Genomic DNA, 66,342 nt, shown 5'->3' on the forward strand with positions numbered 1-66,342 from the left:
GCTATTCTGAGGAACAGAATGGTCATCTCACTAATTGAAAAGTAAGTGAAACATTTACGCTTTCTAAACGTCCTAAGCAGTAATACTGGATTAGGTCAAATGCTAATAATATTAAAACGTTGTTAATTGAATATCAGAATCCTTTATTTATGTATAATTGTTTCCATTCTTTTTATAGACTGACTTTGAGGAAAGGCTTGTTTCAGCATCTTAAAGACAGAGGAATTCAGGTAGAAAGTGATCTTATTTAAAACTTCATTACATATTTAAAACTTCCATACAACTTCCATTAAAAATGAGAACATATTCAGATAAGAGTCTACTGTATAACCATCTACGGCCTACTCTACTGGATAACTAATGCATATCAGGGTTATATTTCATCTGTTTTGTCTCTTTCTTTTTCTCCGGCTGTCTCAGATTCATCTGTTTGTGTGTAACGAAGAGCAGGACATTGAGGCTGCATTTGCAGCGGGAGCAACAGGAGTCATGACTGACTACCCCGCTCTGCTATCGAACTACCTTAGAAGGCATAAGCAGAAACATGAATAACATGATGTACTACATGCTTACATAAACGCACATTGTATGTGACTAGTGACCATTCCATGTATTATATACTCTTTACATATACACATACTGTAAAATTATAAAATTATGTAACCTTTCTGTACGCATGGATTTGATCAGGAGTTCTTAATGTAGCCACAAAGCTCTGGAGATTCTATCAAATGATGTAAAAAACTTATTATTAACTGTAATTATAATGATTCTATGATCTGTTTTCTGCCATGTTGCTTGGTTTGATTAGTTCAGTAATGCAATTCTTGATTATTTTGGGCATCATTGTAGAATGCAAATTTTTAAAAGGCCCATATCAGAGAAAATCAAAGTTCCCTCACCTTTTCTGAAATAGAAGAGTTTGAGGTAGCAGTGCAAACAATGCTAAAGCTTTATCACACAATATTCACTACCCAGTCCATATAGTCGTGTGCAAGAGTTTGGGTACCCCTTGTCAAATTACATGTTTTTTTTTTTGTTTTTTTTTTAAGTGAAAATAAGTGAACACATCCTCTACAGAGAACATTTCTGCACATATTAATGTACAATTACTGTTTATTTGCCTAATTTAACATATGGGGAAAACAAATAAAATGTGGCCTGTGCAAAAGTTATGGTACTTTTGTGTTTTAGAGGATGTGTTACCTTATTGTCACTTAGAAAATCATCAAAACATGTAATTTGACTGGGGGTGTTTAAACTTTACTGTACATGAAAATTAAGAAGGAAAAATGGCCCATCTTGAATTCATAATTTTTGTGATGTCATGAAAATTGCATTACTTATCATACATTACATATCTTCCTATTCAGCTTACAGCAGTTTAGCCCTGCCCATTCACACTGAAGTTGTAAGGAGTGTTTCAGCGCTGACTGCATTTTAAGTGAGGCACAATACAAAGTAGCCAGCAGTAATTCACATATATATCAGCCCTAAAGGCACAGCGTGTTTAATTGTGAGGAATAAAAAGTGGTTGAAAAGTATGAATTTTTGCTGTTTTGCTACATAAACTCACACAAATGTCATGAGTGGGCCTCAGGGCAAACAATAAAATACAAGGAAAAATTAAGAATATGGGCCCTTTTAGTACCTCAAGTGTATTATATAGAACTGTTTTCTAATCTTACTGTTTCCCATAATCATTTGTGTAATGCACCTGCATTGTACTTTTTTTTTTTACATTTCCTATTGTGACACACCTAATTCAGCTCAAGAAGGACTTTAATATTAGATAATCAAGTGCAGGGACAGAACAGGTGGACATCAAGTACTGGAGCCAGGTGACAATAACACGCTGTTTATCAACATTCAGACCAAGATAGCAGATGTCATTCCTTGATTGCCTAATTCTCCTAGTACATGCAGTACATAGTCCAGTCTGGTCCTCCCTTCAAAACAAAGGCAGCATTTATATCTAACCCACTGTGTTATGGCACCAAAGAGAGGAGAGGCAATTAAATGAGGTGACACGCATTCATTAAGAATGAACTTTGCAACAAGAAGAAATATGCTGCAAAATACTGAACTGTAATGTTGTTCCTACTTATTCAATAGTAGTTTATTTGACTAATAGTCAATTGACGTTCTTTGTTGCATATTTTATTTAGGCAGTAAAGTCATGTTTGCCCAGAAGGACATGTTGATCATGGAGCATTATGTTTAGTCATAATGGATATATGTGGATCTATTTTGGGGGCTGAAATAAAGGTAATTATTTATATAAGTAAAGCTGAATAGGTGGATATAAATTATTGGTGAAATAATGTAAATATCAGGTTAAAGCATTAACATTAAATGACCTAAGTGGAAATGAAGGTAAGGTATAACTTTATCATGATTATTAAGTAGAAATACTATAGACAATACTAAGACAAAAAGGCGATACAACCCTTATATAACGAAACTAAGTACTTTGAAAAAACGTAATGTTAAATTGCAACTTAATAGGTCTATATACAGACGTACTAAGTGGAAATAACATGATATTAACTCGAAATAACGACACGCCACATTGTTTCAGTTTATCTGCCCATTAAAACTTTTGCAGTCAGGGCTGGGAGTTGATACTGAAAAAGAACCGATTCCTCAACTCCGATCATTCGGGAATCGAGAGTCGACTCTAAGCTTTGGATTCGATTCCAAACAAAGACGTTGAGGTTTTCCTGCACCTGCTGTCTAGACATCCTGTCACAAAAATGTGTTTTGTCCACAGCATACACGTCGATAGTCCCTCTATAATTTACTTACAATCAAACAACACTGCCGGTCTCAATATATCCACCCATTTTGACAAAGGGACAACTTAGCCAGCCAAAGCGAGTCAGCTGATTTAACTAGCATTATCTTTTCAAATTACCTTGCTAAGTTCAAATACAACAATACAATAGTCTTCATTTATGACGTGTTCTTCTTGATGTCTTGTGTTTTTACTGTGTGGAATAGACTCTTGGAATCGACTCTATCGATTCCCGTCAATTGGAATCGGGATCGGATTCGACTCCTGAATTTCCGTAATCGAAGTTCAGCTCTTCCGTATTTAGCGAACGTTAAGTCATAACAAAAAAGGTGACTCGAGCCACAGGCAAGACTGCATTTGATTGGCTGACCCACAAACCTGAAGTCCCGCTTTGGACTCTGATTGGTCGACGGTGGTTTGTTTGTTTTTTTTTTTTTGGCACGCATGACGTATATGAAACTACTTCAGTAAACAAACTCAGCTGCGCAAATATTTTTTTCGGTTGCGACGTATTTCTGAGTGCTAACGTGACGGTTTTTGGATTTAACGTCTTCGTTTTTCAGTCACGTACAGAAATAAGCAGGGACCGCGCTGAAAACACGAACCGAAAAGGAGGGAAGTCGACGACAGCAGCAGCAGCAGCAGCGGCGCCTGCTTGTTTTGTTTGGTTGAGCGCTCCGAGTGCGCTGCTCGCCTCCACGCTTACTTGGTCGCTTGTTGCGGAATCATTTGTCTCTTCCCAACAGCAGACACTTCTGATTCTGATGCCTTTCCGTTGATCGGACATTATTCTGGGGACAGCCCTGTTACTCTACCCTCGCAAGTCATTTTAAATCACGTTTAGGTGAGTCGCATTTTCAAATATTTCAAATATTTAGACGGTTGTTGGCGCCTAAACGACATTAACGGTGCCACCTCGTACACTGTTTATATGTACTGTTTTCGTACCGTCGCTAACTGTTTTTAAAACCCCTTTTTCATTCCAATCCGAGACAAAATGGGTTTTATTTTATCCAAATGTGACAGTTGCTAGCTTGCCGACCTGCACTGACAGTACGTGTTGCTTCTTGTGTGTTAGCTGCATTGGCACTGAGGCCCTCAGGATTAGCCAGCAACACAGAATAACATTATCTAAATCATCTTAAACCGCGGGTTTGGAACACTTAATACTTGTTTTTTGCGGTATAGATTTCTCGTCAAGTGCTGCTTATCTCATCATGGCCTAAAATTCCTAGGTTGTACAGCTAAATCCTCGTTTACCCTCATTGCTAATGTGCCATATATGGAGCAGCTAAGTTAGCTGCAGTGAAGGCAGCCAAGCGAAGTAGGTCAGCTGGATGTTTTTCTTTTTTCCTGTCGTGTCACTGAACCGGGAAATGTACAGTAGCAACCAAAAAGTATTTGGACATTTGTGCCATGCATAGAAATTGTTTTAATTTTGTGCAAGGAAACCAAATGTTTATTTTGAACAGATCATTCCAAGACTGTAATTTGCTTATCCTTTCATATCCTTATCTTTTCAGCAGTTTCTTTGCAGACTTCTGCACGTTTGAATGATAAGTGCCTTTGTACACTTTTGAGTTCTTGATCCCATCAATAAACACAAGTTCACCACCATTGCATAATAAAACAGCCCCAGACTTTCAGGTTTATACCTCTGTGCTTTAGTGCAGTCTGTTTGGAGTTTTTTCTCCAGGCTTTCTCCGCACAAATGTCCACCATCGGTCTGATCTTTTCTCTGTAACAGGTATTATTTTGTTAAACATTTTATGATGTAGCCTAAACAAACTCTAAGTTTAGAAGTGGTTAAATGGATAAATTGTCTGAATACTTTTTGGGGCCTACTCTATCTGAATTTAGACTTACCACACAGTTTGTTGTTTCATATTTTTCATCACTTTAAGAGTCTTCCATGGAAGCAAACAAATTATATTCATAAAGTCAAACTTGTGCCTCCTGTATAAATCCTTTCTCTTTTTTGACTGTGAACCATTTACATGTTGTTGTTCTTCTTGATGATTTGCTTATGATTCTGGATTAGAATTCAGTCTGAGGACTGTTTATCTTTTGTTTTTTTCCAGCCATGGTGAAACTGACTAAGGCCAAAACGTTCCAGGCGTACCTGGACTCCTGCCACCGCCGCTACAGCTGTATCCACTGCCGCGCCCACCTGGCCAACCATGATGACCTCATCTCCAAGGTGAAGTATATGAATGAATACCTGAGCAGGTTAATAATAAAAGTGTTTGGACTTCATCTCATGGTTTTTTTGTACTTTGCAGTCGTTTCAAGGGAGCCAGGGACGTGCTTACCTGTTCAACTCTGTGTGAGTATCTGACTATACAGAGTCACGTATCTGAATCTTTCGCTGTCTTTCCGGTGCTGTAATGTATTTCAACTATTTGACTCTGTCATTTCAGGGTAAATGTAGGCTGTGGTCCAGCTGAGGAGAGACTGCTGCTGACTGGCCTTCATGCTGTGGCTGACATTTACTGTGAGAACTGCCACACCACTTTGGGCTGGAAATATGTAAGCACACATCATAACGCATTACCTCACCCCTGCCCCATACAAATAAAGGAAGCAGTCCGCATGAGGAAGTGAAAGTTTTTGTTGCAAAACACGTTATGGAGTAATTTAAAGAATTTTCTTTTTTTTTCCCATGTTATACATTGTTGAGAGTGGGCTTTGCATGTACACTCCTGGGCAAAAAAAAGTCAAAACATTAAGCTTCTAATGGTCTTAACAACAAATCATTAATCAGCAAATGACCAAGAATTAAGAAAATAGATAAAGTAACTTAGTATGGGCTAGCTTTTTTAGAGAAACCAGGCAGAAAAAAAGATATTGAACAGGCCTACAGTGAAGTGTTAAAGTCTAAGACTTTACGGTTTATTTTAATGGTAATGAAAATGAGATAGTGAGAAAAATGCTGTTTGTTCCCTCCATATTCAAACAGGCTCAGCAGCAGCAGAGCAACATTTGAAAATGTTAGTCCCAAGGAAAAATGTCAAGGTTTTTACAGGGAGTTTTAGACAAGTGATTTATAATCACTTTCCATGTTGAGTACTGAGAGAAGGTACAACACCCAAAAAACTTCTCCTTTTGAAAGTCCCTGTTAGCGTGATGATGCCATCTGTTGACGGTTTTTTAAATGACTAAAATATGCAAAGACAACAGTGCTGAAATGTAAAGCTTACCTAAAAAAATACTAAAATTCTTTGCCTTGGATGGCCAGCCATTCTCTGTTGTTGATTTCTTGGTATATACGGTAGCCTGTAAACGTATTTTATGTAAGCTTATTATTGTCAGCTTTTTCTTTTTTGGTTTTGGTTTTTGGCACAGCGTGTCCTGATTTTTGGCTTCGGCCAAGGATTTTTATTTCTGTGCATTCCCTTTTAAACACTGTATTGAAATTTCTGCAGCATGTTTTGCCTCTTTGACTTTATTATTTCTGTGTTTGTGTCTCTGCAGGAGCAGGCTTTTGAGTTGAGTCAGAAGTATAAGGAGGGGAAGTACATTATTGAACTTTCCCACATGATTAAAGACAATGGCTGGGATTAAGGCCTTCAGCGCTTGCCATCGTACTCTGTCCACAGCTTAAAGCTTTGTCAAGAACAGCATGATGCGCCTTTTTTTCCTTTCCTTTTTTATACATGTATATTATCTACATTACTATTGAGCACCTTTTTCCACTTTGATATCCTAATGCACCAGTTTTACATGTGAGGGGGAAGTGAGGAACGTTTTGAAGACCCATGAGAGATGGAGATGTACATACATGGATGTGAGAAATAGTGATTGTTTGCAGCCACTTAATCTCCAAAACCGTGTTGGGAATACACAAGTTCTCATTTCCAGCCCATTAAGTGCAATTCACAAGGCTGGAACAAAAGTTGAGGTCCAGTCACAAGTTTTCCCTTTTACTTTGCAGATTTAGGCTTAAAAGAACGAGGTAGTAATAGTGTGATTTATTTTTGGATGAAAACGTATTTTACTCAAATATCATTACGTTGTGGTGTTTGCCACTTGAGGTATCCCTTTTATTTCTGTGTGGAGTGGATTGAGAGACTAAGTGCAATATGTTTGTGTGCATGTGTGTTGTGTTGTGTTTGTTTGTTTGTTTGTTTGGGGGAGGATTGTAGTGAAAGGGTAAATATGCATTCCTCTTCAAATTGTTTGTGTTTGTTACAAAGGAATCCCAACAAAAGAATGGCTGCTTGTGTAAGAGATCAGAGCTAATCAGTTACAGCTTAAAGAGATGGTCTGCGTCTGACTTCTTGAAAAAGATTGTAGAATGTAATTGGGACTTTCGCTTCTGTTTGTCTTTTTATCTTTGTTTGTCTATGAGATCTGTAAATATAGTCGTAACGTCGAGCAGCATGTACAGAGACATTTATAATCATGTTAGAGGACACACCATGGAAAATGCTTTTGTGATTGAGTAGCACATGTCTTGAAATGCTAAATCATTAAAGTTTATTACATTAATCAGAGATCTTTACATTAAATTATGTGATGAATAAAACTTTGACTGATAACTCTTTTCTGTGTTGCAAGCATAAACGTACATACTGTGAATACACAACATTACAAATGAAAGATGTGTTGCCTGGGTAAAAACAAATTTGTGCGACTAGTATATTAATTAAATTCAGAAAATCTGGTCTAAATGTCGCTTAAATGGTCAAGTATGAAACAAACTTTTAAGCCAGCCAAAAGTCTTTATTTCTAAATGGTTAGAAAGATTTCGATGGTTAGAATGTTCTTTCTAAATTAGAAAATATGGGAGAAACATGCTCTATGTGTAAAATAATTTTTCCAACAGCATTATGTAACTCATATTTAATATTATTGTAACAAACCCTCAGCATAGTCATCGCCAACACCGATCAGGCATAACATTATGACCACCTCCATTTTTCTACACTCTGTCCATTTTATCAGCTCCACTTACTATATAGGTGCACTTTGTAGCTCTACAATTACAGACTAGTCCATCTGTTTCTCTGCATACTTTGTTAGCCCTGTTTTACCCTGTTCTTCAGTGGTCAAGACCCCCATGGACCCTCACAGAGCAGGTTTTATTTGGGTGGTGGATTATTCTCAGCACTGCAGTGACACTAACGTGGTGGTGGTGTGTTAGTGTGTGTTGTGCTGGTACAAGTGGATCAGACACAGCGGTGCTGCTGGAGTTTTTAAACACTGTCCACTCACTGTCCACTCTATCAGACACTCCTACCTTGTTAGTCCACCTTGTAGATGTAAAGTCAGTGACGATAGCTCATCTGCTGCTGCACAGTTTGTGTTGGTCATCCTCTAGTCCTTCATCAGTGGTCACAGGACGCTGCCCACAGGATGCTGTTAGCTGGATATTTTTGGTTGGTGGACTATTCTCAGTCCAGCAGTGACACTGAGGTGTTTAAAAACTCAGTGTCACTGCTGTTTAAAAACCCTACTTGGCCACTTGTTATATTTTAAACATCTGGTATTTCTACATGAATTGTTATGGCTGTATTGCTTTAAAAAATAAATAAATAATGCGGTGGGTCCACCAGACCACTGAGTAACAAAAACATCAACACCACACAAGAGTTAAGAATAATCCTTGTGTTAAGATGCTTTAGAGAAACCCAGTCCTGTTTAATTCCAGGAGATAAAGAGAGGGTGGAAAATGGTCGTGTAAAAATGAATTAAGACTGTTTCTGCTGCAAATGTGAAGAAAATATAGGATGCGGGCCCTTTAAACACATCCTGTTTATAATATATTTGTAGGAATAAGGCGGAGTTTGTTGTTAACCAATCGGATGAGAGCGTTGTTGCTTTTAAAACTACATTTCCCAAGGCTCTTTGCGAATACCGGTTGACGTGGCCAGCGTTTTCGAGCAGACCGGGGCAATTCAAACTTCGTTGGGAAAATAAGGGCGTCCTTCTTCAAATCTGCTCTTAAAGACTGTGTGGAAGCTACTCGTCCGTTTCTCCCAGACTATAACTCTGACCTCTGTGTAGTCTCCGACTGTTTTAGGGCTCACTATGTCCGGCAAAGTGAAGAGTCGGAGCGCGGCGAACGCGGACTCGGTGCCGGGCAGCGTATCCTGCGACGAGCGTATCCTCCGGGACTGCCACAACATGTACACCCAGCCGGACAGCGGTGAGCTCCACACTATTAAAATACAACGAACACTAATTTTTTTAACCTCAACTTTATTCATGTTGGACCGTTTTGTCGCATTAAGCCGTTGCTGCAAGCTAAAGCCGGTTAGCCGGCTAACGTTAATGCTCTACACGGTTCGTTGTAAATACTGAAATGAATGAAGTTCATTGTTGGTTTTAGTTTTGCTGTTTGGTCTGTATGCTGCTTTACTCCCGCCTTAGGTTAGCTTGTCAAAGCCAACTTACTGTTTTTAGTAATCTTCACCTTGTTATTATTCTACACTCAATGTATGAAATGTAACTATATCTTCCCACAGTTTTCGACCTAGAACCACGAAATTTTGCAGGATCTTATATGCCCAAATAAGTGTTTGCATTGTTTTTAAACGCGAAGAAAGTTACGGTTTTCATACAGGGTTGATTCAAAGACGATTTTTTTCCTAATAGGAAATGAATGGCGAAATGTTCAGAGTTTAAAATGTAACTGCCACAAATGATGTCACAGTGCACATTTCTCACATAGACACTCATTAAACAGTACACACATTCACACACATACACACTAATTAGAAAATAATGGATTTAAGGTGCCATTGTATTTAAGGTGCTGAAGGCTTTAAGGTGTACCTGTTGACAAAATATATCAGTGAATTTAAGATACCAGTGTATATAATGTATCAGTGGATTTAAGGTACTAGTAGGTATAATGCATCAGTGGGTTAAATGCACGAGTGGAATAGGAATATCACTGGAATAACTTTTCAATTAGCTGGCTTTGACAAGCAAATGTAAAGTTTGTTCAGGAACGTTCCGTTTCTAGTTTCACTTGTTTGTTTACTTAAAAGATTTCGGTTAGTCACATTGACTGTTCAGAAGAAAACATGTTAATGTTAGTAGGAGTAAGAGATTAAGACTCAGGTTTTAATCCCCTGCATGTTTTTTGCACTTCAGGACTAATAACAATAGCCCAGTCTGTTGGGGTGACCCTGCTGCCACCTCGTAAAAAGATTACAGTGATGCTGATGGGGAACCACTCAGCTGGAAAGAGCTCTTTTATTAACTGGTAAGTTATATGTATGCACTCTCTGTCATACTCCCTCCACCCACTATATTTGAAACTTCTACCTTGTACTTCATTAGAGATTCTCCAGTGTCATACTGGGTTTTGCTCAGCAGAAAATGCCAGATCTGATATTGAAAGGGGAGAAAAATCTTATCCAATCCTGTAACAAACTGATCCTGAAATAGCTCACACTCACATTGTGTGGTGATGTTGGCTGTGTATTTCTTTCTGACGGTTCAGTAGATTCAGAATAATGGTCTACTTTTAGTTGGTCATCTTAAGTGAAATGTTTCAGTAAAAATGAAATCACATTAAAGCTTAGTTTCGTTATCAGTATTGGTCAAGAAAAAGTGGTATTGTACCATTTCTAACCATAACTTCTACTTACTGTATAAGTGAACAATTACAGACTGTCATCCTCTTCCTTCGTCATTGAATCTGCCAAGATTTACAAAAGCTTTCCTTGGAAAGAACTTGGGAAAAGTCTTGAGACAATCACAAGAAGTTGTCTTTCAAGAATTGCACTTAAAATACACCAATTCTCAAATATTCTATTAAGAAGGTCTTAATTATTTTCTTAAGTAGGTAAAAGGTTATTTGTAGCCTATCAATATCATGTTATTTTACAGGCCACCTTAGACAGCACAAAGTGAATTTTGAGTCCGAGTTAAATGTAACGTGAGTTACCTGGATATTCAGTTTATTTATTTTGCTTTTGTTTAAAACAAGTATTAAAAAAAAACATGAACTAGAAGTTGACGATGGAGCAAATAGTTGGGAACAGGAAAAAAATCCTCCTTGGTCTGTTAACAATACTGGGGTGAAAACATTTTAGAGACTTACCTCACAGTCATGCCATAAGGTTAAGAAAGGAACACCACTTAGCATTGTTCTGAAAAGTGATGAAAGAAATAAAGAGAATTCTTTTTGAAGTATAACAGTTTATTTCCAGGGTTTTTTTTGTTTTTGTTTTTTTCCTTGGGACACTTTATTTCAGCACAATTTGGTAGTTTTATTCCCTTCTCTAGCATTCCAACTAAAGCTGTTAATTACTGGCAATGACTTAACAGATATGTTTTGAGTTGGGAAAGAAATTCTGCTGGACACTGGCTTTCCAAGACTGTTCGCAAGGATTGGGAACTGGAATTGATGACTCCAGTTGCCAATCCTGATCAATGAGTACATCCTGTTCTGCATGTTTTTGTATTTTCCTGCTCCAACACACTCCCATCAACTCAGTAAGGGCTTGTTAATTAGCTCATTGGTTGGATTTGGTTCGCTGGGAGCCAGAACACTGAAATGTGTAGGACAGGGCTACTACAGGACCATGGCTGGGGTCCTCTGCTTTAACCCATTCATGATTGCTCAGTTACTGACCACAGTACCACTGTTGACTAGATATTAAGTAGTGGATTGTTCTCAGCACAGAAGTGTGTGTGGTGCTAATACAAGTGTATTAGGCACAGTAGTGTTGCAGGTAGCATGCCATTTAAAAATATCCAGCCCAGAGCAGTTTTGTGGTTTGGCACTAATCACTGATTAGGTGTTGGCAGATGAAAGAGGCAAGTTGTGCATAGCCAGGTGTAGCTAAAAGGTAGGGATTTCTAATTAAGTGCCTGGGGAATCAGTAGCATGTCAGCTGAATAACTTCATGAGCCAGTGATTTATGCTCTGTGTGTATCTTTTCCCCCCTCTTTTCTTTTGTTCCTCTTTGTTTGTTTCTCATCCAAATATTTTGTCCAAGGTATATAGAGGAGCACATACAAAAGACTGGAGTTGCAATTGAGACCCAGGGCTTCACTTTTGTTACCAGTGGTCGTAAGAGGGAGTCACTTACGGTAAATACTGTTGCATGATTTTCTAATCTTACTTTTGTGTGGTGTTGGTTTTGGTTTTCTCTTTGGTTTTGACCTGTCCTGCTTGTTCCATTAGGGTAATGCAACCCTCCACCTGTATCCTCACTTTAAACCTCTTCAGGAGTTTAAAGGTTAGTTATCAGTGTCAGCTGTTCTACAAGCCTCAGTTAAATGTCCGAGTTAAACTGCGTGAGTTCTAACTATCTCCATCTCTCTCAGGCGTGTCTGAGTATCTTGGCACTGAGATCTGCACTTCTCGGCAGAAGCGTTTCAGCTTGGTGACATTTGTGGACACTCCTGGACTGGTGGACGGTGATATGAAGTACCCCTTTGATGTGGACCAGGCCGTTCTTTGGCTTGGTGAGTTTCTCTAACTGTAGCTTGTCTAACTGCCTCATCTCTTGACAAGTCGCTAGCTTTGTTAGCCTTTTTCACTGTTTACTAATGTGATGGTTATTTTAATGTGTTCATGGTCTTGTTTCGTTTCTCTAGGTGATTTGTGTGATCTGATCTTGGTCTTCTTTGACCCGATGGGGCAGGCTCTGTGCAAACGTACACTCAACATTGTGGAGATGCTCAATGAAAAGCATGGAGATCGTCTCCGCTTTTACCTCAGCAAAGCTGATGAAGCTGGAGGAGAGTCTGACAGACAGGTTTCCTCTTTTCTTTACTTTCCCATCTTTATTTTCCATTCCTTTCTCTCTTAATTTTGTTTGTTTCTCTTTTTTACCCCCATGTTTATGGTCTTGATTACTGGAAAAGTATTACCAGGCACATTTGTCCAACCTAATGTCAGATTGTTATTTCAGAGGGTGATGATGCAGATTGTGCAGGAGCTGTGCAAACGCCCAGGACTCAACAAGTGTGGTTTTGATATGCCCACTATTTATGTCCCAAATCCCAACAAGGTACCACCATGATACACATATTCTGTTATAGCTCATAAACCATTGTTTATGTTCTATACTTTACATTCTAAAAATTATGAATATTTCAAAAGTCTTTAGAATCTTGGGTATTAAGAAATAAATGTTACTTTCAGAGTTGATGTATTAACTGTCTCTGGTTGTGCCCGCAGCCCAGTCGGTGTGTCAATCAGATTGAGGAAGTGTGTCGCACCATAGAGAAGACCATCAACCAGACAGTACAGAACACACTCAACTCCCTGGAGAAGGACTGTGAGCTCATCTCTGAGGCAATTACAGACACACTCAACAATGACCGGTAACTCACTAACATGTTTTCCATAAATAGATCACTCTCTGATACGGAATGCCAAAATATAGTTTCTTTGCACCCAGTTCAGATTAGTGCTTTAATATCTATTATTTGCTGATACAACATCTACTCTGGTTTGTGCTTTGGTCCTTTTTAAGTAAGGTAGGCAGCCAATTACTTACAATGTTACACAAAAATGTCTGTCTGTCTGTCTAAATTTCATATAGTATTTCCCCTCTGCATTCTATTACTGCTAATTGCATAGTAGCTGCACACTCAAACTGCACCTAGCTTCATTTTGACATTATTTTGACAACAGATGACCAGCTTAACCTTAGTTGGAATGCTGATGGCACACATTAAAAGTGGCTGTTGGGCTGGTCTTGTGTTCTGCTCTGAAAATTTGCTCGCTCTACAACAGTAGTTTAAATGGAGTGTAATGGAATATTACTGCCTTTGGATAAATGTGTCTAGGTTGTTTTCAGATCAGGACATACCACCTCTTAATAAATAGATGCTTACAGACAGCAGTGCGTGTGGTGTTTCCTCTAGGATTTTTTTTCCAGTTGCAGTGAGGGGGTCAGGCCATAACAGCGTGTTAAAACCGTCTGAGTAGTCCACTCCAATGACGACCGTTTCATTTGGCACTTCAGCTCAACTGAGCTCTGCTCACCAACAATTTTGTATTTTTTGTTGATTTGCTTACTTCCTGTAACCATCATTTCAGATTAAAAGCTTTCTGCAGAGTTTGTGATTGCAACATCAAGACATTTCATAAAATTCTGATGCAGTGGCAATAAATTGAGCAGGAACACTGATCTAGTAAAGAAGATTAGACACAAGCAATTATCTCTTCTTCCTTGTGCTATTCCTGTGTAGACAGTGCAGTGTGGAGAATCGGCGGGCTCGCTGCAAGGGCTGTGCTCTGGGTCTGCTGGGCTTCACTATTCCCTTACTGATGCTGGCAGCCCTGGTGCTTGGCAGCCTCTCCAAGGAGGTGCTGGACCTGGTACTAGGAGCTGATGGCACTGAGGCCCTCTCACTATATCTGGTGAGTATGTGCATTTACTCATGATCCATCAGTATTGAGCATGGAGGAGTAGTTCATCAATTTCCAATATTTCACCCTTGCCCCAAACATGGTTAGTTAAAACATGTTTGGTGTGTCAAGTTTGCTTTTTTAGTTTTGCAGTGGAGCTGCAAGGCCATTGAAGTTGAAATGTAAATTTGTTGCTCAAAATCTTGAGTGACAGACTTGTTTTATTAGCCTTGTACCTCCATTGCATTGGAGCATTGAAGTGAAATCTGATTTCAGTAATGAAAATTAAATTATATAGTTCATTGTTCCCAGTGCTGCACTGTAATTACTGTTATAGGCAGTTTAAATTCATGCATGGCTAGTTAAGTTTAGTGAGTCGAGTCAAGTGTGTTGGAGTCTGAAAAACCCTACAATGTGCAGTGCAGGCATACTCAGTGATGGAACTGGACAACACTGATGCTTCAGTTGGGTGTAGGGATCTCACAATTACTCGATTAAAAATTGATTGATTACAAATGGTCAGTGATATATCTTGGTGATTAGCAGTTTGAGGGATACACTGACCTGAGGATATCCTGTTTAAAGCTGTTTGAGCAGAGTCTTCACAAAGGAAGAGCTGTTGGCACTCTGAGTGCATCACTGAACAAGAGGAAATGCACACCAGCAAGATCACACTAATGCACTTGTGTTCACAGTTACAAGTTGCGTTGTATAATGTAAGAGTTTTGATGCTGAATAGTTTGGCAGATAGCTAACAGGCTGCTGACAGACTCCAGTAATAAGCTAGGCTTTTTTTAAAGGGTTTACTGTTAAACTTACAAACATACGAAATAAAGAAAATGACACTTTAATGTCTGTTACAAGTTTCAAGTGTCATGTTTAGGCAGAGCTTGCCTAAGTGAGTAATTTGTAAAAATGAATCATTACCAACTCTACTCATGTTTAAATTCCTCAAGAAATGTATATGTACATGCTGTGCTTTGAATGTACTTTAGAGAGTTTAGATTAGGATTAGAGAGGTAGTTAGTGAGTGTGTGTGTGAGTGTGTGTGTGTGTGTGTGTGTGTGTGTGTGTGTGTGTGTGTGTGTGTGTGTGTCTTTTCCTCACTCTCTCTTTGTTTTGGCAGGCTCCTGTAGTGAGGGCGTTTGAGTCCGTGTCAGGGGAGATGCAGCTGTATATTTGTGGTGGTCTTGTGCTCCTCTCCTTTATCCTCCTTATCCTCTCTCGCTTCTCCTCCCGGTCAGTATAGTGTGGGTGTGTAAGTGGGCACATGTACACATGCTTTACATTCTCATACTCGTGTTTCTCTTCTCTATGCAGCACTAAGCCTACTCTTTCAGGAAAACAAAAGCGGCAGTTGCAGGAAAAGCTAGAGTATGTGCAGGAGGTCGTGAAGTCTAAAAAGGTAATATGTGTTTTAGTTCACCATTTTAAAACTTGCTGGCAACAGAGTTTTCCTTTCAAAACATCATAGAATCAGTTTGTTTTCCAAAAATACAAACAGCTGCTTTTTCGAAAGCTAACATGTCAACAAGCCTCTTACTTAGGCTTTGTGTTTCAAGTATTGATTGGAAAAACTACAGTATACAAAGTAAAAATGTTACATGCATGTCTAGAGCTGTACAATAATAAGCTATAACATGAATACACCACTGTTAGCTTGGTGCTAGCATGACACTGTGTAGCTAGCTAAAATTGGCTTTATTGTAGTGGTGGTAATCAGGTATGTAAAAAAAAAAAATAATAAAAAAAACTTTATCTACCTTAAAATCTGCTGTATATTGACATGTTGACATTGACAAAAACAAAGTTGATGCACTCACTTGAACAATTCATGTTTTGTTTTCTGTTGATACAAGTTGTGCTAGGTAAATTGGTTTACCTTTAGTTACTGCCAGCTCTTTTAAAACTGCTCTGAGGTGAGTTTTTTTGTTTTTTTTGTTTTGTGTTTTTTTTCCCCCCTCCCTTCTTTTGGTCAAAATAGATGACTACAGTGGTCAACTCTTTAACGACCTCGTAATTCGGATGATCCAGTGGTATTTGAGAGAAGAAAGTTCACAGGACAAAACGTATCGGGATCTAAACATTTTATTTAACACAGGGTGCCATAGAGGTGATTTTTAGAAAAACCTATTCATTCTGGCCATGGAGAAATGGAGCTTAGACCCGGAGTTCCTAATATGGGCATAAGAGCACGGCGCCGACTACAAAATGTGTGTGTGCTTGCTGTTGTGAGCTGCCCTCACAGTCTCAAAAAGAAGGTCCAGCTCAATGTTTGTCTCATGCAAAATCATTATACTGATGAAGATATGATGACAACAATAGATAATTCACTTACATCCTCAGAAGATGTAAGTTCTCTTTGAATACTCTTTCAACACACTCACAATCAGATTCATCTGCCCAGGGAAAGGGTCCACAGCACAACCAGCATTACAAAATGTTCTTCCGCATGTTCTGCAATTACACATTGCCTCCAAAGAGGTCTCCAAATCTTAGTGCAGCTTTAACATTTAAATAATGGAAAACTAAAAAAAAATGTAATTGCAGTAATGCCAATGGTCCTTTTGCTGCTTAAAAAATTACTTTTTGTGTCTACTTTTACAAAAAAGCTGATACTATGTTGATATATTACACTATTACAGTAGCTATACAGTAAGGTGCTTGATATGATATAATCTGCATGTACTGTAAACGCAGGACGCTGTATAAAACTGAAACACATTTAAAGTATCATACTGGCTTGAACACAGTACATTGTTGAAACTACAGAAATGCATTACAGTGAAGAGAAGTATATCCATACATTTTGTTTTATGAACTGTGTGTATTCATATGTCCACAGAAGGAGCTGTATGAGGAGTACCTCCGGCAAAGTGTTGGTGACCAGGATATGAACTAAGATGAGATTGGATTGGAAGGTCTAACTGATGACTGAAAAGATGGCTGTAAAGCAAAGAACATTTGAAGGAGTAGTAGAAAGGAAACCACTAAAGCACCACTAAGCATTACTGCACTGTAGAGGACCAATGGTAATAGACTTCAGATTTTCAGCGCCGTCTTCCAAAAATCACGCCTTACCAGCACCCTTTAGCTGTTATGGGGAAAACATTTAGTATTTTTTTTTTTTTTCCCCTAAAGCCAACAAAGTGTTGGTCAAGTGTACTGTTACTGTACACACTTAGAACATGTCCCAACCAAGGCATGCACTGTTAAATCCTGTATAGTTTGTACTAGTGTTTTTTTAAATGTCTGCCCATCAGACTGTCTACCAAATGTGCTATAAAGCTTACATGAAAGACGACATCATGCTTTTAGACTGGGCGCTTTGCCGCTGGCCTTTTGTGCATCAGTAGTATGTTTTAAGGTTACTTCATACACTGTGCTTAATGTTTATCCGTACTGTATGGTTTTAATATTATGACTACAATGACATGATCAGTGTTGAAAGGATTTCTGATACTTCTGATGCTCTGAGGTTTGCCAAGTTTTATTAAGCATAATTAGATGCATTTTGAATGCTTTTCTTTCATTTTTACCCTTGTCTTATTGTAGTTATTGTAACAAGTTGTAATAATAAACACATTTTGATCAAGCATTTGGTTGTGTTTTGTGTGTGAATTCCCTGTCCAGTTCAGAAATGGATTCCTTGTTTTTTTGTAACTGCTTGGTAAATGGGTCATCTGAAATATGTGAGGCCTCTCTAAAATTCCCTCTGGGGGGGAGCAGACTGTTTGCTTCAGTGAAGGAGATACAGCTATCTACTTCCTGCCACATTTCCAGGTAGTGACTGCTCCTGCTTAACATTTTAGGCCCATTTTTTTCCCTAGCTGGGTTTTGTTTCCCATGAGGGGGAAAAATATTCTCTGATTGGATTTCATACTGGGTATTATCAGGAACACATGTATGTACTGTTTGTGCTCTTGTACTTGGTGCCTGCTTAAAAGGAAATTCCACAATTCTGCATATTTGAGATCAACAGTCATTTAGGGTGTTTTGATGTGGGATGGTGCATTGTAGAGAAACTTACCAGCTCTGATTTCTTTACAGTGGTGGTGATGGGAACTGGGGGTATTTTACAAAGCAGGACTTCTCATTTTAGTCAGATAACTAAAGCTTAAAGTCAAGCCTGTCCGATAGGAGAAGTGTGTTTTTTTTTGTTTTTTTTTTGTTTTGTTTTTTTTTCAAATACGTTTTACAGCAAAACTAACAATTTGAGGCATCAGACATGGTATTCGTAACAAGTGTGTGTGTGTGTGTTTTCTGTGAGGCAACTTTTAAATTAAATTGAGTGAATTGCTCCAGACATCAGGTTCCTATCTCCACTGCTCTGAGAACGTCTAGAACGAAGCATTTCACATCAAACCATCCTGAAAGACTGATTATATTGTAACGATTTACTCATGAAGACATTTTGAAAAATCGATGGTATTCCCCTTTACGTACAGCGTGTGTTCGTTTCCGCGTGTGTATTTAGCTCTGTGTGGGGACCGAAGGTCCTCAGGATGATGGGGAAGCATATAATTTCTGACTTTGGGGGGACATTTGTTTGCCTTCCCAGAAACGCGGAGGCTACTACTGCATTAAAGGGTTGGGGGGGCGGCAAACTCTGTTAGAGCCCTTGATTTCCAAAGAAACGTTGGATGAGCAGGTGTCTACAAACTTTCGGACATACAGGGGAGCAGTCTGTCAAATAGAAGACCATGGACACACCTCACAAAGGCAGGAATACAAACTCGAATGCGTTTCCCTTCGGGCATGCGCAGTGCGGGGGCCCGCTAACCCTACCCTGCAACGTCAGCTGTCAAGCCGACTGTCAGTGTTTGATTAGATGTAGCTGCGTGTCTGAGTTTGCTGCTCTTTTTAGTCCAGTCTGGAGTCCACGTTCCTCTCCGAAGCTGAGAGGTGAACACTCAGCGGCGGCTCTGGGTTTCAGCGCTTTCAGTTTTCCCTGTGAGGTTTAGGAGGAAGGATGGTTGCGTAATATCCGCAGGGTTAAACCGGGGAAAGTTGTTTCCTCTGAGCTCTCGAGCTGTGTGACTACTCTTTTCATTTCTGGAGCTTTAGGTGAGGATAAATGTGAACAGGAAAGAGAGGTGCATGTCCGTGAACGTAGCATGCTTGCTAATGCTCAACTGAAACTGAAACGGATGGGACGGGTCCACTTTACAGAGTTTTAGAGCATGGAGGAGACGGACAAGCCAGCGGCTGGACAAGCAGAGGACGGCGACACTGCTGGTATGTACGCTAATGACGTTTGCTAGCATTACGACAAAGCGACATGGAAACTGCTTTAAAAAGTTGGGCTTTGTAGCTGTGGTAACGTTACGTCATTTCGTGCTGGACTCGGTTTGCCAGTTCTGTTTATGGTGTAACAACCAGTTAGATAGTTACAACTGTTCATAGTAAGTTAGACATTTTGAACGAAGCTCAATCAGCTTCGTATTGGAATTTCGCCGGTCCACCTTAAATGGTGCGGGAGTTACGTTGTGGCGCCTCTGGACAAGCTAACTTCTGCAGCATTTAAGGTGGACCGGGACAATCTGAGCAAGAAGCTGGCAAATAGGAAGCCAACTTTTAAACCTCATTCATTTTCAACTGTTAATGCTTTTCTTTGGGCTTTTGCGGCTGTTGGAGATGGTTAGGGAGCTAAGATGAATGTTGGCTCATGTAATTTGGTAATAATAAGAAGAATAGTCAGCCATCAACAGGTGGTTAAGTCTTAAACTTGTCTACTGTCGTGGCTTTTAATCGGTAGTTTAAGTAAGTTAGATTCTGAATTGTGTTGGGTTTTGTACCTGAAATCAGAGCTCTGTGTCATTTTGCCATTTCCCACACCATTATTGTCCGATCGCTTGATTTCGTCATGTTCAGAACCGCATTAGCCCAACTAACTGAAGTAATCAGTGATGCGTGGCCACTTCATGAGACATATTAGGTAGCTACCCGAGTCTACACTCGTTGTCCATTTTATCATGTCCATTTACCATATTGGTGGATTTTGTAGTTCTACAATTGCAAATTGTAGTCCATCTGTTTCTCTACATAATTTGTTAGCTTCATGTTCATCAGGACCCCCATAGGACACCCACTGAGCACTTATCTGCTAAGACACAGCACTGCTACTGGAGTTTTTAAACACTGTGGCCACTTACTGTCCACTCTAGACACACCTAACTAGGTGATGTGCCTTGTGGATGTAAAGTCAGAGACGATAGTTCATCTGTTGCCGCACAGATTGTCCTGATCGTCTCCTAGTCTTTCATCAGTGGTCAGTTTCTTGCCACGGGACGCTCTTGGCTGGACATTTTTGGCTGGCGGACTATTCTCAGCCCAGCAGTGACACTGTAGGCCTTTTCCTTTAATCCAGAGTAGGCCTAAGTGTAGACTAATAAAAATGTTCAATTGTGATTCATCATTGGCTCTACAATTAGGCTACGAATAGACTTAATCCATTTGTGGGAAACTGGGAAACTGGTCCTGAGTTATATAAAGGGCCCATATTGTACTTTTTGTAATTTAATTGAATTCTATTTTTGCGGAGGCCTATTTAATTTTATTCATCTTACATGACCATTTTCCAACCTCTCTTTATCTCTAATAATTAAACAGGCTGTTTTTGTTACTGTGACTTTAAGACTTTAAGACATGTAAATGGAATCCGCTCTGAATGGCTGTCCTCTATTGGGCCTCATTCAAAAAGCAGTCTGCGCTGAAACACCCTTTATAGCTTCAACATGAATGTGCGGGTTAACTGATGTCGGCTGTATATGTTGGTTTTTATGTGACTAGAACAGTTAATTCAGAATGGACTGTTTTGCAGCTTAGTTTCCATGTGTGAACTGTATGGACTGGAGAGTGAATAGTATGTTTAAAAACTTCAATAATGTTTGCATAGTCAGTCTCTTTTGTTAAAAAAAAGTGAGGGATGATAACACTGCCCAAATAATAAATGCTCAGTGGTGGTCCTGAGGGGGAACAAAGTAAATAGGGTGCAAACAAATTTTGCAGAGAAACAGATGGACTACAGTCTGTAATTGTAGAACTACAAAGTGCACCTATATTGTAAGTTTCCCTAACAAAATGGGCCATTAGTGTAAATTCAAGGTAGGTGTGTCTAAGAAAGTGGATAGTAAGTGCATATACTACATGCTTCTACTTGGCTACTTTGATAGTGTCTTATCCTGTGTGCCCTATCTTTTGGAATGTAACGAAGACATGAAATAGGAGTTGCACGGGAATGATCAGCTTGGGTCAGTCTCTTTTTAATTTTTCCATTAGGTCCATCTGAAGCTGAATTGAGTCTGCAGATCCAGCTAGTCGACTGCCGAGCACAGCTGGAGCACTGGCAAGGCGTGGCAACGATCTGCGAGCTGAGCAAACAGGAGGAGTTGCAGGAACTACAGAAACATAGCGACCAGGAGATCCAGTCTCTTCAAGAGGCCCTCAGAGGTGAGGAGAGGAACAGAAAGTGAAAGGCAACAGAAGCCAAAGTATGTTGATCTGATGTCACAGTGTTTTTTGTCCCACTCTATCAAGATCGCTTGTGTCATCAAAAAATATGGCACAGTACAAGCTGTTAAAAGAAGTTCAAAAAGCAGAATAGAATTTACAAACATCTAAATAGCATCTAAATGTTCTTTCTGAATCTATTTCCATCTTTCGTTTTCTCAGAGACAGCGGCGCAGTATGAGGCCAGAATATCAGCACTACAGTCAGAGCGTGCTCAGTGGAGGAGAGCAGGACTCACTCCAGATAACAAGGTATGTGTGTGCTTGTTTGTGTTAGCAGAGTTTGATATGCAGGGGGTTTTGAAATGTGCAGAATTTCCCCCATTCAGTTCATACATACACTTGTGATTTGTGCTGTTAGCAGGGCTGAAACAACAATAAAAATCGTTGTCAGATATTTCCGTTGATTTTCGTTTACATTTCTGACATTCAGCCTATTCCAAGTAAATGACTTAACTTGAAGGGGGCAGCAATTTGCTTATAGTGTTGGCCATGTGTGAGCAAATAGCAAAAGAAAAAGAACAAATGTGGCTGAAAGTTAAAAAAGTCCTGGAGCATTTTCTCAAAATGAAGGATAAAGTTGTCATATACAACAAATGCAAGTCTAACTTAGCTTTTCACGAAAGCTTAACATTGCCTTCGACCACTGGAAAAGAAAATATGCTGGTTTAAATTCTGAAGCAGCAGAACGGTCAGAAAATACCAACCTTCCCTCCAAACCGAACTACTCCCTGAGGATATACAGTTTGCACTGTAAGTGAATTGTCATTTACAAACCTTGCAAACATCACTAGAGCTCATCATCCACATCACATTACCAACATTAGTCACTGGAAAGCTCTAAGCCGTATCGGTTTCTTTTATCGGTTTCTTTTATTTTCTTTTAACTATCAAGCGTTAGGCAGCTCATCCTGTCACAGCATTTCATACATTTTTTTTTTTTTACTCATAAAACATTCAAATGGTCTAACCACTGCTGTTTGGAGTCTAACTCAGTTTTTATCTGCCATCTTTTATAGTGAAGCAAAGGATGATGATTTAGATCTGTTTCTGAGCTGTTTGGTTCCAGTGGGTCACATTATAGCCTATTAGAGGGTCTTATTTAGAAGTGCCATTTCTTTAATGTGCTCTGGCAGAGGAAACACAGTGAATCCAAGTGTTTCATGACTGATAGTAAAAACCTAATTTGGTTGGTTGTGTAATTACATAGTCTGCCTGCAACTAACATGGTGTACAAAACCATAATCACTGGCAAAAGGGTTTTGAAAATGGCCTTGAACCAGACTTGAATAATGTCTGCTAAAATAATCAAAATATATAAATAGAATAATTTATTCTGACTGTATATCTGTAAGATTTAACGACAGATAAGTGCTTCACTGACACCCTGAATTTGCACACAAGAGTGCATCAACAGAGTATAATGGGTGTGTGGGAAAACACTGCTGTATATGCAGCTGGAATTAATGCTTAGTATACATTTGAAACACAGCCTTTCTTTCTCTTTGACCTTCTTTCTCCCTTTTTGACTCTCTCTCACTGTAGGACAGTAGAAAGAAGGGAAGGATGGAGGGGGCCTCCCCACCTGCTGAGAAACTCCAGGGTGAGTCTCGGTCCCCCAAAGGTGCTGATGCTGAAGGTGCGGAGGGGGACTGTGAGCCGCGGGAGCTGATGATTGAGCCGTCAGACAGTGAGAGCACAGGACTCCATATGGAAGGATTTTACACCCAGCACTGCGACTCTGCCTCACTCTCCTCCTTCTCCCTCGACACTCCCTCCCTGCCCAGACGCCCACACCCTCAGGATGACACTGCCTCCCTGATTTCTACAGGAACACTGGTGCCCGAAGCCATCTACCTGCCTCCACCAGGGCACAGGCTGGTCACACATGCAGATTGGGATGCACTCCAAGCACAGGTCAGTGCAGTACAACAGCTTTAGTTCTGAATTAGGGGTTGCATGACTTTTAATTTTTACTAATTGACTAGTCATTCAAAGAAGTCTAGTGTAGTCGTAATCATCATATTACCAGGCAGTTTGTAAAAAGCATTCTAATATTAATAATTATAATTATAACAGCACCATAACTATTTGGCCCTTGTCAGAGCCACTCAGGTCTTTATGCCTGCCTATTTCTCTCGTATCCAACATGTCAACTGTGAGAACTGATGTTTTTTGTCCTTCGGTGGTCCCTTTCCATTCAAAACTAGAGTGAATGTTTATGCTACGTGTACACAGAAACACATAGGGGGGTTAGTGCATTTAGCTGTTCTATACTGCATATATCAATACTGAATATGATTTTGCACAATGTTTTGGTGCTGCAGCACCTCTCGTCACGCTTATAGGTGACCACTTTTGGGCCCGGACATTAGCAGTTTAGGTAAAAGTAGCCTGGATGTAGATCAGATGACATGACTCGTCTGACTTGTGATACTGTTTTACTAGACGTCTGAAAGCATCTGAGGCTCAGTCATGCACCACCTCCACAGGCAGTGTCGACAGTAGTGAAGTAGTAGAAGATATTTGGGTGCTTTCGGGAGAATTGTTGACTCAACACTTACTGGTGTGCGTTTCCTTCTCCGATTCAACAATGAAATCCTTTGTTTAGTTAACATTGAGAACCAGGGCGTTGTTATGGCGTCACCTTTTCCCCTTTGCCCTTTCACTTCTGAACGAAACTTCATCATTACTGGTGATCATTACTACTCATCATTACTAATAGACTGGTTATTGCAGAATCTAGTGCAAATGTGATGTTTGTTACTGTACTTAGCAGTCCACTGGGAGGTGAAAAGTCACAAGTTTTGTACTCAGGCTGTATACTATTGCCTAATTTTGCCACTTCTGAGAAAATTGGATTCCTTTTTTGATACTCATGTTTTTTTGTTGTTATGGTTGATTTGTTAAACTGAGGTTTGCTCTGTTGTCAGGTGGCTGAATTACAGGGAGAGTTGACCCAGCTGAGAGAGCAGAAGGCACAGCTTGAGAAAGAGCTGGACACACAGACCACAGAAACCCAGAAACAGGTTTCGAACTCTCAGTTTTCATAAGACCACAGTGTTAACCTTTAGGTCTCAGTCATGGCAACCCTAGTTCTATTTTTTTAATTAAGGAAGGAAATAGTGGTCTATTGAAACTTTGTTGGGCAGAAAGATAAGGCCCAAAATGGGTACTTATTATTATAACCATAATAAGCATAAGATGCATTGCATGTGGTTACAAAGTGAAGAGGATCGTAATATTCAAATAAGGCAGTGATTTAGGGGGAAAATTGCAACATTTATAGCCCCTCATTCCACTGTAGTTAACTTTGTAACTATACATTTGCAGCCATTATCTAGGCCATACAAAAGTGAAAGTAAGATGAAAGAGGAAAAGTGAAAGTTAAAGAATGAGTATTAAGTCAAAAAAAGTGAAAGTAAACTGATTAAAATGAAAACTGAAAAGTTTATGAAAAATGATTGTAATTATTAATGATCCTAAATGGGGAACTTACTTATACAGTACTGTGCAAAAATCGTAGACACCTAAGCGCAATGTTCAAAATCATTTATCTCAGCAATAAGTGTGTTTTTGCTTGAAAAAAAACACCATATATCATTAGAATAAATGCAAATAAACATAAATACACCACAATTAAAAAAAGAATATATATTTTTTTAAAGAACAAGGTATGGTTCCAGATTTCTCTTAAAACTTTTTACAGTACTGTGTACAATACATATATATATATATATAATGAGATGTATGTATGACCCTACATCTTGACATTGCATTAAAAAAGTGTATGTGAAACACAGGTGTCAGCACTCCAGTCTCAGGTACAGACATCTGAGGCCCTCCTCCTGGAGCTGCAGAAATCCTTTAGCCAATCACAGAACGCTGTACAGAGCAGACTGGTGAGTAGAAGTTAATCCAGTCAGAGAGTTTCTTTTATTTGAGGTCAGTGCTGAGGTGTGTGAGTGGGTATTTCTTTGTGCATGTCAGGGCTGCATGATATACCATATTACAATTATATTTCTACATATTGTGATAGTAATATGCCTTGCAATATATTCAGAACACATTGGTGAGTCAGTGAGTTGACGTGGTTAAAGGCTGGCATACAATATTTAGACCTTTTTTTTTTTTTTACCAGTAATGTTTTTTTCAGTGATATCCAGAAACTCCAGAAACTCTTATGGATTATGTGAGAATAGCTCAGTGTGCTCCCAGCACACAACAATAAAACTAGCTTTGTTTCTAAAACATTTTTCATACATACAGCAGCTCAAAGTGCTTTACAAAAAGTAAAGAAAAACTAAAACATAAGATAAAATAGTAATAAAATTAAATCACATACAGTAATATAACATCAAAGGTAAAGTGAAAAGTGCAGTGTAATTGATGTGCACCATAACATTTAAATAAAAGCAACATTTTAAAAAATGTATCTAGATGTTTCTTAAAAATTAGATCTGAACTTAACTCTCTTACTGTAAGAGGTAATGAGTTCAGACAGTTAAGAAACATAATAACAGAAAAATATCACCTGTTGGAACATAAGCAAACATTCATTGAGGTAGACAGGTGCCAGCACATTTAAGCGTTAAAAACTAGTTTTCTTAAGAAGCTTGAAATAGAGAGCATTGCATTACTCGATGCTTAAGATAACAAATGCACACTATGCATTACAACTTTGAGACGTCTATGGTAAGATTCACTTTGTGGTTCATTTTTGGCCTGTTCCTCTTGGCCAAACATCTGGGGTTCCCAAGGTTACCTCTCTGTTGGACTCACAAAATTGCAAATTTTCCATAAATTTTCATTGGGATTGAAGTCTGGAGATTAGCTAGCCAATGCTAGCACCTTCACCTTGAGTTGTTTTGGCTGAATGTGGGGGATGGTTGTCTTGTTAAACCATCCATCTTCTCCCCAGATTCAGTTTTTTGGCCGATTAGATGAAATTATCCTCTAGTGTGTCCCAGTATGTCCTTCATTCATGTTTCCTTCAATGACATGTAATGCCTTAGTACCATTTGCGGAGAAGCTGCCCTATGTCATGTTGCTTTCACCTTTCACCACTGCTTCACTGTGGGTATAGGTTTTTTTTAAATTACACAACAAATTATTTGTTCTCCAAACATGATGAGCTGAATTATTGCCAAAGAGTTTTAGTTTTTGTTTTGCCAAACAGAAAGTTCTGAGTTCTGATTCATGTAAATGCTTGTGTGCAAATTTTAGACATGCATCTCTGTGCAGGGGAGTTTTGCATGGGGTGTAGTAGGGCTGAAAAATGTATTATTTTTATATTGTGTAATTTAAGAGAGCGCAATTGTCAAATTGCAAGAGCTATGATTAAAAAAAAATGATAGTATATTGCCTAGCCCTGCCACAAATGCAAAGGTCAGTATTGAAATAACAATTAAAAAGCAATTTACTCTGATGTGGATTGTAACTGCACCTTGTCTTGTGTAGACAGAGCTGTCTCTCTCTCAGAGGAGAGTGTACAGTGAGCTGTCCAGGCTGAAGGGAGAAGAGGCCGATGAGAGCAGCACAACAGAAGATGAACACCCACCGCTGTTTCTACAGGTAACAGACAGGCTGTGGGGGGGGAGGGGGTGTATGAGAAATAGAGAAAAGGAGAGATGAATTAAGTCAGTGTTTGTCTGTGTAGGGGGCACACTCTGAAGAGAGGCTGCGTATTGAAATAGTGAACTTGAAGGAACAGTTGGAGATGCGCACGGAAGAAAGTGGTTTGTCCTTTCATTTCTTTTTGTTTCCTTCATACACTTCAGCATTTTCAAACGAACAGTGTTTTTCTGGTGTGTATTTAAACTGTGCTCCATATAGTAACTGATGCCTTCTTTCCATTTTCTCCTCTTTCCATTTCACAGAGGTCTTAGAAGGTGAGTTGAAAACATACATACATACTTACTTACACACATACAAACATATATACAAACAAACATAAATAAATAAATAAATGAATACATTGTGTGTAGTTGTGTACTGTGTGCAACAGTACTAATAAGTAGGAGGGATAGGAGCATGTTTACCACTGTATTACATCACCTTTCCTTTTAACAACACTTACGAGCCCAACTGATTCAGTTTCGAAAGTGTTCAGAAGTCTTTAGCTGCATATCCATACCTGGCCTTCGCTGTTATATTTTGCACTTCACAAAACACCACACATTTTCAAACTGAGACCCCTTGACCATAAGATGACACAGCCATGCTGCAGAATGTGGCTGGGTTTTTGTCATGTTGTCCAGGACGTCCCTGAAAAAGACGCTGTCTGGAAGGCAGCATATGTTGCTCAAAAAAGTTAATGGTGTTAATGGTGCCATGTGCACTAATACACGCCATACAATGACAGATCCTGGCTTTTGAACATTATGCTGGTAACCGTCCTGTTGGTCCTTTTCTTCTTTGTCCCAAATGTCCATTATTTCTAAAAAAAAAAAAAAGCAGTCTGAAAAGTTGACTCATCAGACCACAGTACACACTTCTGCTGTTCATCAGTCCATTTCAAATGAGTTGGAGCCTAGGCAAGTCAGCAGTGTCCCTGTACATTGCTGATGCATGGCTTCTGCTGTGCATAATGCAGTCTTAACTTGCATTTGTGGTGGCAAAATTAATTTTACAAATCACTTTGTTCTGTTTTTATTTGCATTTCACACACTGTCCAAGTTTTTTGGAAATGAGGTTTGTAGAACAAATCATAAATATTGTCTCTGTTAGTTAAACACTACCATGCTTTTGGGAAAATAGGCCCAGTATGATTGGTCTGCTGTGAGCATGTGTGATTCAGTGTGTTTGTTCTTTCCCTCATTTCTCAGCCCAGCTCTCCAGCCTGAAAATAGAGACGGATCGCATCCAAAGCGAAAAAGATAAGGTTAGTATGGATTTATAAACAAGGATGCACAAGGTCATTTATGTCAAACATATCTTAGCACCCCTTTTTGAAGTACGTGTGGGGTGTTTTTGAGCTGAACACTGTTGGAGTTATTTTAAGCAATGTCCATTATATGTGATGTAATGGAAAAGTTAATAATTTACTCTCCCCAGTCCTGAAAGTAAAACCCCATGTTTTTCCTCCTCTTGTGACTGATAAACATGAATGAGAGAGCCAAGATGAAGTCAAGGTCCAGCTATTACTGCTATACTTGTGCCCTGTTTATACCTGATATTAACATCTACATTGGGTGATCTGCTAACTTGAGTGATCAAGTGGACAGTATATGTATAGATGTATGGATGTTCACACTTGGTATTTCCTTGTATCTTAAATGATCAGGCATTGTGATTGGAGGAACAGTGCCATGCACATATACTACATCAGTTGCTTGCTTTGTTTGTTGTCAAACAAAAATGTCCTGCAAGTCCTTGTTCGTGTACACATCACTTGTCACGTTCCAGTCCTCGTGGGCCAAAACACTGCAGACTTCAGCACACTGCCTCATTGAACTCACCTGATTCAGCTCATCAGCTAATTAGCAAGGCCTTCATGAACTGAATTCAGAGCGTTAGATCAGGGTAAATGCTAATCTCTGCAGCACTTTGGCCCGGAGAGGCCCCAGTTTGACACTCTTACAACCATTTAGATCGCAGAGAGTTATAATGCAGTTTACAAACTAATTGAGAAGAGGCAAAGAAAGAAACTGCTTTCATCTTCTCTGTGATAATGCAGTTGTTCAGATGGTCCTTCTTTTTTTGCCGAGGACCATTCTGAACACTTAACACTACAAATGTTTAGTGATCATTTGGTCACAGTGCACATTGAACCTGATTCATATGTGTACAAAGCATTGTTCACATATGATCAGTCCACCCAAGATAAGGTTTAATGAGGCCTGAGCCACATTCACATTACCAAATTGAATCGGCAGAAATCTGATTTTTTGCTTTAATGTAACACAAATCTTATATTTTCAGAGTTGTATGGACACACAAATCTGATCATTTTGAATCAGATCGGAACAACTTTCATGTGGTGTTCTAGATTGTATACGTATCCGATTTGTGCATGTGCGACCTTTAAGTTGCACTTTGTAATATTTGGGAATTTGGAGACCTCTCTGGTGTAAAAATGTAATTACACACAAAGTGCAAGCATGTTGAAACAGTACTCAAAGAGAACTTAGTCAAAACGTGGTGGAAGACATGTCTTCAAAGGATATATGTAAATAACATTAATATGTAAAAATGTATGACAGGAGCTAAAAAACCCCAGAAAATCCAACCTAACGCCTTTAACTTTTAAATTGTTATTTTGGGCTTTACAGGGCGACTCGCAGCGCATGCACACCATATTTGAACCTTTTTTTCTCCTGATTCAGTAATGCTACTTCTTTCAATTTAACAAAATTGTTAACCGAAGTGTTGCTTTAGAACAGTTACATCAGAATTCATGTTGCTTGCAGCATTATTAGTAGCAGCAGCACCTAGATAGTGCCAGTAAAAAGGCTTGTTCTGCTAGTTAGTTTGTTCATCACGCATGTGGTTCATTAACGTGAACATTGTTGATCAGGCTTGGTGCATGCAGATTGTTTCGGGGAGACTTAAGACACTTCATGAATGGGAAGTATGAAAGGTCGGACCTGAGCAAAAAAACTGAATTGAGCAATGTGGCTTGTAATGTGATTGTAACCTTAGTTAAACTGCTTAGCTAAATGCTTTTCAATCCTGGCGTACACTTGCTCTGAACATTGGGGTGTCTCTACATAAAGACTTTTATTAATCTATATTTTGTACTAACATGTTTTGTTTGAAAAGCCATTTGTTTTAGCCCCCCTCCCCCCAAAGTAGAGGGAAAGAGAGTGCAGTGTTCATATGACTTATCTAATTTGATTTCAGTTAGTTACAGTGTATTTTAATAATGTGTGTATTTGTGTGTGTAGTTGGAGAGTGAGTTGCAAGAGTGTCGCACTGAGCTGCAGGGCCTTCGGGTGGCGCTCTCACACCTACAAAGAGACAGCAAGACACAGAGCCACGACAAGGTAGAATTGATCTCTGTCTTTATATCTGTTCAAATGGTTGTGTAATCCCGCTGTCTCTTATAACATGTGTTCTCTCTCTCTCTCTCTCTCTCTCTCCCTCTCCCTCTCCCTCTCCCTCTCCCTCTCTCCTGCCCTCCCTTCCGCTCTCCCTCTCTCTCCCTCCCTCCCTCTCTCCTTCTCTCCCTCCCTCTCTCCTTCTCTCCCTCCCTCCCTCCCTCTCTCCTTCTCTCCCTCCCTCTCTCCTTCTCTCCCTCCCTCTCTCCTTCTCTCCCTCTCTCCCTCCCTCTCTCCTTCTCTCCCTCTCTCCCTCCCTCTCTCCCTCTCTCTCTCCCTCCCTCCCTCTCTCTCTCCCTTCCTCCCTCTCTCTCTCCCTCCCTCCCTTCCTCCCTCTCTCCCTCCCTCCCTCTCTCCCAATCTCTCCCTCTCTCTCTCTCTCTCTCTCCCCATCTATCTCTCTGTCTCTGTCTGTTTCAGACGGTTCTTCAGCAGCAGTGTTTAGAGATGCGCAGTCAGGTGATCAGTTTGCGCTCTCAGCTGGACACCAGTCAGGCCGTGCAGAGGGACTTTGTGCAGCTGTCGCAGTCATTGCAGGTATACACAGCTGTGATTGAGGATCAGGACCGTTCCCTCAGTTAGCTCTGACAGCACACATAAACACTGTTCTGCCCCTGTGGCCACTTTTTTATCAGTCTGTACAAACAGATGAAGCCCTTAAACTGCAGTCTTATATTAACTTCACTGGACACTTATTCTTTAGTAACTACTATAAATTACGAGATATAACGTGTTCTAAAGGTAGTGATTCAGCAGCAGTGATCTGAAGGTTGTGATTTAGTGGCATGGATTTTGAAATGTTATATTTGATTATTTTGGATGGGCAATAATCTATCAAAATATTTTTCAAATGAGTACATTCATCATCACATAAAAAATAGTTTATTAAAAATTCTTGATTTTTTACGTTTTTTATAGTCTGTATACTACTAATGTGTAAATAGTTCCTCTAATCACATTTGTGTATTTGGTGCATTTTAAAAAATAAATCAGAATTGTGGAGAAATCTGACATTTCATGATGCATTGAATCGCTTCCTCGAATCGAAACAGAGAACTGATTCACTGTTATCCCTGAGATTTACACCTGTAGTAAGTTATGAAATTAAAGAGAGGAATCGAAGGTGGGCCCAGATACAGCAATATGCAAGTTATAGACCATTTTGTTTATTTAATATCCAGTCAAAATGGCTATTGTGTTTTCAGTTATTCATTTTTCAGCATCACACAAAAAAACTAATACAGAAAACTGAACAACCACATATAATATTACATTTTAAGTATTTAGTGCATCCTTTATTACAGCTTCCATTCTTTTCAGAAGACTTGCTTTAGGTTTTCCGAAGAAATATGCAAGGATGCAGTACAGTCTTAGAAGTTGTTTGCATTTTCTACTCCTCAGAATCCAAGTAATTCCAAACATCTTCAGTAATGTTGAGGTCTGGACTATAGGTCTTGTGGCGTGGGGAAATTTTCAGTGTTATGTGTAGGGAAATCCCACAAATTAATGTAAGGTCCAAATAATATGATGTCACTTAATAATTAGCATATATAAATAATACATAACAGCAAAATAATGAAGCATAAACTCATTCTAAATAGAAGCAACCAATCACATGATTCATTGTATTTTGTGTTACAATAACGGCGGAGCCTTTAGACAGTCACACGGCCACTGCTGTGGAAAGTGTGCTTAGTAAAGGTGAGTATGCGAGAATAACCATGACAAAAGTGAAGTCTGACCTATGGCAGTAATTTTCAGCCATGACTAACGCAGGTGGAAACCAGTTATCCAAATCTGGTGGCGGGAGTAGGAGAGAGACAAAATGTTTAGGTTGTGGGCAGGAGGTTTTCTGCTGGAGTGGGCGGGCGTGGGACTGAAAAATCGATCCTGTGCAAACCTCTAGTCTGGAGTCTGGGGTGGCCAGTCTAGTGTTCAGATAACATCAGCAGCTTAGTTTGATTTTCAAATTTTGCTTTTCTTAGCAATGGTTTCTTGACAGCTACACATCCTTTCAGGCCCATAAAGTTGAGTTGTCTTCTCACAGTGGAAGGATGGGCAGAAAGATCTGAAGCAAGCATGGAATTAGATTTTCTCCTATCTCTCAAAGATGAAAGCTTGACTGGAAACTGAGTAAATGCAGGGTGGTCTCTGACTTTTGCACTGTACTGTATGGGCCCTTGGTGTTTAAGGGCCTAGTTATATTTGACTATATTTTCTGTGTGCTGCTTTGTATTACAATAAATCTTCTGAGGCTAACAAATACTGAAGCTTTCTGTACTACTTTCCTCTTTTCAGGTGAAGTTGGAGCAGATTCGTCAGGCAGACTCTTTGGACCAAGTGAGGCAGATCCTTGGGGAAGGACTTGAAGTAGACAGTGACCAGCCCAGCAGTGCCACGTGAGCTAGCTGGAGACCATCACCCTTTTGTGGACCAAAGTGAAAAGACATCAGAAATCAGCATCAATCTTTTAAAGTGTTTGGTTAAATAAGGAGACGTGCCATGTCTTTCAGTGGACACTGTATTTACACTTCTGTTTAACTGAAATATGACAAACATTTTACGTGCTAAGCTTAATATACACAGAACTAAGCTTAATATTTTCGGAAACTGGACTAACAACTGGTTCTACTTGAATTTTAAGCTTTCATAACAGTTCATAAACTTTTTACAGGTCTTTTTTCATGATCTCGTGTGTGTTAACGAGACAAGGTAACTGTAATCTAAGGGTGTCAATGAGACTCTTTTGGCGAGTCTTCCTTATACTTCCTGCTGTCTTTGTTAACACACACAAACAACACCTAACTTCCTGAACTTGTTCATTCCTCATTTTTGTTTCTATCACCAGCTAAACTTTCATAACTGTGAGAAACTCTTAATAGAAGTGCCACACTTGGTTTTTGCACACTGTTTGATGCTACTGAAAAGGCTGGTGATATCACTATGATTCCATAACTGTCCGAGCCAGAGAGCAGACTCGACATCTGCATCGTTATGTCATAGCTGTGTTAATAGGAACTTAGAACATTGACGGTTGTAGGGACGGCTACAGTTACCAAAAATAAATCTGTGTTAGCTAAGCAGCAACTCTTACATGATGGCTTGACAGTCTTTGCTCACAAATTAACTACTGAGATCTAATAAAATAATAGAAAAGTCATGAGGATATCAAAGTTGAGCGAACGTGATCGCTGCTGTTGCGCCTGGTATCAATTGAAACTGATGACGTTCAGAAAAATGGAAAAATTGGCTACGTTAATGTGCCGGTATCCTACATTTTACTTGTTCTTTTCCATCTTATGTCCACTTTTTTATCTCTTAGGTTTAAATAGGTTGGTTAGGGTACCTTTTATATATGTAAATGACCTTTGTTCTGATTGGCTATCCTGTATTGTTGCTCACTGAAAAGCAGTCCAGATTTTATATATATATATATACTGAAAACTGTGTCCTCAGGTTCCATATGTAGACTGTATTGCATAGGTGGGGGCCATTTATGTGGGGCCCCCATTAATATGGGGACCATTTTAAACTGTAAACAATGTTTACATCAACTTTAAAAAAGTAAAAAAAAAAAAATGTTTTTCCATGAGACGGGCCCTTCAATCAGTCTTTCTCTATAGTCATTTAAGAAATATTGTCGTTATCAATAAATAATATTAGAATTTAATGGACAATAAAAATGTAAAATTAACTAAATTTCACATTTTTGTGACTAGTCCGACTGGTGTTGCTTCAATAAAACAACAGGGCTAGGGAGGAAAAAGAATGAAAGGCTATATTGACAAGAAGCAGCAGTCAAATTATCACATGCAAAACAGCCTTTTTTTTTCTTTTTCTTTTTTTTTCAGGCCCCCATAGCCGTCCCTAATGACAAACTACTGTCTGGGACAGAAATCTCTATTTCTTTGTTGTCTAAAACTCATTCACATTTACCTGTTACAAACAATGGCACCACAATAAACATTAAGTCTCCCAGTCATGACAAATAAAGACAAGAACACCTCTTTATTTTACAGCAGCGCAGACCAGCATAAGGAGGGAAAGAGCACATGTAGGAAAAGAATAAAATATGCTAGTCTTAGATATTAAACATACACAATACACTTGCCATAACATTTGTGTGTGGGGACATTTGGGGACAGCGTTAATGGCTGTGAGTCAGTCTCTCAGATCAAGCCTATACAAAAGGAATTATGTCTGGGCATTTCACTGACCAAGACTGCCCATGATAAGACACTGGAACACTCTTCAGAAACACATGTTGTGCTGCAGGGAATAAAACAGACTGGTGTTTTAACTTGCCATCCTCGTTTTGTTTTTTGGCCAAATAGAAATACCTTTGCAGTCATGTGTGAAAACAAGTTAACACATCCTCTAAAATGAACAGGCTTAAATAGTGCATTTTTCAGCAAATTTTAGTGCATAATTTTCATTTATATGCTGAGTTTAACATACTGAGGAAAAAAAAACTAAAATATGGTCTGTGGAAAAGTTACAGCACATTTTATGTTTTATTTTTTTTCCAATATGTTAAATGTGTTCTCTGTAGAGGATGTGTTAACTTATTTTCACATAATTTGACCAGGAGTGTCCAAACTTTTGCATACAATTGTATGTATAAACTGTCCTGGGACCCGATATGATGAGATTTTTAACCACTTTTAGTTTAAGCCTAGGCTTAATCATTGTCTGGGACACTAGTCCTGTATGTATTTTAAGTAACTCTGTAGGAATAGATGTATTGATCATGTGATCTATATCCTAATAATATTCATCATGTTTAGTGTGCTCTTCTGGGGTTTATTAATCATACAACAGTTATTTAACTGTTGTCTTTACAACAGACATTTTCTGTTTGGTTTTGTTTTCCTTTTGGACTTTATCATTCCTTTTAAACATATTTTATTAAACTGTCCTTTCACTCAACAGTTGACTGCTGAGTTATTGCTGAGATATATCATTTTATGTAATCATCAGAGCTGTCAAGTATTTAAAGTAATATGATTCATTTTGAGTAATAATTTTGTGTAATCACGATCAATTGCATCTTTCTTAAAGTTTCATTAGAAATTTCCTTAGCGGTTAGCCTCTCACACTCGTTCTCGCTCAGAGGCTTGTGGATTCTTGTTTCAGTGGATGGTCTCAAGGGGAACCGGAGCTTTCCACTTTTACTGTTGCTTTTGTTGGTTTGCTGCTCATTGATTAATCTGTATTTCTCAGGCAAGCACTGTCCAGCGTAGTCTGCGGAAGGTATTGCTTTAAAATATGTATTTGGATGAGAGGGCTACTGTCACAAAATCTGTCATAGCAACATACAGACAAAGATCATATATAAGGTAAACCAGGATAACACATGTCTATTCAAGTCAGTAAGACAAACAGTGTTACAGTTCCTGTCTGCATAATTGGCATCCTTTAAAAAGTTCCTCAAGGAACGCCTGGTTTTACTGGAAGGACATAAAGAACTATTTAAATGCTTAAATGGTGCTTTGTATGAATTAATGTTTCTTGACTATGATGGAAAACCTGTTATATATGGTTCTTTACAGAACTTTTTTACTAATGGCATATAGCACCAAAAGGGTTCTGCTATTGTTACAAATCATAAAACCTTTAGTACTATATATAACTTTTTGCTAAGAGAGTAGAAATGGGTGTGGGATGTTCATCCTGCTGTAACTCATGTTTAAGTATTTTGCTGTGAATTAAATGAACACTGTAATTCACTGTAATTCAACACTAAGGATTTTGCTTTCAATGCTAGTCCTTTTTTAACACTCATACTGTAGAATCTGACCACTTTCAGGGGACAAAGAATGGAGTCTTCACCTTTTTTTAAATATATCTGTTTATTTTTTTAAGAATAGAACCATTACAATATTACATAACTGTTCACAATGTTAATCTCTCTCTCTATATATATTAACTTAAATTGTTATACATTCATTTATTCTTTTTTTTTATATTTTCTTTAAGGTTTTTTTGGCACTTTGGGGTGTGTTGATTGCTGTTCGCTGTTGGTTGACTGACTGGCTGGTTTAAGCGCACTCAGACTTTGAAACACATCACTGAGTGTTGTCATAGCTCTCCTGCTTTTCAGCAGCTTTTTCTTCTTAGTCCCATTTTTTAGCCACCAGGTTTTCATCTTTTTCTGTAGGAGAGAAGATATGCAGTCAGATGAGGAATGTAGAGGAGGTTTAACTTAGAGTTAGTGTTTATCTACAGTACATCTACAATCAGCCATGTATTCCACTGGTTTTTCAAAGTGTTCGCATAATTCAGTGTTGAGTGAAACGGTCATACAGAGTGGTTTGATGTGAACTGATTCATTGTTGAGAAACTCAGAATTCTTTGCAGTGGTGATATGAACAAAAGGTACATCACAAAACTAGCCATTTTATATACTATCCAGTGAATCTTATGAGTTTTTGATGTAATGTTGATAATGGTACAATAGTGGTAAATCTGGAAAAAAAATATGTTTTTGGGGGGCTATTTTCCTCTATGATACTCTGCATTTATCTCTTTGCCAAGAATGTATTCCCTATGTAAAGTATACATTTCAAAACAAAACTTTACCTCAAAACTACTGAAAAACAATGTCTCAGGCACCAGGCAGAGAATGTAACCATTTCGTAATGGTTTATTTCTGTGAGGTAACTTAAAGAGGCAGTAAACTTTGCAGACATCTGGTTCCACCACTGTTATAAACAATTCTGACTCAGTATGTTTCTCTAGAATGGAGAATTTCACCTTAAACCGCTCTGATTGATTTTGGCTACATCATTACAATGAATTATGCAAAAAGATTGAAGGTTGGTGGAGTTTCCCTTTATGTAAAGGTTGAATGATTGAGTTCTACAGTGCTCTGTAGCACTGGCTCAGTTTCATTATTGTACACTAATACAGCAGGTGTTAAGTGCAGTGCAGGTAACAAATCATTATTCCTTTTTAAACCTTTCATACTATTTTACGATTCATTCAAGCTGTTTGCCTTTCCAAACTCCATGCTAACGCTGTATAATTGCAATAAAAACTAAACTGCAGCCTTAAAGGACTACTCCAGCGTTTTTCAGCCCTTTTCTGGCTCATCTGTAGCAGTCGTTTACCACAGGCAATGATTTTAGCAAAAGACCCGTCCCTAAACTCCAAACACATTAGAAGCCAGTTGGCATTAGATTCAGCACCTGCCCATTGGCTTCCATTGTAACTGTGTTTTAAGTCAGTGGATTTTCACTTAGAATGGGAAAACGTCATTGCCTGTGGTAAGGAACTGTACGATACGGACGTGACCAATACAGATTATGTTTAGATTAGAAAACGCTAGAGTACTCCTTTAACTTTATGTATGCACCATATTCAGTTAAATTCACTCTTACATCCTGTTGAATACAGGATATAAATCAAAGCAGACTAAATCATGATGAGACTCCATGGAAAAAAGCATCCATAAAAAAAAAACAAAGACTAAACAGGACAACCATGCACACTAAAACAGCAGTGTTCCGTCACTCACAAACAAACTAGCATCTCAACGGAGAGGGATACCTTGCTTTGTTACAGGAAGGGAACGGGATTAGGCTGGAATAAAATCAAGAAGGATGGAACGAGGGAGGGAAATTAGAAAAGATCAGAAAAGTGGAGAAGGTATGGAGGAGGAGAAAGGCAATTTGTGTGAAAGAGTGAGTTTAGAAAAGGAAGAAGGAAAAATCTTATCCAAACAAATATGTAGTCTTAACACTGGAAAAGGATGATAAATGAAAATCATCATTAATTTCATTGTTTAGTGAAACCTGAATTAAGTAAATTGTTGCAGGTTCTTTGAAAGAGGTATTTAGAGTTGAAAGAAGTGGGTAACACAAGTGGTGCACAATTCAGTATAATAGCATCAGAACATACCATGTTTTATTGATTTTGGATGTTGGTTAATTCTAGGGATGCACCGATATGGGAATTTGGGCTGATGTCAATATCCAAAATGTTTCATATACATGTCTGCCAATGCGTAAACATTTAGAAATACAGAAATACAGAAATGAGCACTAAACTTTGATAAGCATTAAAGGGAAGTGTAATATTTATTTGTGGAGGGTTACAAATGCAGTAAAATGAATAACATGCAGATATTTTAACACAGTAACCCAACATCACCTTTTAAGCATTAAGCTTTTCCAGAGTCTTTAGTGTTGATATTTTTATTGAGCAAATATCTGGCGATACCAACGTAATTCCAATATCATTGTGCACCCCTAGTTAATTATTTATATGAGGAAGTTCTGAAAATGTTGTATATGTGTTTTTGTATGTATGCACTTACGCTCCAGGTAGTTGCGAGCAATGAACTTGAGCACCTCGTCGATGAGGATGACGGGGAGAGAAAGCTGCAGCACGACAACCCACTGTTCCAGAGTCAGATGAGTCAACTTGAAAATCATCTGTAGATAGATAGACAGATCAATAATTGAGAAAAAGCTTTGACTAAATAAAAACCTGTGTCATACAGAGATATATAGCATTGTGTTTTAAGGGCGGTGAGTTGGTGGTGGCACTTACAGGCAGAGGATCAACATAGATGATCATAAAGTGCAGGGACATGGACAGAGACATGGCTGCCACCAGCCAGACGTTGCTCCAGGGAGGCATACGCAGCAGGGACTGGTTCTCTGACAAGCTGCGCAAACACATATAACCCATTAAGCTCATTATTATCCAGTAACTGCTATTAGTGAAATAGCAACTACTAAGACACTTACATATAAATTATGTAGTTATGAGAGTGAAGACTGATGGAATAAGCTATATACATGACAAATGTACAGTACTGTGCAAAAGACTTAGGCACCTAAGCAATCCTTAAACAATGTTTAAAACTATTAACCAGGTATTGGATGATGGCTACAATTCATACTGGGCTTTTTAAATTTAGAATTTTCTCAACTGAGTAAAAAGTTTGTATGGTATTCTATGTTAGAGATGTTACATTCTACCCCCTAGCAGCTTTTAAAAGATGGTAGGAACTGAATTGTCCAGAGATTGTTGTAGTCTTACCTGTTGAGGGCGTTGCACATTTCGATGGTGACCAACACCGACAGGGCCATGGTCATGGGGGGAGCGGACTCAAACACCTCACACTCGATGCCGTCAAAGGCCTCGTTATCAGCAGTGCACTGCATGAAATGAGACTGGGGGACAAAGCGACAGACATCCAGTCAGCATTTCTATGAGCTAGCCAACCAATCAAAAGGTAACTAATAAAAGCTGAATAAGTATGGCAAATCTTATAGATATCTAAAGATCAGAAGAACTGTTCAGAACAGTTGGTCGTTTGTAAAATTGTGACAGACACGCCTTTTAGCTAATCTCAATCGTCGCCGAACAAAAACTTTGAAATAAGTCTTCAAGACAAACCTGCAGTGAGAACAGCAGTGGCAGTAGATTACAGAATAGAACACATAATGCCTCAGGCTGTTTTTTTATGTGGAAGACCACCCTGCTGAAAAAACAGCACAAGTTTTTATGCTGATTTAGCTGGTACCCTACACTATACCAAGAGTCCTTGGGCAAGACTCCTAACACTACCTTCGCTTACCTGTGTAAATTGATCAAATTGTAAGTCGCTCTGGATAAGGGCGTCTGCCAAATGTCATAAATGTAAATGTAAATTTAATTTTTTTAATGAAAGTTGTTTCAGATGTACTCCTCAGTATGCTTCGTACAACCGTTAGCACAATAGTTATGGATGCTACCAGGAATCCTGTACTGTGGGTTTGGAGGATGTAGCAACGATAACTGAGACAGGTGGGACGTTCTCTGAATTCCTCAAATTTTTGAAATTCTCTTTGGCTGTCTGATATTCAGTCCTTCATTCTTGTCTTGGTGCTCGTCTTGGCATTTTTTTGTCTTTCTTATGATAATCTTTAAATCAATAAGCCTTCATGACTTTAAACTGGGTATGATGGAGCTTAAATGTGCAAAGCAAGACTACTCAACGAACCAAACTGGGACCGGTCAAATGCTTAAGGCTATGCTAATGTTATCCCAAAGGTTGTGTGGGTTGTGTAAAGGTCCTGGACTCTCACCAGCTGGTAGAAGGTCACCATAGGGCCATCATCAGAGTAGATGAACCACCAAGCAGCTGCAGCCACAGTAGCAGCTCCAACATAACCTAAGAGACAATAAGAGAATTAGGTCATTACTTTATACATGGATAAATGGAGAACCTAAAGGAACGCAGGGTGTAAAGACACTGAAGAGATAAATGAGGGCATTCTTGCTCTGTCAAATTGAATTTGCACATCTAAGGCCAGTAGCGTAACTACTGGAGGGAGGACAGGGGGCAGTTGTAGTGGGGACCATCTTTATTGCACTTGGGCCAATAAGATCCTAGTTACACCACATGTCTACACACACAGTGTGATGGTTTTTCAGTTGAGGCCATGGCCTTTAATTCATCAAGGTAGCTTCATTTCTTTATTTGAAGGTAAACATACCTCCGATGGCCAGGTATCTGAAGAAGAGCCAGCCAGAGATGAGTGGCTCTTTGGGGGAGCGGGGAGCCTTGCCCATGATGTCCAGGTCAGGGGGGTTGAAACCAAGAGCTGTGGCAGGAAGACCATCAGTGACCAGGTTGACCCACAGCAACTGTACTGGGATCAGTGCCTCAGGCAAACCGAGGGCAGCGGTCAAGAAGATACTGAGGGGGAAAGAGAAAGAAAGTTATGTGAAATGACAATTTAGAGATTGGCAATTTAGAGTCAAATTAGCAAGGAAGTTAAAGTTACTCACCAGACGACCTCTCCGACATTGGAGGAGATGAGGTAGCGAATGAACTGCTTCATGTTGTTGTAGATGGCCCTGCCTTCCTCAACAGCAGCTACGATGGAGGAGAAGTTGTCGTCGGCCAGGACCATCTCCGAGGCTGACTTGGCAACAGCAGTGCCAGAGCCCATGGCAATGCCAATCTCGGCCTTCTTCAGAGCAGGGGCATCATTCACACCATCACCAGTCTGTTAGAGGGAAAGGGGATTAATGTTGTAGTGTTATATTTACATTTTACTGTGACCCCATAGGCACCCATATCATTAAAAAATGAATTGTCATGTAAAATGAAACTATTTTCGGTACCAAAAACCACACAAATGTCATAAATGGACCGAAAAATTAAATAAATGAAGAATGAAGGATATGGGCCCTTTAAACTCAGTAGGTCCAGACTTCCCCTTTGCATGCATTAATAAGTATGTATTGTTTCGTTGAACTTTGTAATTTATACGTTGTACTGAATAATTTGTAGAAGTTAAAGGGTAATCAGGCTTAAGAAATAGTGCTCTTGTGGTTTTGCTGCATTTTCCCTGAAAATAGTGATGGCAGTTGATTATGAAGTCACTTGTTCACTACCAGTAGGGTAGGCCTGTACTGTACATGCAATTTTAGTAACTAGAGGGAGAAAATATGCAAACTTTAAGTTCACTTGACAGTGTCGTTCCTATGAAACCCCAGGTGGTTGCTTAAGCGTTGCTAAATTATCCCAGGTAGTTGATAAAATGTTACTAGGCCAATGCTATGGAATCCCAGGTGGTTGCTAAAGCTAGGCTATTGCTGTGTTATCCCAGGTGGTTGCTAAGGTGTTGCTAGGCTATTGCTGTGTTATCCCAGGTGGTTGCTAAGGTGTTGGTAGGCCGTTGCTGTGGTATCACAGGTGGTTTCTAAGGTGCTGCTTAGCCATTGCAATGGTATCCCAGTGGTTGATATGGTGGTGCTAGATCATTGCTATGGTATCCCATGTAGTTACTAATATTTGGATAAATATGTGCTAGTCTGTGAGTCTGCATGTAATGTCTATGAGGGGCAGTGAGAGAGATATCCTTTGTGACAATCAGATTTAAATTTCTCTCAGAGAAAAAATCATGTTTGATTCTAGCTTAAAAACTGTGATCCCTGAAAATGGTACCAAAAAAATGGATTAATAATAACAAAGAACAGTAAGTTGCCTTTATAAGGCCAATTTAACAATTAACAATTAAAGGGGGTTAAACTCTGTATAAGCAGCATGAGACGTTCTATAAACTAAAGAACTGGATCCAGAACTGATAAATGGTGCCTTGCTCCTTTATGCTAGAGTGTTGTGGCCTAATGCCTGTGGTCCTCTCACCATAGCAGTGATCTCATCATAGCCCTGCAGGAACTCCACGATCTTGCTCTTGTGGGACGGTTCGACACGGGCGAAGCAACAGGCCTTACGCACAGCATCTCTCTGCTGAGTCAGGGGCAAGTCGTCAAACTCACGGCCTGTGAAGGCGCGTCCAGTCACGTCCTCATCCTCACCGAAGATGCCGATACGACGGCAAATAGCCACAGCAGTGCCCTTATTATCACCTGGTAGAAAAGGAAAAGATGGTGTTGAGAGGAAGAAAACTGGACATTTTTAAAATACACAGAAAAGAGTGCAGTATCAAAGAAGAACATAGCAGGGAGAGAGGAGATGGCTCTAACCAGTGATCATGATGACTCGGATGCCAGCAGCCCTGCACAGCTGGATGGAGCCCATGACCTCCTTACGAGGGGGATCCAGCATGCCGACGCAGCCCACAAAGGTGAGGTCAGTCTGTGGAGCACAGGAGAGCATGGTGAGGTTAGTGGATCTTGGAGCTTTGTAGCATCCTTAATCCTTGCCTTAATTTTAACCCAGAACATAATCCTAATCCTAACCCTAAACTTAGTTCTAACCCTAACCCTAATGCTACTGAGGATGAGCTGTGTCTCACCAAATAGTTCATTCATTTGAGCATCTGTACATCATCTGTAGAGGACTTTCCAAGTAAACCCACACATTTCTTTCTCACCTCGTACTCAACAAACTTGGTGGAATCTTCCAGGTTCATCTCCTCTTTCTTCAGCGGGGCATCCCGGGTGGCGAGGGCCAGGCAGCGCAGTGTGTCCCGTCCAGTGCCCCACTCCTTAATCACAGCCATGATCTTATCCTTAACAGGGCCAGTTAAGGGTACGCGGCTAGTGCCCACACGCACATAGGCACACCTGTCAATCACACCCTCAGGAGCACCCTATAAGAAGACAGGATTTATTTAGAGGTAGTACATCATTGATATCATCATTAAGATTATGTTTCTTCTTGTGGAAAGTTTGAACTGAAAATGCTCACAGAAGAAACCACTGACCTTGACAAACATCTTGTTGCCCATGGGGGCCTTGGAGGGCTTAGCGGGGGAGCAGTAGACAGACATGGACTTCCTGTCACGGGAGAACTCCAGGGTGAACTCCTTCTTCATCAGCTGCTTGATCACCTAGGAGAGGAGAGACCATGGTGAACTTCTGATAGATATGAAGTATTTCAGTGCCAAATGATTGGCAAATTTTGATGGAAGCATGACACGACATTAGCTGTAAGAAATGTAAGATTACAGTATTTAGAGCTGCACTATGGAAGTTTTGGGGATTTGGAGACCTCTTTGGTGGAAATGCGTAATTGCACGCAAAGTGTGGAAGAATTTTTTGTATAGCATAGAAGTACATTATGTATACTTACAGAGCAACAGGCATTGGCTCTCTCCACCTTGGACAGGTTACGGACCTCTGTGTTGAACACGTTCATCTTCTCCACCAGACAACTCAGCGCAGTCTCAGTAGCTTCACCCACCTTCTCATAGATGCCCTTAGACTGCCAGATGGAAAGAATGCATTACTATGAAGGTTTACAAGACAAGGAGGTGAGACAAAGCTTATCCAACTGGAAGATGAAACAGGCCCCTTAAAACTTTCACAAATCTTCACATATGTAAGCCCACAAAACCTTGCACATTCATAGTTTCATAGTAGTAACCAAATAACTTGCTGAATAATAAGCCATAAATGGCCTTTATCTTGGAAAACAGTAATTTTTTTTTTACGTTTTAAAATAAAGAGTACTATGTACTACGTAAATATTAAAGTAAAAAAAAATCACAATGCAGTCCGTACAAGTAAACTAAGCTGCAAAAAAAGCTGAATTCACTGTTTTTATGATGTCACAAAAACCAACACATTTATATACAACTTATGTTGTAATCAACTTATGGCAGTTTAGCTTACTGATTCATTTTGAAGTTATAAGGAAGTTAGAAGTGTTTTGGCCCAGACTGCTTTTTGAATAAGGCAGCCAATCAGCACGGAAGTCATTTACATATTAATCTTCAAGACACAGTAACAAAAACAGCCTGTGTATTTCTCAGTGATAAAGACAGGTTGGAAAATAAAAAGTGAAAAAAATTTTAAGTAAAAAAAGTTTAGTGTGTAAATCCACACAAACATCAGGGGGAAAAATCAAGAAAATGTATGATATTGGCCCTTTAAGGTCAATAGCTCAAATAGGTCAAAAAGAGACAGACAGGGTGAGAAGGAGAAGTGTACTGACCTCATTGTAGTCCAGAGAGGAGTCATTGCACAGGGCACAGATAGTGGCCAGCTCAATCAGGCCATCATACTGACCACACTTGACCGGAAGGCCTCCCTTCGTTCTGCAGGAAAGCGTAAAAGTATGTGTGTTTGTGTGTGTATTCAGTATTCGTGATTCTTTTTTACTCTTGTTCATGATTGCTGGTTCATTTGCACTTACACTTCTCCCTCAGGAGTGTACTTGGAGCCAGAGATGTCATACTGATCCAGAGTTACAGAGTCGCCTTCTACCTTATCGATGATGAACATCTGAACACAAGGAACGACAGATTTTGAGGCAGTGTGTCTTTGAAAGTCGTTGACTGTAATACATTTAACAGAACAAAACAGCTCACCAGTCTTCTGACAGTGTGCACTACTGTTAAACGTAGTGTATATAACTACATATAGACCCTTTAAATTTAAATACTGACCTAGAAATAGTATAAAATCTTTCACATTTCTTCTTTTTATTTGTCATAACTTTCCTTTGTTTGAAATTTAAACATTTTTGAAGATTTCTGTTGTTTATTTCCAGGTTTAAATGAAAAAATCCCAGATTTTCCATGTAGTCTCAGACTCTTGGATCCCACTGTATTCAATATTATTGAAAAAACTGATTCCAAACTGTGTGTGCAGGTGTGTGTAATCTCTGACTCACCTTGGTGACACACATCTGGTTGGTGGTGAGTGTGCCGGTTTTGTCGGAGCAGATGACCGAGGTGCAGCCCAGAGTCTCCACAGAGGGCAGAGAGCGTACGATGGCATTCTTCTTGGCCATGCGCCTCGTCCCCAGAGCCAGGCAGGTGGTGATCACAGCAGGCAGACCTGCCGACACACAGCCAGAATTACGTCAATGTGTTAACACAGCACACATAAACAGCCAATATGTAGGAATCCACTTCCAAGTACAGTACAATATGCAAGATCATACTCGTAAACAAGAACACCCTGTCCTGCCATTCATTCTTGTCTTAAAACATTACATTGTATTATCTTCTTGATGGAGACAAATAATGGCATTCCATTAAAAGTCAATAGTGAATTCATTATTTAAAGGGCCTGAATTCCACATTTTATGTTTTCCTGAGGTCCACTTATAACATTTGTGTGCTTTTTTTATACACTAAAGCAGCTGTAGTTCATTTTACATGACTGTTTTCAAATTTGCCCTGAGATGGACTGGTGACTGTCCAGGGTGTATCCTGCCTTCTGCCCAGTGACTGCTGGGATAAGCTCCAGCACCCCCCCGCAGCCCAGAAAGATAAGCGGTTTAGATGGTGTGTGTGTGTGTGTGTGTGTGTGTGTGTGTGTGTGTGTGTGTGTGTGTGTGTGTTTTCCAATTTCTCTTTATCCCTTAGAATTAAATTAGATTTTTCTGTGTTCATCTGATTTGAGGACATAGTTAATAGTTAAGACTCCTGAAACCAGGTTATTGAACTTCATGTTCCATATATGGACTACATAGACTGGGCCCGTGTCATGGAAAACACAATCCTCTCTTTTGGTTGATGTATTATGGGAACATTGTTAAAGTTTTAAAATATACCACTCACTGCCCGTCCATATGTCCCTTATATCATCACTGTCCAAAGAAAAACAAGTATCTCCAAAGCTTTACAGTAGAGGGCAAAACATTCTTTACTTTCAGTGTAAGTCAATATGAAGATATTTTATTCCAAGTAATTTTGGGGCATTTCTATTGGTCCATTCATCATGAAATTTTTACACAATGTAAAGGACCAACCAAAAGCCACCGTGTTCAAATGATACAGAAAACTAAAAATCGACCAAAATGGAGGTACATGTTTTTCTTTGCACAGCGATGATACGGAAACTAAGCTGCAAAACAGGAACTCATTGTAATAAAATGTGATGTCACAAAAAGCCCACACATTTACATTATCCACCTACTCAGCCTACAGAATTTTAGCCCCTTCTACTCATGTTGGAGTTATAAAGAACTCCGTTTCAGGCCAGACATGTTTAAATGAGGTACAATACAGAACAGCCAATCACAAGAGAAATCATTTACATATATCAGTCTTAAAAACACAATAAACAAAAACGCCTGTTTAGTTCCGAAGTGATGCTGGAGATTTCCTCAAGGGAAAAGAGAAAAATATAGTATACGGGCCCTTTAAGCAATGTTTACATGGTAAATTTTCTTTTTCCATGATATGAGCCCTTTAACTGTATCCCATCTCTGTTTAAAACAGGTTATTTTGTGGCATCAGTCTTTAGTCTCTCACCCTCAGGGATGGCAGCCACAGCCAGAGCCACAGCAATCTTGAAGTAGTAAACAGCGCCGCGGATCCAGGAGCCTCCGTGTACGGGGTCGTTGAAGTGACCGATGTTGATGAGCCACACAGCGACACAGATGAGAGAGATGACCTTGGAGAGCTGCTCACCGAACTCATCCAGCTTCTGCTGCAGGGGCGTCTTCTCCTGTTCTGTGGCTGCCATCTGGTCACGGATTTTACCGATCTCAGTGGAGACACCAGTGGCCACAGCCACTCCGATGGCTTTACCTGCAGCGATGTTGGTGCCCTGGTGGGGAGTGGAGAGAAAGGAGGGTAAGAGACGGAAGAAGGGGGAATATGGGATGGAGGAGGAGTGTGGAGGCTAAAATGAGTAGATATAGTGATGAAAGAGTGATGGTGAAAGAGAAGCTCACAGAGAACAGCATGTTCTTCTTGTCCTGGTTGACGGCTCTGGGGTCAGGTACAGCATCGGTGTGCTTAATCACACTCACAGACTCTCCTGAGAGAGAGAGAGAGAGAGAGAGAGAGAGAGAGAGAGAGAGAGAGACAGAGAGAGGATGAGTTATTATGATTCTAATTATTGTAATTGCACTTAATCAGTCAGAAAAGTTGTGTGTCAAATCAATAAGATAAATAAACAGTATAATATAATACAGGTATAAACATTGTAATCTTTGGTGAAGGAGCTTCCCTGGGTAAGATGCCCCCCCCCCCTTTTATTTTCGCTTCTGATCAAATGTGGCCAAATCTTATATCAACACATTTACTGAACAGCTATGATTTAATTCATCCTGAAATGTTGTCTGCTTGACAACTTTGCCTGGGATTTTTGTAATTTATGTAATCACATCAACTATTCAATCAATGAACTGAATTGACATTTCGAGTGTTTCTATTCTACTGTCATTTGTCTTTTGACAAGGTAGATTAAAATAAAGTGGAGTTATCAAGCAAATAAACAGTAATTGTGCATTAAAATGTCATTTGACCAGGGGTGCACATACTTTTATAATTAAAATATTATATATTTATAATATTTATAATTAAATATAATAAAAATATTGTACACGATAATATAAAAAGGCTTTAATGACATTTTCAGAGGTTTTTACCAGTAAGGATGGACTGGTCAACACGCAGAGTTGTGGACTTGATGGAAGTGATTCTGATGTCAGCGGGGACTTTATCACCAACTGCAGGAACAAGAACACACACACACACACACACACACACACACAAATCTATGAATTCGATTCACACACAAAGAAATCTATGAATTCAATTCACAAATACAAATTGTACTTCATAAAAGCAAAACTTGCAGAACAAAAACTCTTTTCATTTTATTTTTAATGTAAAGTCAGTGTTGCAACTGAATGTTTTTGTCAGAAATCAGCAGTTTACTCTGCTAGGCTGGCACAGAGGCCTGATGAGCCGGTACAGAGAGAAAGGACGAGGCGACCCTCTGAACACTGTAAACAAGCTGACTAGAGAAGAGAAGGAGTGATGAGGAGGGAACAGGTGGGGAATGAAAGAGAAGGAGAGAGGGATAAAGGGAGAGAGAGAGGGGGATTGAGACAGAGGGCAAGTGGAAGACAGGTGCTGGGCTGTATTTATACACCAGCACTCCTTTGCCTGGACTCTTGATGAGTTCTCTCAACCTTCTCTGATCCCTCTGCTCTTTATTCTCTGTCTCTCTGTCTCTCTCTTTCTCTCTCTCTCTCTCTCTCGCTCACATGCACACTGGGATTGCCATAAAAGGATCCTCGTTCACACTCTTTCTCAAGGACATACGTCTCATATGCAGACCCTACCCCCTTACATACTATTCTCTCTCTCTCTCTCTCTCTCTCTCTCTCTCTCTCTCTCTCTCTCCTGTGGTATGACAGTTGGCCAATATCTCTCTTGCCATACATACTGGTAGCAGGTGTTGTTGATGTTTCTCTCTTTTGATTATTATCTTTTGGAGCTATGGGTGCATCATGATGCATCTCTTTAAAAGAAGATGAATTAACTGCCTCAATTTTTGAACCTTATAGTTATGTATTATTAATTATAATAATATTCAATTCAGGAATGGCCAAATAAAAAAAAATGTAAAAACAGTATTGTTTTACTGTTAATATTCCACTAATGTGTAAATGTTTCCTACATAACTGATAATATCTTGTAGATCAAATAGGGTTTTCAGAAAGCGAAAATACATTGGCTGTGTCTTGTTTACGAGTCTATGACCTTTGAAGATCAGGTGTCTCAGCTGTATACGTCATAAGCACTGTCCCATTTGAAAAGCACAAGGAGTGTCCTTGAAATGCGGCCGAGAAATGCATCCTTCTTTTGGCTGAACTCTGAGCATCTGCAGCGCAAGCTACTATGAAAATGGGGCAGAGAAAGTATTTTCTTTGTTATTCTCCCTCTCCTAGATTTTAGTGAAGTTTTGCAGGCAACACAAACTCACTCGACCAATCACTACTGTCTCTGGTTTTGACGTGGCAAAAGCAACCAGCATCTAGTACTTTTTGACAAACTTCAAAAAGTTAGTTTGTCTTCTGCTTCATCATGTATGTTGCTTCCTTCATCATGTGTGTTGCTTCCTTCGTCATGTGTGTTGCTAGCATCTCTAGAAGTAGCTCAAACTAAGTTATGGACATCTGAGTGATATGAGAAAGTCCTCAAAGTTTCCCTGGATTTGTGTCAATGAAACTCTCCACACTATGTTTCACTTTTCCACAATGGGAAGCAGCCTACCCAACGTCACTGTTTGTAGATTTTATGAGGAGCAAAGGATGTCTTCTCATCGCTTGAAGACATTATGCACGTTTGCTTGTTTTCTTTGTGGTGTGAAAGACAAGGCAAAATTAAATCACATCTGGCGTGTATAGTTTTGATGTGATAAAATTGTGTCTGGAAATTTCCAAGTCGTTTGGTGTGTAATGGCCATTAATTTCTTTCTGCTGGCCCCCTAGTGGCCATTCCACTGCCGGTGGAATGAAAATCAACTCAGAGTTTTCAATAATAACTCTGCTATCAGATTAACTAGGACACTTTTGGCAGTTTGTGGATTAAATGTTGTGACTTTTCGTTGAGCTGCTAGTGGGCAACAAAGAGGGATGAGGAAAAACAGTCATGCTGGGATAAAATGGACAGCTTTGCAGTTTTTTTGATTATCCACTGAAATATATTTCATCAACATCATTGAAGAAAAAAATTACATCATTTAAGTAAGGGACTTCATCCAAAACAGGTGGAAACTGCATTTTATATCCACTGTGAAAACGGGTTAATTCGAAATAAAAATCTAAAAATTGTATTGTACTGAAATAATCTGTTAAATTGAATCAGCCATCAAATTCTGAAGAACTGGCACATCCTTTCGTTGCTACCATCTACTGCATTACAAGCTTGACATCGTAACAATAGAAGAACGCTTTTTGGTGCTCTGTAGAACACATTCTCCATCAATCTGAAAACCATTTTATCATGTAAAGCCACATGGTAGCAATGGTTTCTTGAAGAACCATCTTTTGTAAGAATTTTGACAATTGTAAATTTAGGGGTTAGTGTTTAGGACAGACACTTCCCAATAGAAAGTACCTATTAAATGATGATTTTATATATATTTAGCTTATTACTGTCTCAATGAATGCCTTGGGTGTAAATAGATCATAACATAATCTTGTATGTCCAAGCTCTGAACGCTTTTTTTCCAATTTTTTTAAAACATTGTAGGACTGCAGTTTGAAGTAAAAATTTGCCTAAACAAACAATGTAGTGAGTAATTGTGAGTGTAATTTTTTAAATTGTGTGGTAAAACTGTTTGCTCTGGAAGCTTTTTGCCAGTGTTCTGTAAAGTTTGTCCAACCTAGCAACAGTTGCCATGCATTTGTGGGCGTGGCATGTATACGTCAGTCGTAATCAAATGGAATCATTCTGAAGTCAGAGGTTTGCTACTGTAGCTGAAGTGATTATGCTGATTGTGTTTGTACCTGACACTTCTACAACGTCTCCAGGCACGATCTCTCTGGCCTTGATCCTCTGCACACTCTTCCGGTCAGCGCGGTACACTTTGCCCATCTCCGGCTCGTACTCCTTCAGGGCCTCGATGGCGCTCTCGGCGTTGCGCTCCTGTGGAAGGAAATGCCCGACTCAAATCAGTTCCTATTTTCTCCTCCCTTCTCTTAACGGCTCAAAGGCCTTCTCCTTCCAGTGGCACGCATAGTTTCCAAGTGAGCATTGTTGTATCCATATGGACTGTACTGAAACCTGACCAGCCCCCAGTAACATGACGATATAGCCACTCTGCACAGCACTGCTGCAGGCCTTCAGGGGCCTAAAGATCTGCTAGGATTAACCTTTGACCCCTGACGTAATGCCAACTGCTCTGTTCTGCTGCTCACCAGAGACAGACCCACTTTGTGCAGAAGGTAGAGGTGGCACGAGAAGCTTTTTGTGATGAAAGTATTGGCTGATATTGATACTAATTTAATATGTATCTTCTGTAAAACTCACCTTAGAAAGAATTACAAATTATACATAACAAGTCTTAAACATAACTGCAGCTTTTTTATCCAGTTGGACTCGTTCACATAAAAATGACTTTAAAATAATAAAACGGTAATTATCATGTGATACTGTAGCACTTCAGAATAAGGCTACCGTTGTAAAGAGTTTATGAATGGTTTAAAATTTGTTTATTATTATTTTGTTAATGGTTATTCATAATCACCTTGAAATAATAAGCAGTTTCAATGCATAAATGAAAGAGCAACAGTGACTTGTTGCTTGCCAAATAGTGAGCCTACATTCATTTATACTGTTAAGTTTCATATTTTGCTGGTTACATATCTGACTTTGTCTTCTCCATCAGCCAGCACAAAACTTGTCAGCTTCATTACATATTCATATTCATTAACTATAACAGGTCACTTTTGCCTCATTTATTAAGGTGTTATAACTATTTATTAATGATTTTTAAAGGTGTTTAATAACCTAATTAATAACCATTAATAAACTACTTGTAAACCATTCATAAACACTGTATAAGGGTGGCTGTATTCTGAAGTGGTACCCATTGTTTTTATGTTAAAGTGGAATTCTACCGATTTTTGAAAATGTCTGAATAATTCACGAGCTGAGTTGAAAAGTCATTCAGAGTGGTTTGATGTGAAATGGTTTATTATACAAAAACTTACTGAATTACTGAATTTGATTACTTTACAATGGTGGTGATAAGAACCATGGGTTGTGATGTCCACAGTGCAAGTATATCACTTTCATTTACTATGCAAAATGTCTAGTGATTTCCAGTGAAGTATCTTTGCAGTAATATTTATAATTAAATGTGTTGATAATAGTTAAATAGTGATTATTGGTTTTAATTTAAAAAACTTAAAAAAAAAACTATTTTGCCTTAGAGCACTCTGTACCTCTCCACCTTTGATGGACTTTTAAAATAAAATTTAGACCAAGAACTCTCATTCGTAATTCCCAACCAATTTGTGTAATAACTTTCTATGAAGGAGGATTTTGAGGCATTAAACATGGCATGTTTGTGTATGTAAGCTTCTCTAGAATGACACATTTCACATCAAACCACTCTGAATGACTTTGTGTACACCTAATTGAAAATAAGTTAACACATCCTCTATAGACGACACACTTGGCCTGTGACCTTTGCAAAAGTTTGCATAACCTCTGTTGCATCACTCATTATAGAGTTCCACACTGCCTCTGGTAACAACATCAGCACAAGAACTTGTGTCGGGGGGTTCATTAAATGAGTTTCCATTGGGCAGCTGCACACAAGCCTGAGATCAAAATGCGCAATGTCAAGCACTGGCTATAGTGGTGTAAAGCAGACCACCTCTGGACTCAGCAGTGAAATCGTGCTCTCTGGAGTGATGAGGTTCACTGTCTGTCAGTATGAAGATTGAATCTGAAATTGACAGATGACAGGAGAACACTAACTGCATAGTGCCAACAGTAAAGTTTGGCTGACGAGGGATAATAATCTGGGGCTGTTTTTCAGGGTTTGGACCCCTTAGTTCCACTGAAGGCTAATGTTAATGTTACAGAACACAAAAGATATTTTTGACAATTATATGCTTCCAACTTTGTGGCAATTGTTCCAGCATGACTGTGCCCCTGTGCACAAAGCGAGGTACATTAAGATATGGTTTGGTTTGGTGTGGAGGAACTCTAGCCTGCACAGATCCCTGACCTCACCCACACTGAACACTTTTGGGATTAACTGGAACATCAACTGTGAACCAGGCCTTGTCGTCCAACATCAGTATCTGACCTCAGAAATGCTCTTTTGACTGGATGGACACAAATTCTCACAGACACAGTCCAACATCTTGTGGAACCCTCCCAGAACAAGCTCATATAGGTATGATGGTCATGTGTCCACATACTTTTGGCCATAAAGTCTATGAATGTTGATGATGAATGTTTGTGTGTATGTGCTCACCTGCCATACTCCAACCACAGCGTTGGCAATGAGGATGAGCAGGATGACAAATGGCTCAACAAAGGCAGTGACCGTCTCCTCACCCTCTTCAAACCAGGCCAGGACCTGAGGAGCAGCAAGATGACCTCATTAAAACAATGTGTGCCCAGTTTACAGCAAGAGTGTGAGTCTCCAACCTTACAACAGTTCGGTTCAGCTATATTTGATTCAGTTTGCTTAGTAAACGATTCAGTGAATCATGGAATCTCACATTTTCCAAAGATTCGATTTAAATTAATTTGGTACGATTCAGAATTATTTTACAAGTACACTACAAATGAAGGACTAGAGGAACTGTTTTCATAGTAGTCAAATATAAACACTACACTTACAGTTATAGCAAATACAAATACAGTTTTTCACCAATGTAATTGTATTTTTGGGCAAAATGTAATTATAATGAGTTATTATTGATTCGAACATGAAAAGATCAAATCTGTGGGATCCCCACCTTCAGACTGATACAAAGCGATGCACCCCGGAGTGTTATTCAGGAGTAAATTATATATACATTTGAATCAGGTAACTTTTTTCATCAGTTTCTAAGTCACAGCCACCCCCACTATCTCTCTCTCTCTCTCTCTCTTTCTGATGTAGAGACAGAGTGAGAACAGCTGACTGGGTTCAGGCTGCTCGGTCTGTTCTATTCCTTTAGTTGACATGCTCACACACATCACACCTTAACACCAGCTCTCTGTCACTCTTTCTCTGCCTTGCTCTCTCTCTCCCTCTCTCTCTCACTCACCACCAAGCAATCCCTCATTCCATCCATCTCTGACCTTTTGTATGTGGTTCTCTGTGTCTCAGCCCTGCTTGAGACTATCTTAAAATAACTCTTGTTCTCTGTCTCTGTCTTTCTCTCTCTCTCCTTTTTACCCTTTTTATCCTTTTTATCCTCATCTGCTTCTCTTTCTCGCTACTGTTCTGTTTACTTATCTTTCTCTACCTTTCTTTCTGCCTCTCTCTCTCTCTCTCTCTCTCTCTCTCTCTCTCTCTCTCTCTTTCCCTAGCCTTCTAAGGCTATAATGACAGCTGTACTGGTACAAAAGAGTGAAGCAGGACAGCAGAACTAATGCTGCATGTTCAGCCTCTCAACCCTTTCACTCCAAAACAAAATTACAAGCGAGTGAGAGAGAGAGAGAGAGAGAGAGAGAGAGAGAGAAAGAGAAAGAGAGAGGAAGGCCTGAGGATCTGACATAGAAGCTAAGTGTTTTGATATCAACACCTCATGTGGGACTTCTGGGTAAAGTAGTTTTATAATGAACTAAACTTGCCGTGAATAGATTTATGGCATAAATGATAATTGAAGGGGAGGTTATGATGGTAATCACTGCAGCATGACAGTGCTGGAGATAAAAGGAGATAAAAGAGATTCAATATTTTTTTCTATAGAATCAACATTAATTCATAGCATTTACACAGATTCAGCCTTACAGAGTGTAGTTTGTACAGTGAGAAAAAGTTGTTTGTGGTTTGTCTTTAAGAGCTTTCCAAATAATAACAGCCTCTGAAATTGTTGCATAATTTATTCCCTAAATGGTGCGTGTGTTTGTTCACTGTATAGAGTGACACATTGAATTTACACAATTTAAATATCTACATCATTTCCACTGAATGAAATATATTACATGAACAGTATTAAGTCTTTAAAGGGCTCATAACATCTAATTCAAGTTAAGTTTTATACTCGTATAAATTTACTTTAAACATCATTTGGCATTAGTTAACTATCTCTTCACAAACTCGCTGCTTACAAGCTGAAACATAGAAGGTGAAAAAGACCAGACTAGTAGCGTTAGCTGAGGTAATAGACCGTTAGAATTGGTTTGTTCATCTAAGAGACTGACTGCATTTCTCTATGTATATTTAAAGTCACCTGCGATCTTCTGTGGATTTCTGTGATCTAAATATGGCTTTAATATAGTGTCAAAGCTAATGCAGCAGTAATGGCTAAATGAGAAAGACACACTGAGTTGCCGAGTGCCGCCATGCGTTGAGGTGGAGTGTTGGCACCATTGCGCGTACCCAATGTGTGAGATACAGGGGAACCAGTGTTTCAAAATCAAACCTCTAGAGGTCCCTGAAAAAACAGATGCTAAATATAAACTCAGGAAAAGGCCATTGTTTAGCTGCTTCATCCACAATTGGCCATCTTTGGCATTCTTATTAGAGATGCAGCACTGCTCTGCCTCAGGGTGGCACTGCAGCAAATTGGTTAACTCAGTTGGTCCTTCATCGCCTAGCAACTGTAACTATACCTGACCTTTGAAGAACTTGTAATATTGTAAACTCGCCCAATTCAGTAAGAGTTTGGTGGAAAGAGTGAATTGTTACTCCTTAAACTTAAGACAAAAGAATAGATGTGTAAGATCTCAGTTTATGTGTGGAAGAGCGCATTAACAGACTAGAAAATATCTTTTACTTTTGTTAAACCAAACATTTTGTTGCCACCGAAGCTAGCATCAGTGCTGCTATGGCATTTCAGTGAGCAGCCTGCCAATGCTGGAGTAGCCAGCCAACATGGGACCCCCAAATACCAAGGGGTATTTTGCACACTGTGCGAACCTTAATTAAAAACAATGGTTTTGAATTTTTGGATGCAGCATCACGCTGAGTATTTAGGCACAAAGACAGTTTGGAAAACGGTAATGCAAAAATGAAGGTTTTTGGTATGTAAACCCACAAACATTATGAGGGGAAGTCAGTGGAAAAAATTGTCATTTGTCAATAGTCGTGCTAACGTTTTGTTGATATGGACATTATGTTTGTGTTTAAATCTGGTAAGTTACTGCAGCACTTATTTCAGTGCATGACACACATCACATGTCTGGGTGGACAAATGAATTTACAGTTTACCCACAAAAGGTTACCCACAGGGCTCAAAGGTAAAGGGGTCACTCTGTGACTGACAGGCAGGTATGAGAATGTGGGAATGTGTCCCTGTCCTTCACCTCAGTGTTAACGACCACTAACTGTGTCTCAAAGTGAAGGCCTGGTCGTCAATCTGTAGTCAGCGTCATGCCCATATTAGGAACTTCGCATCTAAGCAAGTTAGCACATTAAGAAAATTGCCACTCTTACGCCCTGTTGTAAATAAAAATGTTCCAAATTCAATTTATTTTGCCCTGTGTTTGTTTTTCCCTCAAGTGTCTCTGGATCCTCTGACTTACGAGGTCGTTGCCATTTGACCAGGTGTGTCTAAACTTTTGCATAGGACTGCGTGTAGCAACATTTCTATTTCAACTCTTTACCAGCCTCATTATTCCGAGGGTCCAGTGACATTTGGGGAAAAAATCTGTACAAACCCAAACAGAATGTATCGGGTTTGCAACATTTTTGTTTACCACAGGGTGCGTAGCACTGATTTGCCTCCAATTCATTTTTTTCCCAGGATAAAAACTACTTAAACCTGGAGTTTATTGCATGGGCATGACGCTGACTGCAGAGTGACAACATAACTTCAGAGGTCTATTCCTCATTAGGTTTTTGCAAGTAATCTTGCAACAGTTGTTATAAAATTATGCGTTTGTGGGTGGAGCATGAATAGATTACATGTCTCTAAATACAACAGATGAGTAAATATAGTTCTGTAAGCAGTTGCTGTGCTCAGTGACACCCTATACTGATCACGTGATATGATTTTGTTTTACTTACAAAAGAGATGCAGGCCGCCAACAGCAGGATCCTGACCAGCAAATCTTCAAACTGCTCCACAACCAGCTCCCAGATTGATTTACCTGAGAGAAAGAGAGATTGCTTACGAGAGCAAGAACTATTTGTACTTCATGAGCGGTCAGTCTGTAGTCAGGTTATCGGTATACAACAGTAGTATGAGTGTTGTAGGTGGAACTATATAAAACAGTCTATACAAAACAGAGTGTAGACTCCATTCTCTTTTCTGATACTAACATTGAAACCTTAAGTATAATCTGATATTGATATCGAAACCTTCAGTATCGTCCAATATCTATACCGATACTGAAACCTTGAGTATCGCTCAATATCAATACCAATATCGAATCCTTTAGTATCATCTGATAGCATTGCCAAGTTTTGAGCCTTGAATATTGTCCGAAACAGATATTGATGCAGACACACTGTGTATAAACCAATATTGATACTGAAACCGTCAGTGTTGTCCAATATTGATCTTTCTTAAAAACTACTTAGCTTTTAACTGTATTTAGTCAAAGCACTTAACGTAACTAAAATTTTTGTACATAACTGACAATAGTGATCACTGTGAACACACACACAGCTTGAATGATTGAAAGAAAAAGAAGGAAACTCACCTTCCTCAGCAGGCAGCTCTGTGATTGGTCAGTTCAGTCAAGGAGGCAGAACCAAGAGAAGAACAGGAAGGGAAGATTACTTTTACATTCTGACAGGTATAATCATTGTCTAAAGTCTTTAATGTGACAGGAATCTGTAGTATATAATTATAATAGTCATTAATATGGAGGTCTCATAGCTCTCGTATACAGCAATGCAAATCTCAGCACTGATTGGCCCAGCAGTGGCCTTCTGCCCTTCAATGTGACCTTGCATCTGTCAAAGCTTTAGTGTAGATAGTTCTTCTTGTTCTATATCACCTTTCTAACAGAAATTGCAGTAAAAGTTCCCAATACTGGTGAAAATGCTAGATGTTAGCTCAGATGGTATAAAGTTGTTGCAGAATCTGAACAAACATACAGTCTCTAGTTACTTATCTTGAAAAATATCTTGATAACCTGTAGTCCTGTCCAGCCTATTAGTGTTGCTGTTGATTACTTTTTTCTCCCTTATCACTTGTCAGATTATCCCGTGCATGATCCCCGTCAAAGAAGACTGTTATTATATATAATTTCTCTGCTAGTTCTCATTTCTATGCATTAGTACAGTTACTCTTGTAAAATGCAAACTTTCTTCTTCCTCAGTGGGTCTGTCCAGTGACAGTTTTCTCTCCTTATTTAACATTTATCCATCCATCTATTCATCTATCCATCCATGCATCCAGCAATCCGTCCGTTCATGCTTCCCTCACCGTTATAGCCATACTTGGCCAGGTTCTTCTTGACCTGCTCAGGTGTAAGGCCCGTGCCCTCGCTCACGTTGAAGTAGGCCAAGCACGCGGGCGGCTCCTGAGTGTGGGCGTTCTCCATCCTCTCTGCTCAAGAGGAGACTTCACAAAAAACAACCACAACAGCACAGCATGAGTGGAAAAGAGAAAGAAATGCCAGGTCCCAAACCCAGGAGCTCAGAAAATTCCAAACCCAGGCTTTTACTCAGACTTGGGAAAATGAGCTCTGATTCCTGTTTTTTAAAAAAAAAGTAAAAGTGTACCCACCAACACTTTCTGAAAGTGTGGGATTTGGGACGAAACCAGCGGCCCCAGCGGTCTTTCTCTCTCCCCCCACTCTCTCTCACTGCTCTCTCTCTCCTTGCCTTCTCCTCCCTGGGCTGACAGAAAGTGCTAACTGTTGCTCATCCCCGTAGAGTTTTATAAAGAAGCCCCAAAGCCCCCTTGGCTGTAGTCACACCCTTGCCTTGCCCCCTATTGGCTGAGGTGGGACATATATGGAGAGAAGGGGATGGACCTGGGGTGGAGAGAGGGTGGTTGGAGTAATTGGGCAACAACTGTGAGTGTGAGTGGCATTGTGCGTATGCATGTGGGTTTTGTTGCTGAGGGGGGGGTTTGGAGGGTCAACCTTGAAGTAAAAATGGTGTCTGTTTTTGGAACATGCATGGTCAGTATAGTAGGATGGACAGCAGGGGGTGAGGGATTGTGGTGTTGAGTGTGGAGGGTGGGGAGATAATGAGTGATGGCTCAAGTGACATATTGGTCCTACAGGGGCAGGAAGGGGTCACCAGGGCTCAATATGAGGACCTTAGTATGCAAAAGAAATCATAACTATACCACTACTGAACGAGTGAGATATACAACACTGCGAAAGTCAGAAACTATCCTTCACTTCATTTCCAGTCAAAAGAGCAAGTAAGTTTAAGTAAGTATTTGTGAGGAGATTGGATAGAAGTTAATTCACTTGCATGTGGAAGAAGAACATTAAAGGAAAAGGAGTTTCCAAAACTGGAGTTTAACATTTATGAAAAGTTGCAGATTAAATGAGACTCCTAGCACAATGCAAGATGTGATAGACCACCAAAACTGTGAAAAATCTAGCTCCATTGTTGCCTTAGATCTGAAGAAATCCACAGGTGTTTCTGTCCATTTGTGTCCATCCTTCCATTGTGAGAAGAAACTCAACAATATGGGTCTGAAAGAATGTTATTGCAAACTAGAAAATATTGCAAATCAAACAAAGAAGCTGTTGGGGTTCTCAGAACAGTGGACTGACCACCCCAGAGTCCAGACCCTAACATCACTGAATGCATTTGGGATTAATTGAAAAGACTGAACTTAAAGCTGAAAAATATAGAAATTGTAACTTATAGCCATTTGGACTGGAAATGAAATAAAAGAAGAGTGGACTTTTGCACTGTCCTGCAGTCAGAAATAGAGAGAGGGGGACATAGCAGTGGGTCTGACAATAAGTAAGGACATTCTGTTCAAGGGATTAACACCTCAAATGACCAGTCATGGAAAAAGTCTAAGTGTGTATGTGAGAGAGACAGGGTAAAAAAAGAGTGGGCAAGAAAGACAGAGACAGAAAACCCCTTAGAAACAGCAGACATATTAGTCTGAAAAAGGGCTAATGGACTGAGGAAGTAAGAGGTGTGAACATATTATGTCTAATCTCTTTCTGCTGCATCTGTTTCGCACTGAAGCAACTGCCCATTGACTTCTATTATAAATGCGTTTTAAAGTCAATGAGTTTTCTGTTCTTTTCTATGTATAGAAAACCAATTCCTGAATGACGCCTAATTAAAGAGCTTTTAAGCTCAACTCTTTTAAACTCTTAAGTGTTTTGGGTGGATGGGGATTATAGAGTTAACTTATGTCTATAATTCTTTTTCTGTGGTAATCAGCCACTATAGATGCAGCAAATGGAGACTGTTGAAAAATTCTGGAATATTTCTTTAATACACTGTAAAAAAATGTCAGTACAGCTCTCTTTCTGTTGTAATGACACTGAATCCAGACTAAACCTCTACTTTCCCCTGCAGAGCCCTTTCAGATGCCCCTGAAGACCTCTTAGCTCATATTAAAAGCCTGTTTGAATGGAGTTACTATGATGACAAGTTTAGCCTGTATCATTAAAGACTGAATAAAGAGATGCAAAGTGGGCTCTTATTTTTATGTGAGTGGACAGAAGACACCACAAGGGTCCCGAAAGGATTTTCATGGCTCTCTTTAAAACAAAATACACACACACACACACACACACACACACACACACACACACACACACACACACATATGCCAAAGGGCATCGAAGGAGAAGGTGCCATTTAGCACTGCATATAGAACAAGAGTCTTAAAGAGGGTAGAGAGAGAGAGAGAGAGACCAAGAGAGAGACCAAGGGAGAGAGAGAGAGAGAGAGAGAGAGAGAGAGCAAGGGAGAGAGAGGAGAGAGAGACAGGAGAGATCTTTGAATTGCCCCCAACCTCCCCTCTCTCAGCCTTTTTTGTCAGTTAATTGTTTTTGGGTTGATGGAAATTATAGAGTGATTTCTTTCTTTCTTTCTTTCTTTCTTTCTTTCTTTCTTTCTTGTAAACTCAATTCATTTAAACTCAGTCTCTTTCTGAGGCATCTTAAGTTTTCTAGGTTGATGGAAATTATAGAGTTAACTTCTTTCTAACTTTATTTCCCCCTTTCTCTCTCTCTTTCTTTCTATTTCTTTCTTTCTATTTCTTTCTTTGCCTCTCTTCCACTCAGTTTGTTTTTTTCTCTCTTTCTTACCTTCTCCATTTTATCTCATACGTGTTTTGTGTCAAAGGAAATTATAGACAGAGTGAATGAATGAATCAATCAATCAATCACTCAGTCTATCTATCTATCTATCTATCTATCTATCTATCTATCTATCTATCTATCTATCTATCTATCCTTCCTTTTTTTCTTTCTTTCTTTCTTTCTTTCTTTCTTTCTTTCCTTTCTTCTGGCTAATAAGGTCCCAATTTGTTTGGATAGCTCCCTATAGATATTCAAGACATGTTCAAATTATCAACAAATTAATCTGGAAAAATTCTGTTGAAAATGATTCTCAAAAGAATTGGTGTTCAGGGTAGAATTACCACCGGCAGTAGGTTTAGGACCAGGCTGAGGGGTTAGGTCTAGGTTTTGGGTTGAGGTTAAAGTTAGACTGAGTTTTAGGTTTATGGTTAGGAAAAGATTAAGATGAATTTATTTGATATTTAATTAAATGTAAGCTAAGTATCTACAGAGCATTTACAGTGGACGATCTGAATGAAGTGTTACCAATAATAATGAAGTGCTTTATTTTTGTAGTGCCTTTTCAAAGCTCAAGGTCACTTTGTCAAAAACTGAACAGCCCAAAAAGCAGCAAAGGAAATTACAAGAGTAAACAAAAGAAAACAAGGGAAAAACAGAAAGCGATACAGGACACAACCCAACAGTTTTTTTATTCTCTTTTCATTCTTTCTTTTTCTTTCTTTCTCCCGCTCTTGCTTGTCTTCTCCAAGTTATAGACGCTGCCTCAGCAGCTGTTCTGTACTTTGACCTTTGACCTTAACATGGCTGGGTCTGTCAGCGTGTACCTCAATGACATTTAACTCATTTATCCTCCAAGATCGACTTACAGCTTCCAACACACATACATACACACACTGAGCAGTGTTACACCCACCTACACACTCCATACATACCATGCACACGCAAAACCATGTAACACACTCCTGCACTACACACACGCTGTGATCTCTGAACACAACTTCAATACAACACACACAGCCTCTGCTCCCCACACACTGCCCATCAAAAGTTTGGGGACACATGTCTTTTTGAAATTTTAATATTCTATGTGGCTTCTCATATTAGTAAGAATGAAATGTCTATAAAGGTTTTGTTACTATAAAACAGATATTGACTGATTATTATTTCATCATTGTTAGACCTTACAACATTCTTTCTTTTGGTTTTTGTTTGTTTGTTTGTTTTATGACATTTGACATTGCCAGCTGTCCTTTACATTGTACAAACATTTCGTGACAATTGGACCAATAGAAATGGTACAAAATGATTACAATGGTAATCATTTTGTACTCAATAAAATCTTGTAGCATTAACTTACAGTGAAGTTATGAATGTTTTATTATCTCCAAAATCGTAACTTTACAGGAGAAGGAAAAAACCTACTTTACTGTTAATGTAAGTCAGTGGAACCAGACATTTTTCCAAGTAATTTTAGGCCATTTCTTTTGGTCCATTCATCATGAAATTTACACACACATGTGTGTGTGTGTGTGTGTGTGTGTGAGTGTGTGTGTGTGAGTGTGTATGTAATTGCATAATTAATTGTATTGTTACATAGATCATTCTGTCGAATTCACGTTTCAGATTTTTAACTGACTTGCACTTTAGACTACAATCCTTTGCTTTGAGTGACCCTATACCTTAATTATGTTTATTTTACTAAAATAAATAATTGAACATGTCATTTTTTCACTAACAAAACAATCATAACGCCATTTGGTAGTGACAAATTTAGTTAATTTTGAGCAGAACTCAAAACACGTAGTGCGCTTGAATAGAAATCCTACAAATTGACGAATAGCCTAAATAGAGTAGAACGATCAATTAATCATAAAAACAATATAAAATGATAACAGTAAAACAATTAAAATAAATGAAGTTATTCTAAAGAGTTGCGAAGTAACTGATCACATGAACAACATGCAATTTCTTGTAACTTACAGAGATGACAAAACCTTCAGTTTGACAACCACAGCTGCCGAGACACCAAAAAAACACCAAAAAAATAAACACCCTGTGGTTTAATTCCTGCTTTGTGTTCACTGGAAATAAATGCCATTTGGTGAAGTTACTCCAGAGTAAGCTTGATGACCATGACCACCGTATTATTTTAGCAGAGAATAATACATTTGTGAATAGACTATGTCAAATATTGGATGTCAGTTTGCATGCAAGAATTGCATAGGTGGGAGCGGGACAAATAATTCTGATTTTAGGCTGGAGCAGGCGGGAGCGGGATGAAACCTTGTGGGAGCAGTCAGGAGTGGGACTAAAAAACAGTCACACGCAGACTTCTAGGGGCAGTCTCAATTCCTGCTCTAAAATGCAGCAGTGTTGCTAAAATAAGGCTCTGCCCATGGATTAAAACTGACATGAAACTGAGAAAAGACCTCAATGTTATTGGATATCTATTTGGATCATGAAAAGCAGAAAAAGCAACTTCTAAGACTCAACTTTGGAGGTGTGGAAAAATACCCCTGCCAATTTCTTTTAAAAACTGAAAGCAAGTCTCCTGAAAAAAATGGAAGCTGAAATAAAGGGAAAGATTAGACACTCTAAATACTAAGTAAATCTATATTTAGTTATTGAGGACTTTATTTAATCTTCTGTTAAATATGTTTTTTGCTTTTTTTCCCTGACACTGAAAAATAAATAATTTAAATGAATAAAGGCTTTAACTTTTGCACTGTATTGTATTATCACAAATTTCTGCTTGTTCAGAAAACACATAGTTTGACATTTTTGAATTTTTTGCTTTTAAATTAAATCACATTTCAAAGTCGCATTAAAAGTTCCTTTATGATGATTTCCTACATCTACTTGTCCATCATGTTTCCAGTTCTCATTGTTCTACACAAAAATCTTGTCTTGGAAGAATGCTTGAAGTATTTTTTGTTTTTCATTCTCGTCTCCTTAAAACACTTCACCTCTGACCGTTTGCCACTCTGGCTGACCCCAGCCACAGATAGCCTCAGACTTCTTTGCTCTGACATCATTCTGCTTCACAGGCGTCCTCAGTGTGACTGCTGCAGCGACTGTGGATCAATAGAACTAAACCAACGTTATTTAAACCAGCAGCTACTGACCTCTAATTATAAGATGAGTGTTTGTTGACAGCTGTTACATCACTGTTCTTGAACAGCAGTACTGGCCACATGTTTTCGCTCCAACTAAGCAGGAGTACACATAATTTAGCTGCTTTAATAATCTTTAACTGGTCTCAGTGAATCAGGTCTGCTTGTGCTTGGCTGGAATGAAAACCTGCAGCCACGGCCTTATATGCTAATGAGGCATAGATCTATGAATTGTATCTGATTGTTACCAGTGAAAACCAGCGACTATTGTTCGGAGTGAATCACAGTAAAAAGCTAAATCCATTAACATCAGTGACAACAGTTAGAAGCTTACAATGATGATCTGGAGAGCTCAGTGTATTGTGAGGCAGGTGAAACAATGGCTATGATCAAATAGTTCTAGTTCTTAAGTGTCAGTCTCAGTTAAGTCACACATTGTGCTCAGATTTGGAAAGATAATAACACTCATGTTTATCTGCAACTGAGCTAAATTCAACACTACGGCCCAATCCCATTTCACCCCTCCCCCCTACCACTTAGCCCTTACCCTCCTTTTTGCATATTAACGTCTAGGGGTAGGGTGTCCTGATTGTTGTTGAGATAGAGGGGTAGGGCGAAGTGTTCGGGCTACATGGCCCTCCAAACTGAGGTTTTTCAGAGGCACACTCCAAACAGTGTTATGAGAAAAAACCATTGTCTTGTTTAATGTCATTTCAATGTAATGTCATTTCTTCATAAGAAGCATTAAAAATCGCTTGTAGTATGCTGATGTCTTGGTAGCTAGCTAGCTAGCTAAATTTACCATTCCACCACAAGACTTTAATGACCCTAAAACATAGTACATGAAATGGTTATGAATGCATTTCCTGACACCTGAGACACAGTTTTATGACAGTTTGGGTCTAAAATGTATTTTTTTTATTCTATTCAAGGCCGAGAGGCACATTCACTGTGTTGTCAAGCAGAATAGTAACACTGCCCACCACCACAAAATAAAAAAAACTACAACAACAACAAATTTGCTATTGTCAACAATTCAAATACAGGTTTGCTTTTTTTTGCTCTTCTTGCTTTTTATATTTCTAATGTTTGTATTGTTAATTCATCACTATTCCCATGTTCAATATAATCAATACTTCATGTGCTGTACACCATGTGCAATATTCCTTGTGTAATTCGGGTAAAATATCCTTACAGTATAAATATCCTTACAGTGTAAATAATTTTTTTGATTTTTTATTTATGATTTTTTTATATTGTTAATTTTTGTGAATAGAGTTTATGTGAAGGATAGAGTTTATATTTTTATCTTAAATTGTTTTATCTTTAGTATTATGTATATTGTCTATACAGCAATAAATAACAAACTGTAACCTTGCTAAGTGATTAACAAGGTTCTTTGGACTGATAAAGGATTATCTTGTCTTATCTTATCTTTTCTTATCTTAAATAAGCTCAGAAGACGTGAAGGTGAAACGTGAAGGTTCACTGGTGTTTTTGGATGGTAAACA

The 66,342-nt window shown here is 39.2% G+C and overlaps 5 protein-coding genes across 6 annotated transcripts in view; 4 read left to right on the forward strand and 1 right to left on the reverse strand.

Annotated features, from left to right (window-relative positions):
• Positions 1–1,052, forward strand: part of gdpd3a (glycerophosphodiester phosphodiesterase domain containing 3a) — a 12,051-nt gene extending 10,999 nt beyond the window's left edge. Inside the window, exons 9-11 of the mRNA XM_036589343.1 lie at positions 1–41; positions 179–230; positions 421–1,052. The exon at positions 1–41 is cut by the window's left edge and continues 19 nt beyond it. Coding sequence (XP_036445236.1) covers positions 1–41; positions 179–230; positions 421–552 — 225 coding nt within the window. The 3' untranslated portion in view covers positions 553–1,052. The remainder of the gene's footprint in view (positions 42–178; positions 231–420) is intronic.
• A 2,179-nt stretch (positions 1,053–3,231) lies between these two features.
• ypel3 (yippee-like 3) lies at positions 3,232–7,338 on the forward strand. Its single transcript, XM_036589633.1, has 5 exons — positions 3,232–3,641; positions 4,879–4,997; positions 5,080–5,123; positions 5,218–5,326; positions 6,272–7,338. Exons 2-5 carry the CDS (start codon positions 4,881–4,883, stop codon positions 6,359–6,361), a joined length of 360 nt encoding a protein of 119 aa, XP_036445526.1. The 5' UTR covers positions 3,232–3,641; positions 4,879–4,880; the 3' UTR covers positions 6,362–7,338.
• A 1,492-nt stretch (positions 7,339–8,830) lies between these two features.
• si:ch211-11k18.4 lies at positions 8,831–17,675 on the forward strand. The gene is made up of 12 exons (XM_036590521.1): positions 8,831–8,948; positions 9,902–10,013; positions 11,758–11,851; positions 11,946–12,000; positions 12,089–12,229; positions 12,362–12,522; positions 12,679–12,777; positions 12,948–13,093; positions 13,967–14,138; positions 15,253–15,365; positions 15,447–15,531; positions 16,972–17,675. Exons 1-12 carry the CDS (start codon positions 8,831–8,833, stop codon positions 17,026–17,028), a joined length of 1,353 nt encoding a protein of 450 aa, XP_036446414.1. The 3' UTR covers positions 17,029–17,675.
• Positions 17,676–18,898: 1,223 nt separating this feature from the next.
• rabep2 (rabaptin, RAB GTPase binding effector protein 2) lies at positions 18,899–35,607 on the forward strand. Its single transcript, XM_036589698.1, has 13 exons — positions 18,899–19,364; positions 21,408–21,578; positions 21,801–21,889; positions 23,183–23,554; positions 24,571–24,666; positions 25,441–25,539; positions 27,098–27,211; positions 27,297–27,375; positions 27,517–27,528; positions 28,465–28,520; positions 30,526–30,624; positions 31,099–31,215; positions 32,977–35,607. The coding sequence occupies exons 1-13, from the start codon at positions 19,310–19,312 to the stop codon at positions 33,079–33,081; spliced, it is 1,464 nt and encodes a 487-aa protein (XP_036445591.1). The 5' UTR covers positions 18,899–19,309; the 3' UTR covers positions 33,082–35,607.
• A 988-nt stretch (positions 35,608–36,595) lies between these two features.
• Positions 36,596–59,362, reverse strand: atp2a1 (ATPase sarcoplasmic/endoplasmic reticulum Ca2+ transporting 1). 2 transcript variants are annotated; one of them, XM_036589967.1, is made up of 25 exons: positions 59,210–59,362; positions 58,907–59,044; positions 58,176–58,193; positions 57,538–57,620; positions 53,845–53,949; positions 51,359–51,497; positions 48,485–48,565; positions 47,786–47,871; positions 47,361–47,658; positions 45,770–45,936; positions 45,290–45,378; positions 45,089–45,191; positions 44,225–44,356; positions 43,857–43,982; positions 43,524–43,742; positions 43,174–43,285; positions 42,833–43,056; positions 41,467–41,687; positions 41,172–41,374; positions 40,761–40,846; positions 39,730–39,863; positions 39,235–39,352; positions 38,999–39,116; positions 38,230–38,262; positions 36,596–36,832 (listed from the first exon to the last, which is right to left on the reverse strand). In XM_036589967.1, exons 2-24 carry the CDS (start codon positions 59,022–59,024, stop codon positions 38,258–38,260), a joined length of 2,985 nt encoding a protein of 994 aa, XP_036445860.1. In that variant the 5' UTR covers positions 59,025–59,044; positions 59,210–59,362; the 3' UTR covers positions 36,596–36,832; positions 38,230–38,257. The 2 variants fall into 2 exon arrangements, with proteins under 2 accessions (XP_036445860.1, XP_036445858.1); XM_036589965.1 differs by lacking the exon at positions 38,230–38,262.
• Positions 59,363–66,342: the final 6,980 nt, after the last annotated feature.

This window comes from Colossoma macropomum, unplaced genomic scaffold, assembly GCF_904425465.1.
Source record: "Colossoma macropomum unplaced genomic scaffold, Colossoma_macropomum, whole genome shotgun sequence".
In the NCBI taxonomy this organism is placed as follows: Eukaryota; Metazoa; Chordata; class Actinopteri; order Characiformes; family Serrasalmidae; genus Colossoma; species Colossoma macropomum.

Bases quoted from the DNA above. Each gene is read 5' to 3' on its own strand.
- rabep2 (XM_036589698.1), top strand. From the start codon at position 19,310: ATGGAGGAGACGGACAAGCCAGCGGCTGGACAAGCAGAGGACGGCGAC. The intron at 19,365-21,407 runs GTATGTACGCTA...TTTTTCCATTAG, and splicing joins AGAGGACGGCGACACTGCTG to GTCCATCTGAAGCTGAATTG. The intron at 27,212-27,296 runs GTAACAGACAGG...TTGTCTGTGTAG, and splicing joins ACCCACCGCTGTTTCTACAG to GGGGCACACTCTGAAGAGAG.
- si:ch211-11k18.4 (XM_036590521.1), top strand. From the start codon at position 8,831: ATGTCCGGCAAAGTGAAGAGTCGGAGCGCGGCGAACGCGGACTCGGTG. The intron at 10,014-11,757 runs GTAAGTTATATG...ATTTTGTCCAAG, and splicing joins AAGAGCTCTTTTATTAACTG to GTATATAGAGGAGCACATAC. The intron at 12,230-12,361 runs GTGAGTTTCTCT...TCGTTTCTCTAG, and splicing joins CCAGGCCGTTCTTTGGCTTG to GTGATTTGTGTGATCTGATC.
- ypel3 (XM_036589633.1), top strand. From the start codon at position 4,881: ATGGTGAAACTGACTAAGGCCAAAACGTTCCAGGCGTACCTGGACTCC. The intron at 4,998-5,079 runs GTGAAGTATATG...TGTACTTTGCAG, and splicing joins ATGATGACCTCATCTCCAAG to TCGTTTCAAGGGAGCCAGGG. The intron at 5,124-5,217 runs GTGAGTATCTGA...CTGTCATTTCAG, and splicing joins GCTTACCTGTTCAACTCTGT to GGTAAATGTAGGCTGTGGTC.
- atp2a1 (XM_036589965.1), bottom strand. From the start codon at position 59,024: ATGGAGAACGCCCACACTCAGGAGCCGCCCGCGTGCTTGGCCTACTTC. The intron at 48,566-51,358 runs GTACAAACACAA...TTGTTCCTGCAG, and splicing joins AGACGTTGTAGAAGTGTCAG to TTGGTGATAAAGTCCCCGCT. The intron at 43,983-44,224 runs GTAAGTATACAT...CTCCTCTCCTAG, and splicing joins GAGCCAATGCCTGTTGCTCT to GTGATCAAGCAGCTGATGAA.